At 47.0% G+C, this 63507-nt stretch overlaps 1 protein-coding gene and 1 long non-coding RNA gene across 2 annotated transcripts; one reads left to right on the top strand and one right to left on the bottom strand.

Moving 5' to 3' along the window:
• Positions 1-11742: 11742 nt before the first annotated feature.
• LOC142929757 (uncharacterized) lies at positions 11743-17925 on the bottom strand. The gene is made up of 2 exons (XR_012945909.1): positions 14550-17925; positions 11743-13423 (listed from the first exon to the last, which is right to left on the bottom strand). It is a non-coding gene; the product is annotated as an uncharacterized LOC142929757 (long non-coding RNA).
• Positions 17926-18084: 159 nt separating this feature from the next.
• On the top strand, positions 18085-51239 carry SELENOS (selenoprotein S). The gene is made up of 6 exons (XM_032965302.2): positions 18085-18203; positions 18314-18448; positions 31987-32087; positions 39123-39200; positions 43013-43085; positions 48990-51239. The coding sequence occupies exons 1-6, from the start codon at positions 18152-18154 to the stop codon at positions 49070-49072; spliced, it is 522 nt and encodes a 173-aa protein (XP_032821193.1). The 5' UTR covers positions 18085-18151; the 3' UTR covers positions 49073-51239.
• The last annotated feature ends 12268 nt before the right edge of the window (positions 51240-63507 follow it).

The raw sequence follows: 63507 nt of genomic DNA, 5'->3' as shown, positions 1-63507 counted from the left end.
TTTAACCGGTTACCTATGGGATTACACTCCGCTCCGGCGACATTTCAGCGCCTTATGGAACTGGTTTTGGCTGGCTTACAGTGGAACGTCTGTTTGATCTATCTGGATGATGTCATCGTGTTCAGCAAGACATTTGACGAACACCTTTTGCGCTTGCGCGCCGTGTTCCTCAAAATGCGTGCTGCGAATTTGAAATTTAAGCCGCAAAAGTGCCACCTGCTACGGGAATCCGTACGCTATTTGGGGCACATCGTCAGCCGCTCGGGCATATCCACCGATCCCGCAAAGACGCAGTGTGTCAACTCCTGGCCAACCCCCACCTCGGTGGCTGAGGTCAGGAGTTTCATTGGATTTGCGTCTTATTACCGGCGGTTCGTCGCGGATTTCGCGACCATTGCTAAGCCCTTACACGCTCTGACGGCGAAGGGAGTGAAATTTCACTGGGGCCAGGAGGAGGAGGTCGCTTTTTGTTCCCTTCGCGACGCTCTCGTGCGGGCCCCTCCATTGAGCTACCCCGATTTTTCGGAACCCTTCCTGCTCGATACAGACGCCAGCAATACGGGCATTGGGGGTGTGCTCTCACAGGTGATCTGTGGTGTGGAACGCGTCGTGGCTTATGGCAGTAGGGTTTTGTCTCCGGCGGAACAGAGATACTGCGTCATGCGTCGGGAACTCTTGGCTATTGTATTTTTTATGCAACAGTATCGCCCATACCTGTACGGTCGGCATTTCACTGTCCGTACGGACCATGCGGCATTACAATATGCCTTGCGGGTGACACAGCCTTCGGGGCAATTGTCCCGATGGCTCGAAATCCTTCAGGATTATGATTTCACGACCACATATCGGAAGGGTGCTCGGCACACTAATGCGGATGCGCTGTCTCGCCTGCCGCCCGCCTCAGATTGCGCTTGTCTCAGGGGATCGGGGCGTTGTAAGCCGCCAGAGGATAGCCCCCCCTTAGATATCCCGGTTCTCGCTGCTGCCACTGAGGACCCCTTGCCTGAGGGTCCTGTCGGGGAGGGAGGTGCGGACTCCTTGCTGGGGTTGTCCGTTGCGGAATGGGGGCGCCTCCAGATGGAGGACGCATCCCTCCTCGCGTTGCGTCGTCGCGCAGGGGGTTCCGTGCGGGGGGTCGCGGGGATTGATTCGTACGGGCTGCTCCAGGGGCTCCTAATGCATTGGGATGGGAGGGCCTGCCGTCACAGGCTTGTGGTGCCATCCTCTTTGCGGGGTAAGGCCGTTTGGGCCGCACACGAGCGACTTTTGCACCTGGGGACCCACAAGACCCTTGCCGTGCTCCAGCTGGATTTCTTCTGGCCGGGTATGGCAAGGGATGTGGATGACCTCCTGGGTGCATGCACTCAGTGCGCCCAACGAAAACCACCAGCGAAAGGCGCCTGCCCACCGCTACAATCTATCACGGTCTCTCGGGTTAACGAACTCGTCGCACTCGATATATTGGGGCCCTTCCCTGCGACCCCTAGGGGTAACAAGTACCTGCTGGTTGGCGTGGAATATTTCACCCGATGGCCTATGGCATGGCCTCTTGCTAACCAGTCAGCAGCAGCCGTTGCCGAGGCCTTTGTCCAGGGCTATGTCCTCGACAAGGGTGCTCCCGAACGGCTGCTGACTGACCAAGGGAAGAACTTCTCTGGCGTCCTTCTGCACGAGGTGTGTGCGCTTCTTGGTACGAAAAAGATTCGCACTTCCCCCTATCACCCACAAACCGATGGCATGGTGGAGCGGCTGCATAGGACGCTCACATCTATGTTGTGTCACCAGGTGTGTGACTCCCAGACCGATTGGGACCTTCACATTCCGGGGGTTTTGGCCGCCTATAGAATGGCTCCTCACGCGGCAACCGGCTTCTCGCCGTTCTTTTTGATGTACGGTCGCGACGTTGACCCACCAATTGCGAATCAGCTCCGCGTCTCGGAAACCAGCAGAAAATCGAAATTGGCCGACCACGTTAAATTTAATATCCTGAGGTTGACCGAGGCGCGGGAGGCAGCGGCCCAAAACTCTTCCTCTCGGCAGAAGGCCAACGAGAGGTTGCGATCGCGCCAATCACGCACACATGCGTGGAAGCCAGGCGATCAAGCCTGGCTGCACTGCCCTCAGGTGCCGTTGGCGACCTCGGCGAAATTGTTGCGGCCTTGGAGGGGCCCTGTGGTTATTGTGAAGGTTATGCGGCCGCAGTGCGTTCGTATCCAGTGGGGGAAACGCCGCTGGTACGTACACCCCTCGCGTCTGAAGCCGTTTGTGGCGCCGCGCGTCCCTCCACCACATTACACAGGCCGAGCATGTGATGTCTCCGCTGACTCCCGGACGGCGTCTTCGTCACCTGCCCTTGATGCTTCACTAACTGTTCCACCTTCAGGCGCCTCAAGAATGACGGCTTCCAGCGCGCCTGCGCCACCCGGTGGGGACGGAGTTTGCCCTTCCGGGGTGACGGAAGACGGTGCACCTGCACAGCCGGTGCCCACTGCCGGGCCGACCGGACCCTCCCCCTACGATGGACCCGCAAATCGGACTCGCGCCAAAATGCGCCGCTTGTTGTAAAAATGGTTCTTGTTACTCTTGTTGTTCACTGTTAAGTTTTCTTGCTGCGTTGATGGGGGGGGGCGGGTACAATGTATATGTGTATATAGTGTAATTTTGTATAGGTGGGTTGGGTTATTTATTGGGGTGTTCGTTCTTATGAGGCACGCACGGGTGAGGGTTTGTTGTGTTTATTGTTCGAGTATTGTTGCAGCCGGGACGGCTGCGGGTTACACGGGAGGGGGTGATGTAGGGGTGCTATGGGGAATAAACACATGACACGGGAAGGTGTGGTTCACCCACACCTTGGTGGCTACAACAACGTCCGCTAAGGCTCCAGTGGGTATAAAGTGCGGGGAGCCAGGGAGCTCGGGGCGGAGTGTGGGGCCCGAGGCTGAAGCAACCAGTGAAGAAAGAAGGCCAGCTAGGTGAGACCCTGGAACTCCTGTGACCGCTGCCCTTTTCAGGGCCGGCACAGCAAGCCAGTGGTGCGGCCCCAGAGCCCCAGAGTCAGAGTCCTTCTAAGGGCCGGTCTGGTCGGCGGGGTGCCGAGATCTGTGCCTAACCAGGGCCGGATCTGATAGCCTCCCTTAGAGCCCTACCAGGAGGAACTGGGAGCCTAGAGCTTAGGCTAGAGAGCCTGGGGTGTGTTCCTGAGTTATACGGGTGGAGGGGCCGCTACCCCTTCTAGTGTAACCCTTGTTAAGGTTTAAATAAATAGTGCTGCTTCTATTCTGCCGTCTCCGTGTCCTGGAACCCACTACATATACAAGCACAGAGACAATTTCAACCGAGAAGATGGATTCTATCTTAGCAATCATTGGAAAGATTTGATAAACCATTTCAGGTCTTAATTGATTGTTCACGCTTACAGTGGCTTTCAGACAGCATACATTATAAAAAATTTCGTCTCCCCCCTCCTCTTTTCAGAATATAGATGGACTAGTCCTAAATAAACTGCCAAATCGTTGCGCGTGGCGCTAACGTTTTTATAAATAAATAAATGCGCCGTTTAAAAATAAATGTATGCAAACCAACACACCTGAAGACGACCGTTTGAGTTATGGTCGAAACGTCGTGAGAATTTTTTATTGTTTTATATATTTTATTATTTTGTTGTTTCCCTTCAACGTGACTTTACCGAAAAAACTAAGAATACAGACCCAGTTTGTATACCGTTTTTAGCTGTACACTAAGCAGTTGAAGATTTCGAGTTGCAGCTCTTGAGAACCAGAGTTGTGCCCCGAGGTTTTCTACCTGTCCAGGTTCTCCTTGCACCTAAGTCTTCTAGGGACATTAAAATTCCCGATTTTTGTCAGTTGCATAATAGAGTACAGGCAGACTTCACTTAGCACGACCCCATAGAACACTGATTCATTATAGCTCTCTTTGTCCTAAAGAACATTTTTACCCAAAAATTAAGAAAATCGAAAAATCTAAACAGTGCTTAGGAGTGAGAACACGCAAGAGTGCTGGCTGAGGAAATGTACCGGCCCCAATCATTAATTACGATTAGTAGTCACGATTACGTATATATATTTGATATTACAGGTGTAGTGGTGTACATGGAGACACACTCTGGAGTTTGAGGCAACACGTTTATTAATAACTTTCCCTCACGAGGTAACTCTAAACGTTTATTGGTTCTATAGTTAGGTGTAGCTACACTGTTAACTATGTGAATAGCGAGTTAACTACACAAACGGGTCAGTGAGGAGCCTAATACGCTGCTTGACCCACGATGCCGAGCGAAGACCGAAGACTCGGAGACGACAAGACGCAGGATGATTCCACAGACGAGCCCCGATCGCTGTCGTGGCTTCCTTTTATCCCCGCGAGCGTGGTCTCGCTCCGCCCCCGGCCACGCCCCCTCCTGGCATCTTGCCAGCAGGCTTCCGGCTCCCCCTCACGAGCTCTCGAGGTCCCTTCCGGGCTCCCTTGCTACCCTGCCTTCAGGACTACGCCCCCTAGGGCCTGCTCGCCTGCCGCACTCACTCCGGCCCCCCGAGAGAGGTTGCAGGCGCACAGCCACACTCCTGGGGTAGTGGCTGGTGCTAACTCTAGTGACATCATTAACGTCACTACACAGGCATTCCTCGACTTACAAACGCGCGATTTATGAACGCCCGCACTTACGAAGCAGCTTACATGAAATATATTTTTTCACACTGACTTGAAACGCAGACTCGCACCTGCAAATTGAACCGAGGAACTATTTTGTACAGTGGAGCGATCCCCCACGAGATGTAATGAGTCAGCCTCGCACTGGGAGTGATTGTTCATGTGTGCGCATGCACACGTGTGTGTGTGTGAGAAAGTGTGTGGGAGCGGTAGTCAGCGATTAGTGCTCTGTGCTTTGAAAGCGGCGACCCGAGTTCGATTTCCGCTCACGGCGAACACCAGTGAAGATTATCTGAACCTGTCCTGGGCCTCCTCCTTGGTCGACTCATCATCAAATGAGTATCTGGTGTGGTGTATAAACATTGCCACTGGGGAGACAAAGGAGGTCGGGCGAGGTGCTGATCACCCACCCCCTCATGTACCGTTCCGGCCTTCATAGGTGCTCGCCAATAGCACTTGCCCCAAAGATCTGTTAAGGCTATATGGGGGATCTTTGTGTTTTGTCTTTACGCGTGTGCAATTGTGGTTACTCATTGCACCCTTTTTGACAAGCAAGCCAACATCAGGATTCAAAGTAAGTGAAAATGAAAGGTTTTTTTCTATTTGTTACTTTATGTTTTATTTTCTATACAGTATTTTTTACAATGTTACATGCAAAGCTGCAATATTTATTTTTATGAGATTGATAATGCTTCCCTTTTTGTTGAACCGTAACATGTTTCATAACACTGACCATATGGACATTTAAATACAACACATTACTGTATTGTATTCTGACTTACGAACCATCCGACATACGAACGGGCCTCAGGACCTAATTGTGGTCGTAAGTCGAGGACTGTTCTATACATTACCTTTAGCCAGGTGAGAATTCACGAGGGCAGAGTAGAGAGTCTCGGACTCCACCCAAAAGAATCTTCACAGAAATTAGGACTGAGGGCATCACTAAGATCACGGAGGTCCTGGAGTTCTTCTCTGAGAAAGACTCCCGATTGTGAGCCCAGCAGCAGCTCCTCCAACCTCATCTCCCACCGCTGTCTTTTAGGAGGAGTACGTTAGAATCTGCTCATGAGTACAGTACATAATGTTGATGTTATAATTTATAAATTTTACCTATGAAATAATGTTACCATTTGTATTATTAGTGCTATTACTGGTAGCGGGTAGTTTGTGATCAACTACCTCAGGGCATGACGACCCTGTCTTACGCGAGTCCCAGGCACAGCTGGCCCGGTTGTCAGTACCCGGTAAGGGCCCCTCCCAGGGTCACGCGGTTTTCTCACTGCCTTGTGAGTGTCTCGGGAGAGTCAATGGCGAAGGGAGTTAACCCCGACAGAAAATCATGAGTGGGGCCCTTAGGCGGTTTTGTGACACACTGCGGCACATTCCCGGCAGCCCCTGCAGCCAAACTGGTACCAAACGTCGTGCTACGCACTCCTTTGGACATCACCAGCAAGGCCGAGGGGGGGATCCTGACGCATGGGCAACCCAGGATTTCCAGAATAAACCTGCCCGGGCTTTGCGCCAACAAGAGGTCCAAAAATGGGGAGAGGACACTCCTCAGCCACCTAATCGTGGACAAGAAACATGGATGGCAGCAGTCACGGGTTATACGCTCATTTTAGATTGGCGTAAAAAATGGGCGCCACGGGTTGCCATCGTCGGTGGGAGGGGTAATTGCACCCCAATAAGGTGCTTTCCCGCCACAGCTCACCTGCTCCAATGGGTGCTTGGAGCTTATGGTTCATCACCAGACAAGTGGGCTGCAAAACCTGTACCAGACAAAAGCAAAACAAAACGAAAGAAGGTTCCAGCCCTTAATTTTGCAAGCTGGAATGTACGTACAATGTGTTCTGGACTATTCGAAGATCTATTGCAGATTGAGGACATCCGCAAGACTGCAGTTATCGATAGGGAGTTGGCGAGACTCAATGTCGATATTGCAGCACTGCAGGAGACCCGGCTTGCTGGCAGTGGCTCACTACGAGAGAGTGACTACACTTCCTACTGGCAAGGAAAACAGCAGAACGAACCAAGGCAACACGGTGTTGGGTTCGCCGTCAAAAACACGCTCCTTGGCATGATAGAACCACCGACTGCAGGCTCCGAGCGGATTCTACTCATGAGATTGCTCACTTCTTCTGGCCATGTAAACATCTTGAGTGTCTATGCCGCAACAACACTCTACTCACCTCCGGAGATTCATGATCAGTTCTATGACGAGCTTCAGAATATTATTCGCAAAATCCCCAGCTCTGAGCACATGTTTCTGTTGCTAGACTTCAATGCAAGGGTTGGGGCTGACCACGACGCGTGGCCCGCATGCCTTGGCTATCATGGTATTGGAAAGATGAATGCCAGTGGCCAAAGACTACTGGAGCTTTGTTCATACCACAATCTCTGTATCACAAACTCATTCTTTCTCACAAAACCATGCCATAAAGTATCATAGAGACATCCAAGGTCTCTTAATTGGCACCAACTGGACCTCGTCATCACCCGACGAAGCCCTCCTCAACTCGGTACTCATCACACGCAGCTACCACAGTGCAGTCTGTGACACCGATCACTTGCTGGTATCCAGCAAGGTCAGACTACACCCCAAAAAGATACACGGACTCAAACAAAAGCGCTACCTACGCATCAACTCTGCCAAGACATCCCTCCCAGAGCTCAATCAATTATTCCAACACAGCCTTGAGTAGTCCCTACACGACACACCGGATGGAAGCGTGGAGACAAAGTGGGTATACATCAGAGAACGCAATTTTCAATGCAGCCATCAATACCTTCGGCAAGCAGACAAGGCGGAACACAGACTGGTTTGAGGAACACCTGGCTATATTGGAACCCATCCTCCAAGCCAAACGCATGGCGCTTCTGAAGTACAAGCAAGTCCCAAGTACAGAATCATTAAGGGCTCTGAAAGCTGCTCGCAGTGCAGCTCAAACGACCCCCAGACGCTGCGCCAACAACTACTGGGTGAATCTCAGTAGTAGGATCCAACTCGCCTCTGACACTGGCAATATCCGTGCCATGTATGAAGGCATCAAGACAGCCTTTGGTCCAGCACAGGGGCCATGATCACTGATAAACAAGAGCAAATGACCAGGTGGGTAGAACACTACTCAGAGCTCTACTCACGAGACAACGTGTGCCAGAAGCTGCCCTTGCTGCTGTAAAGCCCCTACCAACGATACACGAACTGGACAATGTTCCAACCTTGAAGGAACTTGACAACGCCATCAACTCACTAGCCAGCGGCAAGTCACCGGGACAGGACGGCATAACACCTGAGGTACTGAAATGTGCAAAACCCGCCGTCCTCACAAAACTCAATGAACTTCTCTGCCAGTGCGGGGAAGAAGGAGCAGTGCCTCAAGACATGAGAGACTCCAACATCATCACCCTATATAAAAACAAGGGTGACCGTGGGGACTGCAATAACTACCGCGGCATCTCCCTGCTGAGCATCGTGGGGAAAACCTTTGCCCGTGTGGCCCTCAGCAGGTTACAGATACTAGCTGAGAGGACGTATCCTGAGGCTCAGTGTGGCTTCAGAGCAGGAAGGTCTACAATTGACATGCTTTTCTCCTTGCATCAGCTACAGGAGAAATGTCGAGAACAGAGAATGCCCCTGTATTTGGCATTCATTGATCTTACAAAAGCCTTTGACCTCATCAGTAGGGGATGCCTCTTCAAACTCCTCAAAGTGATCGGCTGTCCACCGAAGCTGCTGGCAGTCATCTCCTCTTTCCATGACAACAAGAAAGGAACAACACAGCACAGCGGCACCACCTCAGAGGAATTTCCTATACTCAGCGGTGTAAAGCAGGGGTGTGTGCTTGCCCCAACACTATTTGGCATCTTTTTCTCACTTATGCTCACACGCCTTTGGGACAGCAGAAGAGGGAGTCTTTCTTCATACAAGATCTGATGGAAAACTCTTCAACCTTGGCCGTCTCAGATCCAAAACCAAAGTCCGCAAGTCCTCATTAGAGAACTCCTTTTTGCTGATGATGCTGCGCTGACAGCTCACACCCTCGTCACACGGCGTCACAAAAAGACAGACCCCCCCCCAAACCATATTTCCATTTTGAAAATAAAACATGCTTAAAATCGCTTTAAACTATTGTAATTGTAGTGCGTATTTAATGTGACGCTGCACTCTGATGTTACAGGAGAAAACATTTATTAAAAAGTCTATTTAAGTCGAACGTGTTGTCTACATTTATTTAAAGTTGCACATTTTGACGTGACGTCAAATTTAGCCCTCGTCATACATCGTCACAAATGTCTGACCCCCCCCCAGGTGCGTGACGTCATTTATGGACGGCCCCTAAATAAACACGAAATAACATTTCCTGAAACAAAAGTCTGCAAGGACAAGTCACTTCTTCATCGTGAAAATGTCTTGGTGACATTAAGTTACAGAAACGTCAACATGGATTAATGTTGATTATTGTATGTAAATAGACAAGGTGTAATGGTGTGGACGGATCCTGTCGCCTCGGGGTGGGGAGGGGAGCTATTGTGGAGGGGAAAATCTTCCTAAGCCCACCGTCTCCGGAAGCCAAGGCGCCACAAAGTCTGACCTTGACTGGGGGCGGGACACGAATTGGCCAGTCAGGGCAGCCCAATTGATGTGGGGTGAGGGGCAGTCGACGGGGCTGTGCGTGATTGGTTGAAGGGCTTGTGGGGTTCCGCATTGCACGTACCAAGTTGATTGACAGAGGCTGTGAGGACGGGACTAAATTTGTGTATTCAGGTGAGCGCTACCCACGTATGAGGTGCGGTATGTTTGGCGTTTGTTTGGGAAGTTGGTGTTGTCCGGGCCGGCATTATTTAGTTGCTGCAGCACGCTAATGTCGTATGGGGGGCTCGGTGGCTGGGACTGTTGTCGGTGCTGCTGCAGTTGTGTGGACTGGCCGGTGCACGGTGCTGCTGGTGCGCGGAGTCACTTTGTGCTTTGCTGCGGGGTGGACGAGTCGGTGGCTGGGACAGCTGTTGCACCGAGTTGCTGTGAGCGCTGTTGTGGGTGCGAGCCGGGACCCGGGCCTGCCGAAGTGTTGAGTCGCTCAGAGCGCTGTTGATAGTACTAACCAAGATCCGGGAATGCCGCTGTGTGGAGTTGCTCAAAGCGCCAACCAAGTCCTGAGACTGCCGTTACGTACCCTGGGCTTCTGCCACGTTGTCTCTTCACCTAAGAATGTGTGGGGGCTTATGCCCCCCCCACTCCCCACTATATGGGGGCCGACCTCCCCCTCACCCACCACGGGCGGGGGGGGGGGCGCCACTTCTAATTGGTGGGTGCTGATGCCCTCCCCCCCACCCGCCATTGGGGGGGTCAAACACCTCCTCCACCTCCTCGCGGGGGGGGGGGGTGGCATTTGCCTCCTCCCCCCCCCCGTCCCCTCCGCGTTTGCGCCACTCGTGCTCGCCCACCCCATTGTTCGGGTGACAGGCCCCCCCCCCGTCCCAGGGTCTTCTCGTACCGACATAGCTAGCGGCTGGCCGACACCGCCTAGGGGTTGATTACTCGCGTGCCCTCCCCCACTCTCGTGTCCTAACTGCGTGGATTACGTAATTGTTTGACTAGCCGCTGTGTGGGGTTTAATTAATAATTTCCACTAAGCCGTGGGGTCAACAAGGCGAATGCTCCCTCGCGGTCCGGACATTAATAAATTAATCGACACTCGCGTGACCCCCCCCACCAACGCGTTTTCTCCGCGCGACACTCGCGCGTGTCTCACCGCGCGTGTCTCACCGTTAATACTGTGGTGCGCGCATAGACGCGCCGGCGCAGGCAACCGTTGGTATTTTAATATGCGCGTGCGTCACACCCACACTGATTTATAGTCACCCACACCCCGTCGTACGCCGATCGCTGTCCCACCGCTCTTCACACGCACACATGCACCACGCGTCACAACGTCAGTCTGTGCTAAGATTTATTTCTCGGAGTGAATAGGGACCCCCACTTATAGCCCTCCCCACCCCCAGCCAGCACCCTATGGACAGCGCCTAACCTCCTATCACCTAGCCGTCGCAGAGTGCGTCTATCCCCCCAAGCTCGAGCTGACTGAATTGCCCTTCCGTACCTACTCACCTCTTCAGTTGCCCGATGGGGCTGGGGAAGATGCTCGCCTTGGGGACTTTTTCTGGCCGATCGTTTCCAGCTCCACCCTGCATGCGGCGCACGGACGCTGAGGACGGCTGGTCTCTTCCGCTGCTCCAGAAGAACTCTGATCCAATCCACTCCTCCGGCCCCCTTATGTCCAAAAAACCCCTGCGCATCCAATCGAATCCTCTTTGCGGCCGTTTTGAGCGCTCTGGCTGTTGGGGGGGGGGGGGGGGGGTCGTGTCATCTACCCCCCCCCCCCTTCCCATTGTCTCTGTACCTGCGTTCCTCGCCGTTGACTCATCGATAATCCCCTCGCTCCCTCCAACTTAAATCAACTCTTATCTGCCTAGGGGCTTTTCCCTCCCACCCCACTGTTTACCCTGCCGCTGGGTGCTGGCTGAAGGTCCCATCCCCCCGTGTTGTGTAATGCTCTGTGCCCCCTTTTTTGGGGGCCGCCATGTAATCCGGTCTGGGGGGCTCAGCCAATTTCCTGGTTTGGGGAAACCGTGGAACTATTGTATATGTAGGTTATGAATTTTTTTGAAAATAATAAAAATGAAATGGAATTTGAAATTTGCGTAATTATCCGAAATAATGTTAATAATGTAATTATGCGCATAAATTATGGTAACTCGAGAGATAATCTTGTTAATTTATGCGAGTGTGTTATTATTCTAATTCGAGCCGTTATGATAAATAGGCCCCGCCTCGCTGACGAGGGTGGGTTATCAATCGGGATAATGGAATTAATCGTATGCAGTTATGCAGGTACTGTAAGCATGTCATATTAAACTCGGCTTCGTGGTTTAACTTCGTATTATCGATCGGTATATTACAATTATTCTCGCTTTAACATTTACTGAGTATGTTAGTGTTTATGCCAGGTCTCCAGATTCAGATCTCATCGCAGAATACAGTTCTTATGCATAAATTTCAGGAAAGAACACAACCACTTCTGCATTCATCAATTTATTTTATAATTAAACCTTAATATAGTATGTGAACTCTCAATCTTGGAATTTGCAACACAGTATCAACACAGTATCATCGCGACTGCGTTGTTTCACTTTGATTCATTCCCCCCGCGTAACACGAGCTCAGTTATTGAGAGAGAGTGATTAAAAACATGCATACGCTATTCTAAACAAAAACCTTAATACTCACGCAGTACTGCACTCATTATTGATCATATGCAATTCTTATCACGTTAACAGGGCAGCAGGATGATTGATTATTATGCAACGATATTCATGTGACAAGGCAATCAAACAATTATTATTTCCCAAAAGCACAAGTATCCGTCAATAGATTCGTCATGTTCATTCATGGATACATCTGCAAGGTTATGCAATAAAAAACGAACGACTCAAATACTTCTAAGTGACCGTATCCACGTAACTCAATGGGCCGCAATGTTTTCCGTTATCAGCTAATAGTGGACGCACCTATCATGAGTCTGTGTTAATGTGTGAGTGTTGTTGATCTTCTTACGTTACTTCTTTGCGTAAAGCAGACGCCCAAGGTTGGGCATCCCTTGTATCAAAAAAGTGTTTGTTCCCTGCAGAGCGGTGGGGTGTGAGGGTGTGTGTATCATATGGACAGCAGGGTTTCCTCTATCACGCGGTCGGTTGGAGTTCGGCTGGAGTTCGGCTGATGCAGATTGGCGAGTTGACACGGTGCTGTAGTCGCGGTATTTCGTCAGTAGATGGCGCTCACTGGTTGCGCTCTCTCTCTCTGGTTGCTGCTGCTTTGTTCACGGGCGGCTGGTCAGGCTCTTTCCGCTGCTGGATGACTGCGCTCTCTCTCTGTTGAGATGTCCGAACGCTCTCTCTCTGGCTCGCTGACAGCAGGTTCTCTCCACTGCTGTAGTAGCTGCCGCACGCGCTCTCTCTGTGGAGGCGGTCGAACGCGCTCTCTCTGGTTCACTGACAGCAGGCTCTTTCCACTGCTGGATGAGCTGCGCGGCCGCTCCTTCTCCTTGAAGATGCGCGATCGCGCTCGTGCTGGTTCGCTGACAGCAGGCTCTCTCCACTGCTGTAGTAGCTGCGCCGTTCGCTCTCTCTCTCTGGGGAGGCGTTTCAAACGCACTCTCTCTGGTTCACTGACAGCAGGCTCTCTCCACTGCTGGATGAGTCAAGTCGGCACACGCTTGGCCGCTGGTTGCGGACGCTCTTGCTTGGTGCGTCGGTCGCGTGGCAGCTGGGAGCCGGCACTCGATGTAGAGTAAACTTTCAGTGATACTCTGTCTTTAAGTTCTGGACTCACACTCGGTGGCACCTCGCTACCCTGCGAGCCTCGCCATTCTCAGTTGATTGCGGGGCTCGTTGGAGCCAGCCGCTCGTGCCCTCTTCTGTAGCTCGCCGGGCCGATTGACCTGTTGAACTCGCTGTTCCTTGTTGAACTGAACTTTTCAGATGATGGTTGAGCCGTTATAGTCGAAAATTTTTTTATCCGCTCTGCGCAGTGGAGGGGCGTGGCTGGTGTGTGTGTGTGCGTTTGTGTGTGTGTCATTCCATCGAGCCATCCTGCGTCTCCCCATTCATCACTGTCCCCTCCCCAAGGTATCCCTTCACCCGTGGGGCACAGATGGCCTGCGATAATTCTTGTCTCTGGTGTTATTCCTGCTCTCCCGCGCTGCGGGAAGACAAAGGCGGCCGGGGTCTCTTTCTCTCTCTCTCTCTCTCTAACCCTTGAGTTAACACTGCATTATTATTTGCTTATGTCCTGAGGTTGGAGAATTCGTTTTGACTTAGGAAAAATTCTGATTGCCACACGCTTCGGGTCAAGTTGTGTAGAAATGATTAAAGATGGAAATAACATTTCGTATTGAATTAATAGATGGGTAATGGTTCATTGATGTAGCTTGTGGCCTGGTTTTTAATTGGAGTGCGTGTAAGGATCAATGATTTCAGCTTATTCCTGTTGTTGGATTTTGAACTTTAACGTTACTTTAATAGCAATGAAGAAAAAAAGTGGTTTAGCGGTTGGCTTTGGCTATGTCTGCGGGCTGACGGAAGGGGCGAACTCTCGGCAACCCCGGGCGCTGCGTTACGTCAATCCTGCTGTTTGCTTGCCCAGTGTTTGGTCTGTGCCTTCTGACCCTGGGCATGTTTGTGAACTGTCAAAATTATGTCAGCAGGTCATGGTAAATCGTCCCTTGGTAAATTGGCGATTCTCTGATTGCGTGTTTTCATTCATTATTTCTTGTAAAAAATATATCGGCAAATATTGATATTAATTGTGGAAAAAGGCCTATATATTCAACTATATATTCAACGTCTCTGCTAGTGGGGTCCTCGGGTGAAAACCCATCGTCCCAGGTGATCCCTCCTCGAGACTCTACGGGGGTGCATGCGAGTGTTTAGTGGGGCGTGCGTGCGTTCGTGCTTCTTCGTTTTCAAAATCGTTTTAAAAAAACAGCTTAACTCAGCCCTCCCACCCACCCACTTTCCTTTCTGGCTCCTCCCCCCCCCTTAACCTATATATAAACTGCTTCTTCGTTTTCAAAAATGGCTTAACTCAGCCCTCCCACCCACCCACCCACTTTCCTTTCTGGCTCCTCCCCCCACCTAACCTAGATATAAACCCGATCGTCTCAGAGCTGTGCACTTGACACAGATATTCTTCTGTGACTATTCCACCTGAAGATGGAAGCTTGTGTTGCCTCCGAAACGTCGTGATTTAATTGTTTTCTTTTATTTTGTTTTATTTTATCTACGTGACTTTACCGAATAAAACCAAAGAGTATGTGCAGCCACACCTTAGAGCCCGCTGAGTAGAGGGGGGGTTCCATGCGGGGCCGGGTGCCCTGATGTGCGGCCTCCCCCTGTTTACAGGCCCGGCCGCGGGCCCCTCACAGGATTACCATCAGGTGCTCTACGGGCTGGCTCCCTTCCTCCGGTTGCGGCGGGAGAACGCCGAACAACAGATCTGCTGGGAGGCGAGACTCATGACCAAACATCGTTAGGAACGGGGTCTGTCCCGTAGATGTGTGTACCATAGTGGCGTAGGCGAACAGGGCATAGGGGAGGTGTTCGTCCTAATCCTGTTGATTGGCGGCCGCCATACATTTAAGCTTCCCAGCTAGGGTCTGGTTCATACGCTCCACCATCCCATTTGCCTGGGGGTGATACGCCGTAGTTCGGTCCTTCTGGATTCCGAACTCCCGGCACAGTGCCTGAAATAGCTCCGCCTCTAACTCACTACCCTGGTCAGTAATGACTCTTTCGGGGATCCCATGTTTAAGCATGTAGTGTTCCACAAATGCCTGGGCGACCACAAGGGCCGTTTAATCTGGGATGGCCACCGCCACGGGGTAGCGCGTGAAATACTCCACCGCCACGAGGATGTACCGGTTGCCTCGGTGGGATCGTGGGAATGGTCCTTGTAAGTCGATCCCAACCAACTGGTTCGTCTGACGGACGCGGAACGGTCTCAGGGGTACCTGGTACCGTGCCGTTTTCTGCCCACACTGCTGACAGGCCCGGCAGCCCTGTACCCAGGCGGCCACATCTTGCGCCAATTTGGGCCAGAGATACTGGCGACGCAGAGTCTCCCGAGTGCGCCGTTCCCCATCATGGCCCCCGAGCGGGTGGTCGTGCACCAGCCATAGCAGCTGGAGCCGCACCTGGGCGGGAACACAGATGCACCCCAGCTGCCCAGCTTCGGTTAGTTCCCGCATCACTCCGTTCTCTACACACAACCGGGCATACAAACCACTCCAGGATCCCGATAGGGCGACCTTTTTCTCCTGCAGGGCCGCCTCCACCACCGCCAGGTCCGGCGTATGCGATGACCCGCTCTGTCCCATCCTGCACCTGTGACAACACCGCGCCCAGCCCACTGCTGCAGGCATCGGTGTCCAAAATAAAATCAGTGGTGAAATCGGGGTGTGGGTGAGGTGGTCTTTGAGGGTGGTGAAGACCATCTGGCAGGCCCCCGTCCACTGATAGGGGTTCTTAGGGGATGTGAGTTGGGTGAGGGGGCGTGCAATCTCACTGAATCCCTTCACAAATCGACGATAATAAGTGGCTAGCCCCAAAAATGACCTGATCTCCGTCAGGTTCCTTGGCCGTGGCCATTCCACTACAGCGCGTACCTTTTCCGGATCGGTGCACACCCCTGCCTCGCTGACACGGTGGCCGAGGTACCCCACCTCGCGCTGCGCAAGGTAACACTTACATGGCTTGAACTTGAGATGGGCTGCTCGCAGTCGCTGGAACACCTCTCGCAGCCTGGACCAGTGCTCAGACAGAGATCTACTGAACGCTATCACGTCATCCAGGTAAATTAGGCACTGTTTCCACTGCAAGCCCCGCATCACCAACTCCATCAACTGCTGGAATGTCGCAGGCGCGTTAGTGAGTCTGAATGGGAGTACTCGGAACTCGAACAGTCCCATCGGGGTGGTAAACGCGGTCTTTTGCCGATCCTCCTCCGCCATCTCCACCTGCCAGTACCCAGACGCTAGATCGAGGGTGGAAAAATACCGCGACCCTGCGAGGCTGTCAAAGGTGTCATCGATGCAGGGGATGGGGAAGGGGTCGCCGAGGGTAACTGCATTTAACTTTCGATAATCGATGCAAAACCGGGTCGATCCATCATTCTTCGTCACTAGTACAACCGGGGCAGACCAGGGGCTCGCCGAGGGCTGGATTATGTTATCGCGGAGCATATCCAAGACTGCCTCTTTGATCTGGGCCCGTTCAGGCACGCCCACTCGGTATGCGGGGAGTTTGATGGGTCGGGCTGCACTGATGTTAATTTGGTGCTTAACAAGGTCTGTCCGGCCCACATCTGAATCGTGCTCACTGAACACGTCGGCGTACTCCCGCAATAACCCGCGCAGCTGATCGGCCTCCCCCTTAGGTAAATCTGCCCAAGGTTCATGTAATGCATCACGCAAGGGGACGACCTCGGCTTGGGCAGTCGGGCCGACTCGCCAGGCCAGGTCCTGGCTGTTCTCGGGGTGACCGGGGTCCTTAGCCTAGAGTGCAAACACCGAGTCGTTAGAGTGGCGCGCGTGCAGGGGGTGTATGGTGGCTACCGTGGTGCGTCGTCGTAGCAACGCCGGGGTACTGTGTGGGTTAAACACCCGCGTGAACAGTCGGCCCCCGTCTGCGTTGACCAGCGTGGCCGATCCCACAACCCCGTACCGTGCCGCCAACTCCGGGTGAGGAGTCAGCGTTACCTCGCCCGGTGGTCGGTGTGTGGGGTCGGTGGAGGGGGTTGCCACTGGCACCAGCATCTCGGCGAGCGGCCCGATGGTGACGGCCGACACCAGCGTAGCGGCCACGGGTGTGAAGCGACGGCGATTCGGCTCCTGTCCCAGGAACGGGATCCGCTCCCCGCTGCCCTCCACGGTGGCGCATCGCTGGCGGGGCCGCACGTTGAGCCCCAGTTTCTCCAGGAGGTCCGTACCTGCAACACACTCATGGCACAACACACTCGAGACATAGCATTCCTGGGTGCACGTCTGGTGTCCGAGGCGGACCTCGAGGGAGATTCTGCCCCAGTAGCCATTTGGCCTGAGGGGGGCGGGGGGGGGTCTGCCAATTCCCTGACCCTGAGAAACCGTGGAGCACCACCACGAGGGGGCCTCTCGGGTAAAAACTCAGGGCAGGTGCCCCCCTCCCCACGAGGCCCGACGTGAGTGTGTGTGTTTATGTGGGGGGGAGAGAGCTGTGACGGGAGCCGGGTGGCTTCTCGGTCGCAGCAGCACAGCGACGGGCCCGGTGTCGACGGAGCGGCTTCGCTGTTGTGGCTCCACTCTATTTGTGTGCTTCATAGTTAATTGAATTTCTCCAATCTCAATAAAGCTTCGGATTCTATCGTCACACCGTATAACGCACTTGCTGCCATTTGTACCAAATCATAATCGGCTTGTTCTTCAATCAACATGTTACAAAGTACAGTACTTTATTTAACGGGCAATAAGTTACATGTAGTGTATTCACAACTTCAATCGCTGGAGTCGGTTTGTTTACAGTTCATAGAAAACACACGCTTCTGTCTGCTCGAGAGCGCAGAGATCGCAGACAGAAGTAATTCCCTCATCCTGTGGAGGTTGCGAGCCGGCGCTATCCTCATTATTCGCCGCGGCACGATTCGAGATTACGCGGCAATTAAGAATTTTCTATAGGTAAATTGTCAAACGTTTCTAGAGTTTAAATCTCTCAACGCCTCTCTGTCCGCGCCGCTCTGGTTGGTGTACGTTTTATGAATGCGTGTGTATGATTATTATACGTCTGTATGTGTGTTTACTGAAGGGGCGTATGCGTTTATGAACGTTGACGTTTTAGACGAAAGAGCGGCGTGCGGAGTAAACGCTCACAGCCGCGTGGTTGACGTGGAGGAGGAAAGATGGACCCGCGGAATGAGGAACCCGCGGTGATACGCGGTGCCAGCGATGCGGGTGGGAGCCGCGAGTATCGCGAGTATCGCGAATGTGTCCTGCGTGTACCCCCTGTGTGAGTGAGTGTCTCACTGCCTCCCCCCCCCCTCCTCTGTATCTGTGGGCGTTAGTGTCGGAGCTGCTCGCTCGCTTTGGCTGGCCGCTGCTGCTGTTCTGCGCTCTTCTCTACTTCACTGTGCGCCGAGCCGCCCCGTGGCTGCGATGGGGCCGGAGCAGCAGCAGCAGCACCAGCATCAGCAACCCAGGTCTTACCGATCGATGAGTCAACACCACTTTATTCTTAGTCACGGCCCTGCCCTGGCTTTGCCTCTTAACGCGGCTCAGCTCTGGCTTGAGCCGCGCAGTTGCTTTCAAAGGCACATGCGCAGCTCAGCCATTGCATGTCTGAGCCTCAGCTCATGGGAATCCTGAGCGTGGTTGGGACCATTGTAATATCAGGGCAGATGGAGCCCATCAATTCCTGCAGACTATTGCTGGACAGTGACGAGAGACGCTCCATTTAATGAATACAAGAGACAAGCCAAGAAGCGCTGAGTAGACACTGAATAAGGACTAAACTATGTACTTATATATATACATAACTAGCGATAAGTACCCAGCGTTGCCCCGGGCGAAAGAGACAGACACGCACATCGACTTGCACACAGACATCGACCTACACAGAAACACATCGACTTACACGCACACACATATGGACTCACACAGACATCAACTTACACACATATGGACTTACATACACATAGACATCCACTTTAGATACAACAACAACCGCCATTCGCCACTAAGTGGCAGTGACGTCACCACGACGCTTGTGCCAGGCCATGTGCACCTTGAGGCCACGTGAAGTGTCGAACGCCCGCTGGCAGGAGGTCACGGGGCAGACCCAGCAGGTGCCACGGGTCGACTGACTGAGATGACTGGCTGATGCACCACCTGTGCCCCCTACTGTGCCAACCTGCTGTGCTTTAGCCACCCGGCGCTCCGCTCGTTGTGAGCGTCGCTCCTCCGCCCTCCGTTGTTGTTGGAGGGCGACTGCTTCCAACTGCCCAGTAGCGTCCTTCACGAGCCTCCTCCACAGAGGCCGATCTTGACACCGCTGGTACCAGTCATCGGCAAGTCCACTCAGCTCCACGTCCTCCTGTACCACATCCATCTCTTCTCCAGCTCGTGCCGCGCCCGTTTAGCCCCCTCGATCCGGCCAAACATAAGCTATAGTAATAGGTTTTTACCCTTTTATCTGGCACAGATAAAATGGTAAAAACCTATATGTTGCTACTGGCAAAGGTGGTCTCCTAATGCAAACAAAAGCTGTTTAGGCATGCGGTGAATGGGCATGCGGGCTACATGACCCAGCCAACGCAGCCTTCCCCGCCGGAGGAGCTCACCGATGGGACCTTGCCCAGATCTTTCAAGGATTTTTGAGCTCGCACAATCCAGTCTGGTTAAACCCAGGATGGATCGTAGGCAGGCCAGCCTAAATGTTTCTAACCGGCGAAGATGTTCCATTAGGGGGGTCCACGTTTCGCAAGCGTAGAGAAGGGAGGGAATGACCGTGGCCGAGAATACCTGAAGCTTAGTGCGGAGCGACAGACCAGGTAGCTTCCACACAGCGTTACGTAACCGATGAAAAGATATTGCCGCTCGACTGATTCGGAGTGAGACCTCTGCTGTTAAACTGGAGCCAGTCATAAGCACACTGCCCAGGTATGGGAAACTCTCTACTCTCCACAACTGCCCCATCACCGATTGGGAGTTGTGGGGGTGGAGTGTCCGATGGTATAAAATACCCAGGCAGGTGCTTAGTTTTGGTGGGGCTGATGGTAAGGACCCACCTCTTAGTGGCACGCTCCAGTCTCAGCAGCAGCGTCTCCAACTCCTCCTCTGAATGAGCAGCTATTACCAAATCATCAGCATACATAACGTGGTTGAGCAATAGGGAGCCATCCCTTGACCGCACCCGGGCGTCGATCAGCCTCCCATTATATCTGTACCATATGGAGATTCCCCCGGTACAGCTATTGAAGGCTTCACGAACTACGTGGTCAAAATAGATGTTAAATAATGTGGGAGCCAGAGGACATCCCTGTCGCACCCCAAGGTTAACAGGGAATGGCTCTGACTCCCGGCCACGTAGTTTTACCCGGGCCCGCTCACCATCATGAAGGTCCTTCATGATCGTGAGCAGAGGGTCAGGTACTCCAAAAGCACGAAGAACAATCCAGAGTCCAGGCCTATTGATGGTATCATAGGCCTTGACCAGGTCAATAAAACAGAGATGTAGGTCTTGTTGGAATTCCCTACACCTCTGCTGTAGCAGACGGACAGAAAATATGGCATCTGTGCAGGACCGCCCTTTCCTGAAACCGCATTGGGGCTCCGCAAGCCTCTCCTCAGCGTGCCTGGCAAGGCGATGCTGAATAATCCTTGCCGGGACCTTTCCCGGCACACTGAGGAGTGAGATGCCCCTGTAGTTGTTACAGTCTGTGCGGTCCCCCTTCTTAAAAAGGGGGACCACCAGTGCATCCTTCCAATCCTGCGGAACCCGTCCAGTGGTCCAGACCGTTGTTATGATGTCATATAGGGCAGTCTGCACAAACGCCACCCTCCCTCAGCATTTTGCTTGGGAGATCATCTCTGCCCGCTGCCTTTCCTGGTCTCAGACTCCTGATCGCCTTCAGTACTTCCTCAACAGATGGCACCTCAGCCAGCCACTCACAGGGGGTGACTTCTTCCAATATTTGAGGCACCGCAGCCTCAGCAGGGTCGTCCTCACTTTGTGCCACGATATTTTCCTGGCTGAGGGATTTTCCCTCCCCCAGGACCTCACAGAAATGCTCAGCAAATCTGCAAACCTGTTCCTGGGGGTCGGAGATTGGATCACCGTTTTTTCCCCTAATGATGGTAATAGGTGTGGCGCTGCAGGTTACTTTTTTGATGGAGTTAAATAGAGATTTGTGATCACGGGCCACTGAGGCAGACTCCATCTCCTCAGCAACCCGCGACCACCACCCATCCTTGCAGCGCCTCACGGCTCTCCGAACCTCCGAGCGAAGGCTGCGGTAAGCCTCCTCATTCTCTGACGTGGGATTCTGTAGCCAATGACAGTGGGCCTGTCGCTTTTTCTCAACCATCCTGAACACCTCCTTTGTCAGCCAGGGTCTCTGGGGAGGTCTGGACCGCGTACCCAAAGCAGCCATTGCAGCTGCATGAGTCACAGTCCTAAACCTCGCCCATTTACCCTCGACATCAGGAGGAGTCGGGGACGATGCCAATGCCAGCCGCAAGCGATGATGAAATTCTCGCTTGCAACTTTCATCAGATAACTGAGACCAGGCCACTTTAGGTTGGAATGGGGTCCTGGGTGTACACCCACCACCGGAGTGGAAGAATGGCAGGCGCATCTTACAGATGACTAGTCGATGGTTAGAGGGCAGATCAGCTCCACGGTAGGTCCTGGTGTCAAGGACATGGGCTCGCATCCGCTGGTCTGTCACTATGTAGTCCAGCAGATGTTCTTGCTTGGACCCAGCATGCATCCATGATGTTGTGTGGATGCGCCGATGCCGGAACAGCGTGTTGGTAATTACAAGCCCATGGGCTGCACAAAAATCTAGCAGCCTCCTACCATTGTTATTGAGCTGATCTGGCCCATGCCCTCCAATCACTCCAGACCAGGTGCCAGTATCATGACCAACTCGGGCATTGAAGTCACCCAACATGATGACTCTATCCCGAGGGGCCACTTTAGCCAGCACCTGTGACAGGAGGTCATAGAAGGCATCTGACTCATCGGCTTTGCCTGCATCCCTCCACGGATGTTCATCTTCGGTGGGGGCATAAGTAACCACGACCACCATTCCTCGCCTCCGGTTGATGGGAAGGCGAGCCCAAAGTAGCCTGGGGCTTACAGCTTCCCACACCTCACCGCCACGCTCCCACGCCCCCTTCATTCTTTTGTTCAAAAGAAGAGTTCAAAAGAAGAGTTACACACACATCAACTCACACACACGCATTGACTTACACACACACATCGAGTGACACGCACACATGTATTGACTTACACGCACATGTGGACTAACATACAGACACATGGACTGACACACATACACATGGACGTACACACACACATATCGACTGACACACATAGACACACAAAGGCACATTGACTTACACACTGACGTGGAGCCATGCACACACATCGACTAACACATACACACATAGACTAACACACACAGTGACTAACACACACAGCGACTGATACACATACATGGACTGACACGCACACTTGGACTGACACAAACACATCGATGTACACACCCATCGGGCGTTGTCCGTTTGAAAAAGACAGACGCACATGGACTTACGCACTCGCATGGACCTACACGCACACACATATGGACTCAAACACACACATCGAATCACACACATACATCGACGTGCACAGCAATCCCCGATGATGGCACAGCTATGAGCATGGCAGTACTACATATCAGTAAATAGCGTGACGTGAGCAATCGAAACAGTAGAAATGTATAGAAGAAATCAGCTTAAATAAGTGTACATGAAAGAGCATCAGTACGCACAGGTAAGTTGAGAAACAGGCTACAGTCTAGATTATAGAGTGCCAGTACGCCGACTGAATTGCTACAGTCGACATTAAAAGCTGGCAATACGGGCAGCAGCTGAAAAAGCAGGATACAGTCGACATGAAAGGCTGGCAGTACACCGAGTGAGGTAAAGAAGCAGGCACGAGATAATAGACTGCTATACACTCATATTGGGCAAAAGCAAAATTAGCAGTGTAGATAATAGAGTGCCAGTGCACTGACGTTAATTACCGTATTTTCCCGCATATAGCCCGCATATGCATATAACCCGCAGACGCATATACCCCGCAAAAATAGCGTTTTGTGTTAAACAAATTTCAGATAGCCCGCACCTCCATATACCCCGAATGCATTCATATATTTAACGTTGTTACCGCAGCTTGATTCCATCATATTAATAAGAAGTTTACATTTGTAATACATTCCACATCAATTGTTAACATTAAAATCATAACGTGCACAAAGAAAACAAACTAACCGGAAACGAGTGAACTTAAAACTAAATAAGTAACAAAAGTAAATGTCCAATAAATAAGTAACACATAACTGGTAGATAAGTACAGTTTTAGCACTGGTAGATTGCAGCACTGCCCAGATAATAGCGCATTAAGGTAAGCCATTGCCCCACCCCCCAACTCTCTCTCCCCCAGCTGCCCCACCCCCCAACCCCCACCTCTCTCCCAGCTCTCCCGTCGCTGGTAAACTGCGCGCACTTCAAACATTGTCGTTTAATTGTACAAACAATTCATTTAAAACGTGATAACATTTGTAATTTTAGTGAGTGGTTCATTCAGCAGTGCTTTAGTCAAAGGTAAGTGTTGCATAGTGGATAGTCCTACCATGAAAAAAATTAACGAGTTATGACATGTCACGTGTAAAATATTTTTGGGATAGCCCGCACCTCCATATACCCGAACGCGCATCACTTGGCAGGCCCCCCCCCCCACGCAATTGGCATGAGTTGGTATGGTCGATGTCGTGCAATAAATAAATATAGGTAAATCCCACTAAATCGCTAATTTAACTAATTTAAAGGTGACGGGCGTGAAAAAGGAATAGCCTATTCCCACCGCGGGGCTTAGGGTGTGCTGGCTGGCAATTTTTTCGACGTAAACCCCAGTGTTCGAGAGCCAATCCCTTACAAACGCACGTGGAGACTTTTATATATATAAGAAGAATAGCGGGAAGCACCCGGCGTTACCCGGGTGCGAAAAATATATTTCAAAACTTATATTAAAAACCTTACATATACATACACAGATACTAAGGTATTGTGAAAGCCCGGTGTGTCGTTTGTCCATTTCTCCACCAACATAATTATAAGAAGCTTGCAAAAGTCCAAAAAGTTATAGAAAGTGGGGGGTAAATAGTTGATTTAAAAGGTTTCCGAAAATTGTCGACCCACCCCGTCAAAAAATATCTTTACCCCCTCGTAGGTATACCTACACACCCTACATACAATAGAGTAAGTAGTATCTATTGACTCTGCAGTTCTATCTACTGACTGTACAGTAGCATCTACTGAGGCAGTAGTAGCTAATGACTGTATAGTAGTATTTACTGACTGTAGTAACGACTGACCGTAGTAGTATCTACTGACCCTACAGTAGTATCTACCGACTCAATAGTAGTAACAACTAACTCTATAGTAGTATCTGCTGACTCTATAGTAGTATCCACTGACTATAGTAGTAACTTCTAACATAGCAGTATCTACTGACTGTACAGTTGTATCTACTGACTATAGCAGTAGCTACTGACCGTAGTAATATCTACTGACTGTTTAGTAGTATTTGCTGACTGTAGCAATATTTACTCACCTGTTCCCATTAATAACCTGTTTCAGTTAATAAATGTCCCAACAAGGCCCAACCTAAGAAATCTGGGACATTCATCACTGCTTGACGTCCTATTGACAATTGCCCTCACAATTTCACAGTGACTGGCGTTCTGGGTAATAACCTTAGCGATCACTCCTTCATATTTGGGGTGAGATCATTGGCCAAACCCAATTTCCCCCCTCAATTGGTTGAGAAGCACTCCCTGAGACACTTCAGCATACAGGCATTTACAAATTATGTATTTCATTCGATATTGACAATGTCTGTGATATCTGAACTATCACATTAGCAGTTTCCTGTCCGACAACAATATATTACATAGAAAGCAATCACGGTTCCGAAAAAAATACAGCACCGCAACTGCTGCATTGGACTCTCTAAATCACATTTACAGTAGCCTTGATAAAAAGCAATACTGCGCCAGTCTATTTCTTGACTTGTCCAAAGCTTTTGAAACAGTGGACCACAACACCCTGCTAAGTAAACTAATATGCCTTCGTTTCTCCAAACACGCGGTAGAATGGTTAAAAAATTACCTCTCTTCTCGCACCCAAACTGTATTCATAGATGGTTGGAGGTCAAACAGTGTTAAGATAACAAAAGGAGTTCCACAGGGTTCAGTCCTCGGCTCATCTTTTTCTCTCTTTATGTTAATGAATTAGGCACTGATCTGAATCATTCAAGGGTAAATCTATTTGCAGATGATACTATACTGATTACTGCTGGACGCTCTCCGGATGACGTGATTGCTAGGCTCCAGGGTGATTTCGACAAACTACGACAGCTAGATGTTCTTAAACTAGTCCTGAATACCTCCAAAACCAAGGTGCTATGCTTCTCACCAGGACTAAAGCATATTCAAAAACTAATGATGAACTAGAGCAAGTCAATATCTATAAGTTTCTTGGGGTCATCCTTGATTCAAAATTGAATTTTAAAGAACACATTGATTATATTAGTAAAAAGACAAAAACTAAAATTTGTTTTCTCTATCGACAAAAACACTGTTTTCCACCTATGTTCCGTTTGGAATTGATAAAAGCTACCATAATGCCTCTACTTGATTACTGTGACATCGTATATAAATCAGCACCCTGTACTGCTCTGAAGAGCCTTGACTCAATATTTCACTGGGTCTTAAGATTTGCATTGAACTGCCCATATAGGACCCACCACTGCGATCTCTACATTGGGTCAAACTTAACATCTCTTAATGATCGACGGCTTATGCATCAGATATTATTTATTTATTTACGATGTACTTACAGAAAATTCTCAGATTACCTGCTGGATTTCATTGTTTCGGAAAACAAATATGAGCTAAGATCTTCGCTCATTTAACAGTTTCGTATTCCTTATTGCCCTACAAATACTGGAGGAAGGGCCTTTGCTGTAGATGCCCCCAGGATCTGGAATGCTATCACAAATAAACTCCAGCTTAGATCACTACCTACAAGACCATCACTCAAAACTGCTCTACAGGAGTCGTACAACCCTAGCTGCCACTGCTATCCAGTGACCTGAAATCAAATATATATCTATAGATGACCAAAGCGAGAAATTATCATGTATTTTGATTATAGTGTGCTGCTACTACTATTGTTATTCCTGCTATTATGGATTGACTCGTGCAGCTAGCGAAGGATGCTAGGTTTAGTAATATATGTCATGTATGTCGCTATTGTTAACTTTCATTCACATTTCTTATGATCACTGTTATGTTGTTTTTATAGCATTATTTTTGTAATTTCTAAAAAGGTTTAGTTTAGCCCGATCCTTTAATTGTATTATGATTGTTATTGTGATCTTAGTACGCAGCATGAACAAATGTGCTTTTTCTGGAAGATTTTATTGTTTTTGTAGGGGATGTCTCAATTTGCTTACAGTAAATTTTAAATGTATCGTGTAATTTTATTCTTTGTTACGGTTGTACCCGAATCAAGAGCTGAATGGCTCACAGGGTTATTCCAAGTAAATGAAACTGAAAGGTACCACCACAGCAGTATTCACTGCTATAAACATAGCAGGTACCACCATAGTGAGTATGCACTGCTGTAGTAATAGCAGGTACCACCACAGTTGTTATGCATTGCTGTAGTGATAGCAGGCACCAGCAACGTCGGTATGCACTGCTGTAGTCATAGCATTGACCACCATAGTCGGTATGCACTGCTGTAGTTAAAGCATTGACCACCACAGTCGGTATGCACTACTGCAGTGAAAGCAGGTGCACAACAGTCAGTATGCACTGCTGTAGTGAGAGCAGGTACCACCACAGTATGCACTGCTGTAATCATAGCAGGTACCACCAAAGTCGGTATGCACTGCTGTAGTGAAAGCAGGTACCACCACAGCCGGTATGCACTGCTGCAGTGAAAGCAGGTACCACTACAGAGGGTACACACTGCTGTTGTTAAAGCAGGTACCACCACAGCAATATGCACTGCTGTAATTAAAGCAGGAACCACCAGTCAGTATGCACTGGTGCAGTGATATCAGGTAACCACCACAGTCGCTTTGCACTGTTGTAGTGATATCAGGCACCACCACACTGCTGTAGTGATAGCAGTGACCACCACAGTCGGTATGCACTGCTGTAGTTAAAGCATTTACCACCACAGTCGGTATGCACTACTGCAGTGAAAGCAGGTGCACAACAGTCAGTATGCACTGCCGTAGTGAAAGCAGGTACTACGGCAGTATGCACTGCTGTAATCATCAGGTACCACCACAGTCATTATGCACTACTCTAATCATAGCAGGTACCACCACAGTCATTGTGCACTGCTGTAGTAATAGCAGGTACCACCACAGTCGGTATGCACTGCTGTAGTGAAAGCAGGTGCCACTACAGAGGGTATACACTGCTGTCGTTAAAGCAGGTACCACCACAGCAATATGCACTGCGGTAGTTAAAGCAGGAACTACCACAGTCGGTATGCACCGCTGCAGTGATAGCAGGTTCCACCACAGTATGCACTGCTGCAGTGATATCAGGTAACCACCATAGTCGCTTTGCACTCTTGTAGTGACATCAGGCACCACCACAGTCGGTATGCACTTCTATAGTGAAATCAGTACCACCACAGTTGGTATGCGCAGCTGTAGTGATAGCAGACACAAACAAAGTCGGTATGCACTGCTGTAGTCATAGCAGTGACCACCACAGTTGGTATGCACTGCTGTAGTGAAAGCAGGTACCACCACAGTGTGCACTGCCCTAATCATAGCAGGTACCACCACAGTCAGTATGCACTGCTGTAATCATTGCAGAATACCACCACAGTCAGTATGCACTGCTGTAGTGAAAGCAGGTACCACCACAGTCGGTATACACTGCTGTAGTGAAAGCAGGTACCACCACAGTCGGTATGCACTGCTGTAGTGATCGGAGGTACCACCACAGTCGGTATGCACTGCTGTAGTGATAGCAGGTTTCACCACAATCGGTATGCACTGCTGTAGTGAAACCAGGTAACACCATAGTCGGTATGCACTGCTGTAGTGAAAAGAGGTGTCACCACAGTCGGTATGCACTGCTGTAGTGAAAGCAGTTACCACCACAGTCTATATGCACTGCTGTAGTGATAGCAGTTACCACCATAGTCGGTATGCACTGCTGGGGTGATAGCAGTTACCACCTCAATCGGTATGCACTGCTGTAGTGATAACAGGAACCACTACAGTCGGTATGCACTGCTTTAGTGATTGCAGGTACCACTACAGAGGGTATACACTGCTGTCGTTAAAGCAGGTACCACCACACCATTATGGCTGCTGTAGTTAAAGCAGGAACCACCACAGTTGGTATGCACTGCTGCAGTGATAGCAGGTTCTACCACAGTCAGTATGTACTGCTGCAGTGATATCAGGTAACCACCACAGGCGCTTTGCACTGTTGTAGTGATAGGCACCACCACAGTCGGTATGCACTTCTGTAGTGAAATCAGGTACCACCAAAGTCGGTATGCACTGCTTCAGTGATAGCAGGTTCCACCACAGTCAGTATGCACTGCTGCAGTGATATCAGGTAACCACCACAGTCGCTTTGCACTGTTGTAGTGATAGGCACCACCACAGTCGGTATGCACTGCTGTAATTACAGCATTTACCACCACAATCGGTATGCACTGCTGTAGTGAAAGCAGGTACCGCTACAGAGGGTATACACTGCTGTCGTTAAAGCAGGTACCACCACACTATTATGCACTGCTGTAGTTAAAGCAGGAACCACCACAGTCGGTATGCACTGCTGCAGTGATATCAGGTAACCACCACAGTCGCTTTGCACTGTTGTAGTGATAGGCACCACCACAGTCGGTATGCACTTCTGTATTGAAATCAGGTACCACCAAAGTCGGTATGCACTGCTTCAGTGATAGCAGGTTCCACCACAGTCAGTATGCACTGCTGCAGTGATATCAGGTAACCACCACAGTCGCTTTGCGCTGTTGTAGTGATAGGCACCACCACAGTCGGTATGCACTGCTGTAATTAAAGCATTTACCACCACAGTCGGTATGCACTGCTTCAGTGATATCAGGTAACCACCACAGTCGCTTTGCACTGTTGTAGTGATAGGCACCACCACAGTCGGTATGCACTGCTGTAATTAAAGCATTTACCACCACAATCGGTATGCACTGCTGTAGTGAAAGCAGGTACCGCTACAGAGGGTATACACTGCTGTCGTTAAAGCAGGTACCACCACACTATTATGCACTGCTGTAGTTAAAGCAGGAACCACCACAGTCGGTATGCACTGCTGCAGTGATAGGTTCTACCACAGTCAGTATGCACTGCTGCAGTGATATCAGGTAACCACCACAGTCGCTTTGCACTGTTGTAGTGATAGGCACCACCACAGTCGGTATGCACTTCTGTAGTGAAATCAGGTACCACCAAAGTCGGTATGCACTGCTGCAGTGATATCAGGTAACCACCACAGTCGCTTTGCGCTGTTGTAGTGATAGGCACCACCACAGTCGGTATGCACTGCTGTAATTAAAGCATTTACCACCACAGTCGGTATGCACTGCTGTAGTGAAAGCAGGTACCGCTACAGAGGGTATACACTGGTGTCGTTAAAGCAGGTACCACCACACCATTATGCACTGCTGTAGTTAAAGCAGGAACCACCACAGTCGGTGAAGATACAGCAACAGATGTGAGTGTGAAAGCGATGGGTATTACCTTGTTATCGCGGCATATCTTTAAGATGGCAAGCTGCCATTTTTGGATGTTCTGTTTGAGAGGAGGCCTGATGGCTCTTTTGGACATTCTGTTTACAGGAAGGCCACCTACACAGATTCCTACTTGAAGCCTGATTCCCACCACCACCTGGCTCAAAATAATTATCTCATCAAAACACTATACCATAGGGCTCATTGCATTTCTGACCAACACCACCTGGCCAGTGAATTAAAACATGTACATCTGGCCCTCAAGATGAACGGATACTCTGATCGTACTATCCGCCAAGCTGTTTCTCCCACCATACAGAAACAACCACCTGATACTCCGATCAAAATCATCACGTTGCCATACATAGCAGGCGTTACCAAAAAGATTTCCAAAATTCTAAACAAACACAAGATCCAGGTCCGGTTCAATACAGTACACAAAATCCGTGATCTGATCCCATCCGCAAAGGATGTCATTCCTGACTTACAGTACCCCGGTGTTTACAAATTAAGTTGTACCTGCGGTGACTGCTATATCGGGGAGGTGAAACGACATATTTCTGACGGAATTCACGAGCACAAATCAGATTTGAAACACGGCAGAACGAATTCTTCGGCCGTAGCTGATAACCGTTTCAACACAGCGGGTTCTCATGATGTTGTTTTCTCCGATACCAAAGTACTCTGCAAACCTCCCGGATACTACCAAAGATTTGTCCATGAAGCCATGCAGATACACAAACATAGACTCAACTTCAACCAAGAGGATGGTTTCAAATTGAGCAAACATTGGAAAGATGTTATCAACCAAGTCAAACTTTAGCTACCTTATAATTGTACAGCCATTTCCATTTCTTCCAGTTGACTGCGCTTGCTTTTGATCACCGCTCGCCATCGCCTCTCCATCCCCCTCACCCACCTGCAGCATAACAAAAGGCGGCTTAACTTAGCCCGCCCCCACGGCCTTCCTGGCTCCCCCCCCCCCCCCCTTAACCTGTATATAATCTCGGGTATCTTAGAGCTCTCTTCACTTAATACAGTAAATTTGCTGTGATGGTTTCCACCTGAAAACAGAAGTTTTTGTTCAATCGGATAGAGGGGGTCTAAAAGGGGCGCGGCATGGGCTATAGAAGAGATGGAGTGATGTGGTACAAGAGGATGTGGAGCTGAGTGGACTTGCCGATGACTGGTATCAGCGCTGTTAAGTTCGGGCTCTGTGGAGGAGGCTCTTGAAGAACGCTACTGGGCATATGAATGCAGTCGCCCTCCAGCAACAACGGAGGGGAGAGAAGCAACTCTCACAACAGCAAGCGGAGTGCCGGGTGCCTAAAGCACAGCAAATTGGCCCAGTAGGGGCACAGGTGGTGTGTCGGCCAGTCATCTCAGTCAGTCAACCCATGACACCTGGGTCTGTCCCGTGACCTTGCCAGCGAGCGTTCAACACTTCATGTGGCCTTACCTTGCACATAGTCTGGCACAAGTGCCGTGGTCACATCACCGCCACTTAGTTGTATAATCTGCTCAATGCTTCAGGCAAAGAAGCCATTTTATGCACACGTGGGTGATTTATTCACCAAATGTTAGTCAATTCAGCCAATTCAGAGTCAAAAATGGTTTCATGATCACGTTATGGTCACTACATCACTTCTAAATAGTTCTCTGGGGGTGAAGCAGGGTGTTTGTATATCCTGCCAGCAACTTCATTTTTGTACAATTTGAAATATTTTAGAACACCCTGGAGGAACGCTCCTGGAGAGAAATGTTACATGCTGGAATGCTGCAGGGTGTTCCAGAACTTTCCAGAATGTTCCAGATTACTCCAGCTAATGTCATGGATTTTCCACCTAACCCATACATTTCTACTTTATTATCGAAAGTTAAGGTTTATTCAAAAAGTATCCAGAACATTCCAGAATGTTTTAGCTTGTTCTAAAATTCTCCCAAAAATGGTAGAAATTTCCAATTTGAAAACCATAGCGTGAAACATCACAACTCGGAACGGACCCCTGAACATCCTTCGACTAGGCTGAAATGTTGTGAATGTGCGTAAGTCAGCAACAAGGAACAATCCACAGAGTGCCCTCAATTATGAAACTTACTTTGAAATATAAGGACCATTCTAATACATGTCTATGTATGTATGTGTGTTCAGATCTTCTTATGAACATGCACTCCGCTATGGAACGCTCCCGAATCCGCATGCAGCAAGAACTTGACGCTCGTGCCGCCGAACACCAGGCCCGGGTGAAGCAGGTGCGCTCACAACATAACTGGCCCGGCCTCTGTGTGTATTTCTGTGTGCACCCGTGTATTGGAGTAGCTTCAAACGTGGTTTAATTTCATGAAAAATATCTACTGCCAAGTGCAAACAGGAGCAGACGGTGCCTGCCGGAGCAGACGGTGCCTGCCTCAGATATGAAAGGTGTTTTTTCAGCAATATTTAGCATGATAAATATATAATGGGATTTGGGCTTCCGTCTAAAAATGTCTTTGTTTTATGAGAGCCCAGGCCACATTTATACATCATAGAACTTGACCAAACTGCGACAAACTGGATTGTTTGTCATTCTATGTTTTCAGGGCACATGGGATTTCATGGCGCTAATGAATCAAATATATTTCTACATCTCTTTTAAAAAAAAAAATTGGTAAATGTCTTTATTTAAGCAAGTCAGCGTGTATGTATAGTGTGTTTGTCAATACATGTCCCTCATTCTGTTTGTGTGTGTGTGTGTTTGTTCATGCCTGTATTTTTTTCTGTGTGGGTGTTTATGCACTTGTGCATGTTACCTCCTGAAGGTAAAGAGTAGTTATCCAATCTCCACGAACAGATATACTGGTTTTCTGAGAATTTCTTTAATGACCTGGGGGGGGGGGGGAACCCTGCAGCCCAGATACCATCATGGGGCAAGGTAGGGTTGAGTTTAACACGTAGGCTTTTGCAACCAATATCCATAAAAGAGGTGTTTTGGGTTAGATCGTGTAAATGTACGCGATTTAGCCCAAAAAACATGTTATCGAAGGTTAGGGTTGACCCTGCTGGGGCTGCGGTGCCTCATATTTGAGAAAGTAGCCACTCCCTGTGAGAGGCTAGCTGATGTGCCATCAGTTGAAGTACAAAGAGCTATCCAGAGCCTGATACCCGGAAAATCACTGGGTTGAGATAACCTCCCAAGCGAACTGCTAAGGGAAGGTGATGATTGTGAACATGCCGGCTTATATAACATAATTACAACCCTCTGGACCACAGGATGGGTTCTGCAGGATTGGAAAGATGCCGTGGTGGTCTCCTTTTCCAGAAGGAGACTGCACTGATTGTAAGAACTATCAGGGCCTCTCCCTCCTCGGTGTGCCTGGAAAGTCGACGTTTAGTATTCCTTGCCAAGATCACTGAGAAGTTTTGTGGAGCGTAAATGTGGTTTCATACTGGGGGGCTGATCCTGCAGACTCCATCTGCGACAGCAGAAGTGTAGAGAATTTCAACAGGACCTACATCTCTGCTTTATTTACCTGGTCTTGGCCTATTATGTCATCAATAAGCCAGGGCTCTGGGTTATTCTTCGTGTTTTCGGGGTCTTTTTTTACCATGTAGTTGAAGAAGCTTTACATTGCTATACCAGAGGAATTTTCATCCCATACAAATACAATTGGAGGCTGATTGATGTTACATAGTAGAATAAAGCCTAAACGTGTCATATTACATTTACTTAAAGGTGAGTGTGGAGCATGGCATATAGTGGGGGTTCATTCCCATACAATGTGTATGGGGTGGACCGCGTGTTTGAATGAGGGGGATGGTGAACTGACAGAGGAAGAGCAGGTTCTGTGTTTGCAAAGTGAAGATGGAATCGATGAGCCTCATTCGTACTCTTTGGTTCTATTCGGTAAAGTCACGTAGGTAAAAAATAAAACAACAAAAATCACGACGTTTCGGTCACAACACAAGTGGCCTTCATCAGGTGAAGGGACCAGACTGTCTCGAGGACAGCGCTGGAGTGAAACACAGCCAAGCTCAGACCGCGACCTTTACGCTGTGTGAGAGTAATTAAGGTGCCTTGACAAAGGTATTAGCATAGAAATTTGCATTTTAATAGGCGGACTTAGCATGATGAAAGGTAGGGAGGGGGTCGACCTGTGCAGGCTGTGTGAGCATAAGGCAACTTTTCATTCAGTTTACCAATTTCATCAGCGGTGCAGCAATGCACTTTGAGTTAAATAATTAGAGGAACCACGTGCCCTAATATTAATTCCGACCAAGGGCAGGGCTTATTTTATTAGGAAATTAACCAGTGAAGTTTGCCAAACCCAACCCAATGTTGGTTGTCTTGTCGAGGAGCAGAGACGAGCGAGGTAAAGAAAGGACATTTTATCAGTGGGGCGAGTGCAAGGAGGCTGCCTCTAGCACCATCCTGCGGGGGACATGAGCAGTGCAAGTGTTGCAGCCGAGCCCATAGAAGTCAATAATCTGCTGTTACTGTCTGAATCGTGCTGTTAACAGTCAAATTTTATACTGCTGAGCATGGTAAAGAAGCGGTGGTTCGGAATTAAGGTTTGCATGAGAGGCCACATAAATTTAGTGATGGTGAGGGGTGTTATTGAATAGAGTGTAAAGGTGACGAGTAAGCACCCAGTGGGAATACTGTGGTGTAAGGGGGTGTCTGATCAAGGGGGTGTTGGAAGCCCTAAGGGGTCTCAAATACTCCCAGAACCCTGAAGACGCAACGAGACCAGGGTAATGAAGCAAAATTGCAAAACCCAGCGTGACTTACACGACTGGTGAACAGTGGGGACATCTCCATATCTGGGCTGATATGCAAACAGCCTTAAAGGCCAATGGTGGCTAAGCTAGCCATATTCAAGAGTGTATGAGGTCAGGAAACCGCTAGGACATAGGTGTGAGTGGGTGTATGCTTGGATGTTAATCCATATAAGATACTCTGGGTGAATTGTTGTTGGAAGTTGTGCTACTGTGTGGAAGTGTGGAGGTTGACTGGCCTACAATTAAAGGGCAACCCCAGTAATGTCAGGTGAAAAGTTGCCTTATGCTCACACAACTTAACCCACCATACGAGTGTAGTGACTGTGCTTGTCACTGTATGGTGCCGGGGCTTGCAAAGCCACGGCCGGTAATGTGTTGTCATTACAGGCAGCCCGGATTACGGGATGTAGTACCAGCCCTAGCGGGGCTTGGGTGAGCGCTGGTTAGCGCGGAGGCACTGCGAGCAGTGTGCTGTGCGGGCTCCCGGTGAGGGAGCGAGAGGGAGCGTCAGCCAGCCAGGGTTACCTTGGGGCATGATATGCTGGTTGACCTGCTGTCACGTGACTGGATGATATTGGAGGGGGGCCACCGGTGGACGGGGGCCGTCGGGCGGTCACGTGGTCCCAGAGAGCTCTCGGAAACCTTCGAGAAGGTGCTCGAGAGACCTGGGCGAAGGGCGGAGCCAGCCCCAGCCCGGGGGCATATAACGAGGGCCCCGTGAGGAGCTCGCGGTTCTTCGTGTGCTGGTGTTACGAAGATCCACGTCGGGGAGAAGAAGCCTCTAGCCACGCGGTCCCGGGACCCTGTTTGTGGTCCAGACCGGGATGGCGAACCGTGTCTAGTTCTGCCGTAGCGTGGTTAGATGGGCATTCGAGACTTGAGTGTAGATCGTGTTGTGTTACGTGTTAATGTGTAATAAATAGTGTTGCTCCCAAGATAACGTCTGCGACTCAGTTGGACTCACTACACGAGAACTAGTGACCTGGCTAACGAAAAGTATCAGTGACTCCAGCAAATGTTTATATAGTTACCGTACACAACTGATGTCCAGCTGCAGGTCAGGAATAGCTCTGGTCAACCAGGTTACGTATGCTTATGGTCCGGTGACACTACTGCTGAAGCTGGAGTGTTCCATTATCATCAGTCACAGCAAAAAAAGCACTTGTCTGGGTATTTTATGCCACCAGATACTCCACAGCAGTTTTAGAGCGAGTGGAGAAGTTTCTGTATCTGGGTAGTATACTTATGACCAGTTCTGGTTTGACAGCGGAGGTCTCAATCCGAATTAGTTTAGCAGCATCTTGCTAACAGTTGCGTAATGCGATATGGTAGCTACTTGACCTATTGTGCTATATGAAGCTTTGGGTTTTCACAACCACTTATGCCCTCCCTTCTCTTTGCTTGTGAAAGTGGACCCTTTTAAAGGGACATCTGTGCCTTATGGTCCATTTTGGGTTTAGTTACTAGGCTGGATTGTGGGAGGAGCTCACAGATACTTTAAAGATCTGGAAACAATCCCTTCGGTGAACTCCTTTGGTAGGCGACTGCATTGATTGGGTCATGTAGCTCGCATGCCCAGCCATCGCATACCTAAACAGCTTCTCTTTTGTCCGATAGAGGGGGCGAAATGAGCACGGCATGGACTAGAGAAGAGCTGATGCGGTAGAGGAGGACTTGGAGCTGAGCAGACTTGTCAAAGAATGAATGGTACCAGTGGTGTCAAGATCAGCCTCTGTGAAGGAGGTTCGTACAGGATGTGACTGGGCAGTTAGTCACCCTCCAACAACAATGGAGAGTGGAGGAGCGACAACGAGTGGAGCACCAGGCGGCGAACACAGGAAGTTGGCACAGTAGGGAGCACAGGTGGAGCATCTGTCGGTCATCTACGTTAATTAACAAGGAGACATGAGTCTGCCTCATGACTTCTTTTCAGTGAGCCTTTGACACTTACATGGCCTCAAAGTGCACCTAGCCTGGCACAAGCGCCATGGTGACGTCACCGCCAGTTATAGTTGTCCTTCCTCTTCACCTCTGATTTGCGCGGTTGGCTACATACGGTGTGAAAGAAGTTATACGTACAGTGGCGAATGCAAGTTGCTATTGTGTGTATTTGTCTCTACCTGTCATTCTATATGTTTGTCTATACCTGTCATTTACTTTACATTCATGTACAGGTATTTGTTTTGTTTGTTTATGCCTGTCATCCTCTGTGTGTATATGTATAAATATATGTACACTTAGACTTTGCTTAGTGCTCAAATTGCGTTCCTGCAAAATCCAGCGAAAATTGATTTGTCGCTTAAAGGGTTCATTATACCATTTTGTATGTATATTGGGATGCAATCCCGGTAGTGTTATTTCTTACGTATGAGCAATATATCAGAGGTGTCAGTAATAGTGCTAATAATAATAATACAGATGGTAAACATTTTATAAGTAACAAAACTTTTCAGTATTATGTACTGTACTCACCAGTGCATCCACCTGACACGACCCACATGGACCTGAAGCTCACCTGCCTCAGACTCACCTTATCACTGGCATTTTAACATCCAAAGTGATACTTGACACTGGTCACATTTTCAGCACTAACACTTGCAGGTCTTTTTCCAGACATCTTACAGTGAGGGAAAAAAGTATTTGATCCCCTGCTGATTTTGTACGTTTGCCCACTGACAAATAAATGATCAGTCTATAATTTAATGGTAGGTTTATTTGAACGGTGAGAGACAGAATAACAACAACAAAATCCAGAAAAACGCATGTCAAAAATGTCATAAATTGATTTGTATTTTAATGAGGGAAATAAGTATTTGACCCCTCTGCAAAACATGACTTAGTACTTGGTGGCAAAACCCTTGTTGGCAATCACAGAGGTCAGACGTTTCTTGTAGTTGGCCACCAGGTTTGCACACATCTCAGGAGGGATTTTGTCCCACTCCTCTTTGCAGATCTTCTCCAAGTCAGTAAGGTTTCGAGGCTGGCGTTTGGCAAGTCGAACCTTCAGCTCCCTCCACAGATTTTCTCTGGGATTAAGGTCTGGAGACTGGCTAGGCCACTCCAGGACCTTAATGTGCTTCTTCTTGAGCCACTCCTTTGTTGCCTTGGCCGTGTGTTTTGGGTCATTGTCACGCTGGAATACTGATCCACGACCCATTTTCAATGCCCTGGCTGAGGGAAGGAGGTTCTCACCCAAGATTTGACGGTACATGGCCCCGTCCATCATCCCTTTGATGCGGTGAAGTTGTCTTGTCCCCTTAGCAGAAAAACACCCCCAAAGCATAATGTTTCCACCTCCATGTTTGACGGTGGGGATGGTGTTTTTGGGGTTATAGGCAGCATTCCTCCTCCCCCAAACACGGCGAGTTGAGTTGATGCCAAAGAGCTCCATTTTGGTCTCATCTGACCACAACACTTTCACCCAGTTGTCCTCTGAATCATTCAGATGTTCATTGGCAAACTTCAGACGGGCATGTATATGTGCTTTCTTGAGCAGGGGGACCTTGCGGGCGCTGCAGGATTTCAGTCCTTTATGGCGTAGTGTGTTACCAATTGTTTTCTTGGTGACTATGGTCCCTGCTGCCTTGAGATCATTGTCAAGATCCTCCCGTGTAGTTCTGGGCTGATTCCTCACCGTTCTCATGATCATTGCAACTCCACGAGGTGAGATCTTGCATGTAGCCCCAGGCCGAGGGAGATTGACAGTTCTTTTGTGTTTCTTCCATTTGCGAATAATCGCACCAACTGTTGCCACCTTCTCACCAAGCTGCTTGGCAATGGTCTTGTAGCCCATTCCAGCCTTGTGTAGGTCTACAATCTTGTCCCTGAGATCCTTGGAGAGCTCTTTGGTCTTGGCCATGGTGGAGAGTTTGGAATCTGATTGATTGATTGCTTCTGTGGACAGGTGTCTTTTATACAGGTAACACGCTGAGATTAGGAGCACTCCCTTTAAGAGTGTGCTCCTAATCTCAGCTCGTTACCTGTATATAAGACACCTGGGAGCCAGAAATATTTCTGATTGAGAGGGGGTCAAATATTTATTTTCTTCATTAAAATGCAGATTAATTTAATACATTTTTGACATGCGCTTTTCTGGATTTTGTTGTTGTTATTCTGTCTCTCACTGTTCCAATAACCCTACCATTAAAATTATAGACTGATCATTTATTTGTCAGTGGGCAAACGTACAAAATCAGCAGGGGATCAAATACTTTTTTCCCTCACTGTAGGTCTAAAATGTTTGGCTCAGAGGGTACATCACTCTGATTGGCTTAGCAAATGTAAACAGAGATGATGGTGGGTGCGTTTGCTCGGCCAGCGCTGCGTGTTTCCACTTGTAAGCGCTTTTTAAATTATTGGATTTTCTTCATTTTTTTATCATAAACATTTTCTCCAGGACGAGTGCTACAATAAATCAGCTTTCTACGGGCTCACGCTAAGCGAAGTTAGCTTGTCCACGTTTGATTATGCCTGTCATTTTGTGTATGCGTATGTGTATTTATGTCTTTGTCTATGGATTTCCTGTCTAGCTGGAGGAGGAGCGACAAAAGCAGAAGATGGAGTCGTGGGAAAGAGGACGCAGCCTGCGACCACGCCGTGACCCCCAGGTGAACGTTAACCCCATCTGGAGCTTGCCTGCACTACTCCATTGTCGTACTATTATTATGACACTTGTTTAACCAGAAAAGTGTCACTGAGTCTCAAGATTCACTTTCATTCAGGTGCTTCCAAGTTTTTTGTATTTGTGGGTGATGTTACTTTGTGTAATACAAATTATGTAAGTTGCAGGTCATTTTTCAGAATTGGGATGTTTGGCCAATGGGCAATTTCCTGTCTGGTAACTCAAAATATTAAAACAAAAATATGTTTTTATCCATCTCCCATCTTTATAAAATGTGTATACTTGAAGGTACCATTGAAGCATTTTACATTTTAATTTGAAGTCAGGGGATCAGATGGCTTCCATATTATGAGGCTTTGAATATTTGATCTTTTTCGGTTGCCTGAGGAGGCAATTTACACATTTAAAGCTGTAACTTCCTTATTTTTGGAAATCTCTCTTCAGCTCTTTCGATCCATTTCAATATATGTGGCATACGTCATAAAATATGATTACTATGAATAGTAATTGTCCCCAGGAAAATGGACACACCTCCCCCTGGTATTGAAGATATCAGTCCTCCAATTGTATTTACCATGTTTTCAATTTTTTGTATTTAATTTCTTTGATCGAAGGTCAGTACTTTGTTTTGATTAATAAAGCTGTAGTGAGTTACACTCTTCCGATAATCTAAATCAAATATTTGTTTAAAGTAGCCAACTGCTAATAAATCATACAATTATTAATAATAAAAAAACGTGCATAATTTTGCATTATTTATTAATAATTGGTCGTTTAAACGATTCAACATTCATTGTGGCTAATATCTCCATGAAGTGCCCAATTAACATTTTTTTTATTGCCATGTTGCTGAGGGTCTGGGGATGTTTTTTTCCACATTTTTTAAAATTCCTAGTTTGGACAATTGGTCGGTGTCATTAGACACAAATGAGTGCAAAATAATCATGAATCTTTTATAGTAATGTCATTTGTTTATGTCATCCATGGAAAAAACTGAAAGATACCTTTCCATTGGTCTCTTGGTTTTCTCTGTAGCTCTCAAAATAAAGGTGTGGCTTGTCATTTGGAACCTTACTTCTATGGCACCCAATTTTTTTTATTCTGTGACCCATAACTTGGCAGACTTTTATTCCACTGACCTATAATTTGGAATATTACCATGTCTGTGGTACCTCCAACTCTGCAAATTTCATTAAGATTTAAGATTGTCATCTTTCTTGGCAGTGATTTGACATTAAACTACTTTAATTGTAGACAGCTTAGCAATCACCTTCACGACAATCGGCAGAGTTTTTGGCATCTGTTGGGTAGCATCTCTTGATCACATTGTCAAAGCAGTTTGGCTTCTTTATTCTGTCTTGCATGGTTATTTCGGTTCAGCAACAGCAGACAAGAAGAGGCAGCAAAAAACAAACAGCAAATACAGAATTCTTCTGAAATTATTGACTGCAACGGCATTAATTAGAGATGCCCTAATGTAATTGGCTGAACTGTCAATTAATCTCCACCATGACTCTAGCAACCATGCCTTAAGCCCATTTGTTGCATAATCAATGTTTTTTGAAGCACCGGGCAGTAGAGGAGAAGCAGAATGTATGGGATTAGCTCCTGCAGCAGCAAATACATTTAAACTCCAGGGTGTTGCTCTTCATGAAGGAAGAAAAGCAGATGTTGAAATCAAAAGCAAGCTGTTTCTTTTTTGTTAGCTTGGCAAACTCACATAGGAACAAACTAATGACGACATCTTCTCATATTCTTGGTTCTTTCGGTAAAGTCACGTAGAAGGGAAACAATAAAATAATAAAAACATAAAACAATAAAATTCTCACGACGTTTCGACTGCAACACAAGCAATCATCATCAGGTGTGAAAACCACAACAAGAAAATTTGAAAAAAGTGGCGGTTTTTTAACGTTAGCACCACGGATAGCGATTTGACAGTTTGTTCAGATGGACGAGTCCATCTATGCTCGGAAAAGAGGAGGGGGGAGACGAAAAACAATGGATGCGGTCTGAAAACCACCTTAAGCATGATCAATCAATTAAGACCCGAAATGGTTTATCAAATCCTTCCAATGATTGCTAAGCCATAATCCATCTTCTCGGTTTAAAATTGTCTCTGTGTTTGTATATGTGGATAGCCTCATGAACGAATCTCTCATGGTAGCCAGATGGCTTGCAAAGAACCTATGTCTTGGAGAAGTCAATGTCATGTGAACCTACTGAATTATAACAGTGATGATTGCTTGTGTTGCAGTCGAAACGTCGTGAGAATTTTATTGTTTTATATTTTTATTATTTTATTGTTTCCCTTATACGTGACTTTACCGAAAGAACCAAGAATATGAATCCCTGCAGTCACGAAAGCTTTAAATAAAAATTTGACATCTCATGTTTCAATACTGTCACCTGGATATGTTTCTGAATACGAGGAGTTGCTTGCAACCTCCACTGAGGTGATCTCAAAGCCTACGTGTTAAACTGAGGTGATCTCACTGTACAAGAGATGTCATCTGACTGAAGGAATCTAGGAGTACAAAGAGAACAGAGTAAAATATATCCAAGCAGACATGGTAGGGTTTATCATAACACTGGAGGCTGTAGCACTTTCAACAGGTGTGATGAATCACACTATTGCACTCAATTAGGACCTATCTCAGTGTCCCAAGAGTGAGCAATATCTTCCTGAGCTGTAATGGTCCATCATTATCTCAAATCCAACGTCTTGAGTTATGTCAGAGTTATGGTTCTTGAGTTATAGTTTTATCAAAAGGACGTGAAAAGGAAATACAGTAAAACCTTGGATTGCGAGCATATTTCGTTCCGAAACGTGTTTGTAATCCAAAGCACTCGTATATCAAAGCGAATTTCCCCATAAGAAATAATGGAAACTCAGATGATTCGTTCCACAACCCAAAAATATTCATATAAAATAGATTAATACAAAATACCTTTTTATATTTTATTATTTAAATGTAATATAAAGTAATCAAATTAATTAATTTTTATCGTGGCTGGTGCGAGGGAGACGAGAGAGAGGAGAGGAGGAGGAGGGTGATTGTGTAGGACGACTTTCACTGTCACTAACGGAATCACTGCTATCTGTTGGCTCACTGGAATCTTTTTTTTGTGCGACTTTAACAAGGAACCTATCCAATGACACTTGCTTTTGCCTCCTTTTGAGGATTTCATGGGGGCCATTGTTGCAGTACAGTTACTAAAGAACAGTCACTACACTTGGACACAATAAAAAAATGCTTTACGCGCACACACGTGGTCACAACACTATAGTAAACAGTATACGCTCGCACGGGCACAGATGTTGACTATACGAGTGAGGCACGCCGACTGAGACCGAGTATGGGAGACGATTACCCACAATCCCGCAGCGAGAGAGAGAGAGAAGAACCATCGGCTCAGTTGTGATCACGTGACGCTCGGCAGACAAAGCGTATATGCACTACTCGCATTGCAAGACCTCGCTCGTTTATCAAGTTAAAATTTATAATAAAAAATTGCTCGTCTTGCAAAACACTCGCAGACCAAGTTACTCGCAATCCAAGGTTTTACTGTACCTCTGAATATGAATTCTTTCTATGTAAGTCCTATACAATAAAACCTTTTTGAGGGCCCTTTCAAACCTTGGTACTGTATTAAAAAAGTGTTTTCCACACTATGCTTCACATTGATGAGTTCCCCAAATTATTTATTTCCAATTTCAGCATTTGCACTTTAAATATTTTCGATGTTTCTTCTCTGTTTTTTTTGTGTTTTAATGAAAATGTTTGTGTCATGAAGTCTCAGCAGGAAGATAACTCAACACCATCAACATCACTGCCAAGAACAGAAAGACAACGACTGAGAGACAACAGTGAGCACTTCTTTTTTATCATCATCATTATTAAGTCGTACCATTGTCAGTGAATTAAGCTATCACTGTATATCTCTGTGTTCCTGTGTCCCTATGTGTGTGGCGCCATGTCATGCTGTATCACAGGGTGTGTTTATGACACCATGTCCCATTATGTTACTTTGTATCACTGTCATGGTGTGTACCACTCGCTCAGTGTAACCATGTACCAAGTGTCACTGCGTCACTGTGTCAAGTCACTGTGTATTTGGGGTGTAACTATTTACCTCCATGATTCACGATCGCAAGCACCGTGGAGATGAGGGTTAGTGGATTACACAAATGTAGTGAAACTGCTTGTGGGTGTCAAGATTTCCATACCCTGGCTTGCCAGGAGATAGCAGTACAGCAAGTGGATTTGTCTTCATCTGTTTTCATCTGTATGGGATGGTGTGTTGACCCCCTCGCATGTGTGGGTTTTCTCTGTTTTCTCTGAGTAATTAACTAAAAACATACATATATACAGGACCGCAGAGCTTGGGCATATGCCAGTGTCTCCTCACAGCCTGGCTGCCTTCCCACTTGTCTAATTTCCCATTCCTCTGAAGCATAATGAAAAGCTACATATTACAAATTTGTGTATTCATTTGTGTTTACCCCCTTTTCCACATGTGTTCCCAAGTCGTCTGCTTTCCTCCCATAGCTAAAGAAATAGTGTTATAAGCCAAATATCCCAAATTCTGAAAAAATGCATGCAAATTACTAAATTGGAATTACACGTAGCAACATCGTCCCCTACTGCAAAAACCTGCAGGTGCCCTGCTGAAAAAGAGTTCAGACTCAGTGATGCTTTCTTGTGTAAACAAGAATATGAATACTAAATGATACTCTGATGTGGTGTGTGAAATTTAAAGTAGTCTCTGAAAGATTGCTTACAAATTCCACACAGAAAGGCACCCAAGTCAGAAATTGAATCCCAGGCCCTTAATTCTGTGAGCCACATGTGTTATCACTGCACCACGCTGTTACCCATGAGTTGAATTGAATGTCCACAACAGGCTTAGACAAGAACATCTGGGCGTTGTGGCTGTATGATAGTGAATATGGGCCTATGTCTTCCACACCAAAACCCTACCATTAAAGTGGTCTGTCCAGTGACGTCCGGCTTGTCATCTGTAAGATAGTGAAAACCAGACTTCCAAGATGAGGTTGGGCATCTACCCAGGACTCCATTCAAACCCGAAATAGCTTGGCTTCAGCTAACCATTTCAAAGGAGAATTTGATAGTTTCCTGCAGCTGTAGTTGGCATGTACCTGTCTTGATGATGTTGAGAGGAAATAGTCTCTGTTGTGCTGACATTACAGTCACTTATTCCTTAATGGTGGATGTTGTGTATTGTATTATAGTGCATCATCACGTGTCATTGTGTACATATTGTGTATCAGTGTACATTTAACAATGTCCCTGAGTGTGATGGACCAATTATCTGACACTGTGCGTTACCTGTGTATGTTTCATTGCATGCATATGTTGCCTTGTTAGGGTCACTGATTCACATTTTGTCTCTTTTACAGTTTGTGTGTGTCATCGTTTGTATTCATCATAGTGTGTTTGTCACCATGTATGGTGTGTGGAGGATGTTGATGTGTTTGTCTGTGTGGCGTAGCAGTTAGCGCGCTGTGAATCCCACTCACGGCCAACAACAATGATGATTATCTGAACCAGTCCTGGGCTGCCCCTAGGTCAACTGAGCCTCAAATTAATACATGGTAGGGTGTGCAAACATCACCACTGTGAGACAAAGGCAGCTGGGCGTGGTGCTGGCGACCCCACCCTCTCGTGTGCCATACCGGCCTTCATAGATGCTCGCTAAGAGCACTTTCCCCAACAGTCTGTGAAGTATATATGTATGTTGAACTTCATTCGCACCATACGTACCCAACCGTGCTAATCAGAGGTGTGGGGGAAGGACAACGAACTAAACGCAAAAAGCATTTCTCAAGAAGGAAGTTTTCAATCAAGATTTAAAAGTGCACAGCTCCAGTGGCTTCCTCATATCAGAAGGAAGAGCGTTCCAGACGGCCGCAGAAGCGCATCTAAACGCGAATAACGCATTGACCATCTTTGTTCGATGGCCATCCAAAATCCACTACGAGGATGACCAGAGTTCGCGTGATGGTTTATTCTCCTTGACGAGAGCAGCAAGGTACTGTGGTTCCTTTGTGGCAAACACTGTGTGCAATGAGCGTGACCTAATCTATTTGTTCGGCAACCGGAAGCAAGCACTGGACGGACATGGTGCTTTATGACCTTTGACATCGTGCTCAGGTTTGAGATTGGGCAGTAGTTTGTGGGGTCACTATGGCTCAAGCCAACTTTTTATAAGGAGGGGTGTTACCTGCGCCATTTTTAACCGGTCTGGAAAACAGCCCTCGCTGAACGAAATATTTTCCAGGTGGAGAATGAAGTGGCGCAAGCACATCCAAGCATGATTGAAGAATCGACGTGTGGATGTAGTTAAGCGGCGATGTCTTATTTTGCAGTCGTGCGATGAACATCGACACTTGCCACTGACGTTGGTGCCAGGGTCTCGAGTTTTGCATTGGTTCCAAGTTGGTCAAACTCAGATGGCAGACCAGGAGAATGTGTGACCTACAAGTTAGTAACTGCTTTCTTGATCGTCACTACTTTATAGGCAAATAACGTATCAAGTACTGAGCAGGTTGACTAGTTGATGAGTGCAGCAGACCCTTCACGATCCGCTATAGAGCATGGGGGTTTTGAGCTGACTCATTGACTCGCAGAGCATAGAATGATCTGTTGAGACTAATGAGTCGGTTGGCAGATGTGCAGGCGGTTCTGTAAGTTAAACAGTTTCGAAACATGTTTTCTTCCAAAGACGCTCCAGCCTCCTCTTGTCTGTTTCGCAGTGATTACTTGGGTGACTGTTGGTTACTGCGCACTTTCCCCATTCTCTTTGTGCTTGTTAGGATGGGCAAGGGTTTATCAAGAACAGCAGTGATTTCATTTTCTTTCGATGCAAGATTTAGACATACCGATGATGATCGGATCTCCTGACGGAAAGCATCATGGTGCAGTCTTTTCCAGTGTCTGTATGATATAATTGTGATGGATGAGCGAATAATCGGAAATGCCACTTTGCATGTCACGAGACTGTGATCTGAAATATCCACGTCTTCGATAACATCAGTCACAGTTACGGCATCGGCGGATGTGAAGATATGATCCAGTATATTTCTGACGTGCTGGATTAAACTTTGACTGTCGATAATCTCGGCGAGATCTCTGTTGATTTTACCACAAGAACCAGTCGGTCCGGGACAGTTCAGGTCACCACAGAGGATGTAGTGAGAGCAAAGTGACCCACAGTCTAGCAGACCAGAAAGCTCGGAAAATAATTTTGACACCGGTGAAAAACGGTGGTTGATAGATGATAGCGATCGCAAGCCTCTGCATGCTGTTCGTAATTTTCACAAGCAGCAGCTCGAAAGACGGGATTGTTAATCATTTACTCAGGACTTGGTGCGATCGCACCACCATGTGGGCTGCTGGTGCCAGGCTTCCCACGACGGTGCTGATGTACAATAGCACATCGATTTGGTGCAGCCTCATGCCTAATTATGACTGGTGAGTCGTCCTTTGCCCAAGTTTTGGTAATGGCCAATATGTCGAGTCCACAAACGTTGATCAGATCATGGATCAGCACGGTCTTGTTGATTATGGAGCGTGCGACATCAGCAGCAGTATAGCGATGAAGGCGCTCTTCTGTGATCATGTGGATGTCGGGCAGAAGAACTGACCAGATCTGCAGCACAACCATGTGCGAGGGATAGCAACAAGTGCAGAACATGGTTGGTTAGGAGTCAGCATTTCCACAGCAGATCGTAGCAGAGTGGGTGTGGAACTAGAATAGTTTGAACCAGAAAGTCGGCCGATCAGCACTCCCTTCTCCATGTTGGATGCTGGGCTGAGTCTGCTAGTGAGTCCCGCTGCAGTATCGGCGACGTTTAGGTGAGATAGAATTGGTTTGTCGATCTAGGCCAAGAGAGGTTCCGAGTATGGCCCCAATTCTCCAGGGAAGAGGGTAGACAGTGCTTGTCCAGACCGCTCGACTCGCTCAGCTGCAGTCCTGTGAGAGCAGGGCTCGGCTGCAACTAGCCGGGCAGCAGCAGCAGCAGCGAAGTCAAAAGTTGCAGCGTCGCCATTGCAAGGTGTTGTTTGCTGCTGTTGCTATTACTGCTGTTGTTGATGCTGTTGCAGTTGTTGCTGCTTGTTGCTGTTGTAAATGTTGTCATTACTTTTGTTTTTGCTGCTCATGCATGTTGTTTCTGACATTGTTGCTGTCATTGCTACTGTATCTGTGCCACAAAGCAAGTCCAGGCTGAGTTGCAGTTTTAGCTTATCTATGTGCTTTGAAGCAAGAGCAGCTCACACCAGTCGACATCAAAGAGATTCCACAGAGCCAACCAGTCTCCTAACTCAAAACAACAGAAATGTTAACCTAATTAAAGGACAATCTTCACGAAGGCAGAGATAAAAGGAACAAGGCAACAAAAAAGATGGTTCTTCTCTGTGGAAAGGGTGTATACGGGGATCTTTGTCTTTGTAGACATGTATTTATGCATATGTATTGAGTATCTGCAGGCCTTTTAGTCTTGTGTGTGGTCTGGTTCCCTGTGTTTGTGTGTGAACTATTCTTTGTGCATGTGTTTGTAAGTCAGTGACTGCGTTATTATTTATTTTATAGTTGGAATTTAAAGTTTTTGGCATAGTTTTTATCCTTTTTCATGTATTTTTTGCGTGGTATTTGTCACCGTGTTTTATTAGCATGCTTGTTAGCTAAGTACCGTATGAGACTAGGCTCTAAGGAAAACTGTCTCTAGTGTGGACCAATCAGTTTCAAGGACAATGCAAAAATTATCAGTGTTTTTTAATTTGCATTCTGACTGCAAGTATTGTGGTTAATGTAAACATGATTCCTTGCAAAAGGTTTCCGTTTTGTAGCCAGAAAAAAGGGGAAAACCCCTATTATATTTTGGTACTGGCAAAGGAGGCCTCATGATGTAGCTAACACGTGTTTGTGTATTTGTGTGCGTGTTTCCGTGCCATACCCAATTTGGCAAACCTTGACCTTATCCGCCTGATGAGTTTCTCGTGTCGATGGTGTTGAAGGTGGCTGAGCGATCCAGGCCAACCAAAGCTGCATTGCACTTATTATCCATGATCCTGTAGAGGTGGTTAGTGATCTACAGTAGAGCTCTCTCAATGCTATGGTGCTTCTGGTATGCCGACTGCAATGGGTTGAATCTGCCCATCGTGGCGACCTGGGGAAATAACCGCTGGAGACAGAGGCTCTCTGCGAGCAGATTTGAGATGGGACGATAGTTTGCAGGGTCACGATAGCTCAAGGCTGCTTTTTTCACGAGCATGGTGACCTGCGCCATTTTGAAGCAGTCCGGGAAACAGCCCTCACTGAATGAAATATTCACCAGGTAGGCAATCAACGGTGCAAGCACGTCCAAGCATGAATTAAAAATGTATTTGTGAATGTAGTAGGTTGTTGTGGTTGTAAGAATTATTGTGGTAAGCAGCGGTGCAGTGGTTAGTGCAACCTGGCGACCCGAGTTTGATATCTGCTTACAGCCAATATCGGCGATGAATATCTGAACCGGTCATGAGCCTCTCTAAGTTGATTTTAGCCTTTAACGAGTACCTTTTGTGGGCGTTTAAACATTCGCATTGGGATGACAATAGAGGTTGAGCGTGGTGCTGCTGGCCACCCACTACCTTGTGTACTGTGCTGACCTTACGTGCTCGTAAATAGCGCTTGCCCCAAGTGTGTTAAAGGCTATATGTGGGATCTAGTATTTCTCACTGTGTGTGTCACTGTTTTTATACCTCAGATTACTCTCCGCTGTCAGGAGGAGGTGGGCCCACGTGTTTGTGGCGACCCGGGCGACGTGGCCCGGCTTCTGGAGGAGGATGAGGTTAAACTCTCTCCGCTCGTCCTCCACTTATCTACTGGATGATGCAGTCGAGGTGGAGGATTTAGTGGAGAAGGAGTGAGACGGAGGAGTGTCTGCTGTACAACCCTAAGGCCTGTATGCTTTGTCACGGCTCGGCTCTGGCTGGTCTGTTAACATTGTTCAGCGCAGGCTGGAGCTGCTTTGATGCTTTCACAATTGCGGGAGCAGCTCCATTATGGGGTGTCTCGGCGCAATGAAATCCAGAGCATGGCTGGGACCATACTCAAGTCTGAGCTTAGCCGTGACTAAGAATACAACTGTGAGAGATGAAGTCAGAAAGTTTTGAAAACGAAATGTTACGATGTCACTAACCAAACTCCATATTCAACCAAGCATAGGACCTCGCCATAACATTATGGAATTTCTACTGCTGGCTTTGAGTGGCTAATGGAGATGAGTACTTGAGCAAGGAGTCCAATGACTGACTTACACCTTAAAACATATATTGCAATATTAGACAATCATCATTTCACATCTTAACCTTCCTGTGACAAGTTTATTCTCGTTTTCAAATGATTATGTTGGCCCCATTGTGTGCACACATGGTATGTGTGTTTTATGTATTGACTGGATGTTTCAGGAGTGGGACATAATGTCCGATGTATGTGTGCATGTGTTTGAAAGACAATCATGAAGGGCAGGTTGTTGTAGCAGGTAAAGCAAGTCCTTAAATTGCGGGTCATCTGATTTACACGTTTCCTGCCTAAAAGTTTCATGCTGCAGACCATATAATCCTGTTAGATGCCAATTAATAAAAGGCTGCACATTCTGAATACATAGACGTGTAGTATTTTCGAAGTGCTGGGGACTGGATGATACATTGCAAGAGCTGTTTTAGTTGTGGAACCTGGTTTGCCTGAAGTAGACATTCTGCTGCTGTCACCACATGCATCTACCACATGCATCTATATACACCGTTAGTAGTGATAGGGCTTTGTCCACTGTGATGAAGCTTTACCTTCTGACACTTACAAAGTTTCCTTGGGAGTTTGAGTCATTAATAATAAAACATGGTATTTTGATTTAGCATCGTTAAAAAAAACCTCCAGCTCTAGCCTTTTCTTAAGGAACGAAAAATATTGTTCTCGTGCATTTCGATGTTTCTAGTTGTAAACATAGACTTGAATATATGTATTAACTTACAACTTTCGAGCATGCTGGACTTCTTTAGAATTACCTTTACTCATGACCAACTATAAAATAATGTTTTTGTGTGTCGACGTGCATGTATATGGAGCAGTAATGTAGTGGTTGGCACGCTGTGCTACAAACCCAGCAACCTGAGTTCGAGTCCCGCTAACAAACAAACATCGGAGACATCTGAACAAGTCCTGGGCCTCTCCTACATGGACTCGGCCTTAAATGAGCACTCGGTGGTGCAGTATGTAAACATTAGCACCGGAGAAAAAAAGACGGCCGAGTATGGTGTTATCCACGGCACCCCCTCATGTGCCCTTTTGTCCTTCTTAGGTACTTGCTATAACAGTACTTGCCCCAACAGTCTGTTAAGGCTATACAGCAGATATTTGTCTTTATACATGTGTGTACATGAAGATGTGTAAATGTAAGTGTACAGATTGGGGCCTTGGTAGTTGAGTACACAGACTCCCTCTCTCCGTGCAGCACGGTGGAGGTAGTGAACTCGTTTTTTGTGTGAACATGGCAGTGGCTGTAGGAGTCGAATCATGTTCACCTTGGTGACGAGACCCATGACACTTGGCCTGGAAAAGCCCCGCTGTGGCCACAGGCTGAGCCGAATAATTCACTATTGTTCCGTGGAGAGAGGCACTCTCGAGGAGTGTCGTAGTGATCTTCATGTCACTGACATGCTCGGTTTAATTTCGTGATTTTAGATCTTTTTGAATCTTATGATCTTGGGTGGTTGAATTCATAGGTTACTCATGTTTCTGCTAAAACATAATAATGACCTTTGCCCTTACCCTAATCCTGAACCCTAGACGTAATATTTAACCCCTAACCCTATCCTTATCCTAGGCTTATCCCTAACCTCAGCTGTAATCTCACTTGATGGCAGTCACATTGTGTTCACAATTCTGCTTTCCATTTACCTTTGTAACTGCAATAGAGAGCAAGCACTTTGTTCATTAAAATATATCTGTTCAACAATGCTTGTGAAATTGTCTTTATTCGATTAACCATGCGTGATTTATTTCTCACAAGTAATGAGGTCCATAGAGGTTTTTGGGTTAGATGGCGTAAATATGTAAATGTGTCGTTAAAACCCGCCACCACCCGACACAGCCAACTACTAAGGGTTGCCACTTAAACAGAACGTGGCCAATTCGTCACTAGTACAGCACACCGGTGTATTGGAGAGCCAAGCCACAACATTTACAAACTGAGTACGACGTTTCGCTAGTAATTACAACTAGCTTCATCAGGCGACAGCCAGATTTGTGGAGAAGTCTTACTGTTTTGTTCCTTATATAGAGGCGTAGATGTGTTGACCACCCTTCTGCGCTTTTGCACAATGTGGGGGGGGGGGGATTACTGAAGCAACACACATTGTGTATGTGCATTTTGCGAGCCCTTTGAACTTGTCCTTCCTGTCTATTGTGTTTATTAAAATAGCCCTACCAACAGTAATCCCTATTGAAGTACGCTGCCCTTTGTAGGCATGCATTGAAATCATGTATTATTTGATGATTCGCTTCCACGCAGCACTAATACGGTAGCTAAGACGGTATAGGGATTACCGTTGGTAGGGCTATTTTAATAAACAATAGGAAGGACAAGTTCAAAGGGCTCGCAGAATGCACATCCATAATTTACGTTGCCTCAGTAATCCCCCACCCACCTCACATTGTGCAAGAGCGCAGCTGCGTGGTCAACAGACCTACGCCTCTATATAAGGAATGAAACAGTAAGACTTTACAAATCTGGCTGTTGCCTGATGAAGCAAGTTGTAATTACTGGCGAAACAGTTTGTAAATTTTGTGGCTTGGCTGTCCAACACACCGGTGTGTTGTACTAGTGACGAATTGGCATGTTCTGTTTACGTGACAACCCTTACTAGTTGGCTGTGTCGGGTGGTGGCGGGTTATAACGACATTTACGCGATCTAACCCAAAAACCTCTTATGGATGATATTGGTCACGAAAGCCTACGTGTTAAAGTAATGATGTGTTATAGGTTTAGCATATTTAAGAAGTCTAATGTAATTATTACTTGGCCACATCTGAATTTGTATTTCCATCAGTGGGTCAGGGTTTGTGGTGTGAGGTGAGTAGAATTCCATGCTTATTTGAGTAGGAAAACACTGTTTAACATGTAGGTATATACACAAAATAAGAAATTACTCGCATTCAATAAAAGGATCAGCGAATCTGTCACCTGCAACATTTTTAGCCGGACTTACGATTGAGAAACTGACAGATACATAACTACCCAGAGTTTATTTTACATTGGTCAGCTCACTGGTCATTTCTAAATTAATGGCTTATAAATTCACCAGTGGTATCGTGTGTAATATGGGTGCACAGGTTTTGTTTAACGGGTCTTGATCGTATGGAAACAATCCGATAAAAAAATTCAAAAGTTTTTGTTTAACTCAAACCATTAGCTTGAATTTTTGAGCAAACCGAAACATGCACCAATGAGTATACGGCCCGCCAGTCGTTGATTTGACTTCCCAGACCAATGGGTTGAGCACTTCCACAAATGTGTGATCGACCAATGTTTGAGGGTGGTGAAGTGACAACACTTTATTCTCTTGATGTCCTCCCATAACTGGTCTCAGCCAAACTTCCTGACGATTTCTCAATTAGTATTAAACATAGCAACATCGCCCCCTGCTGCAATAACTTGGCAAGACCTTCCTGAAAAGACGACTCAGGTGAGGCTTTCCTGGGTAAAAGCGCATATTAATAAAGTAAAATAGTTTGCCTCTGAAGCGCCATATTACAGGTATACACTTCTCACAAATCAAGAAATCATGCTTTGTATCATGAACCCTGATACAGTTTATACATGCTACAGAATGGTACAACATACCGTGATTACAGAGAACGAATTCATGTATATAATTTGCATTATAGATTATATTTGGTCCATGTTGCAAATTAAATATGACCCCTGAAAATTGATTTTAATGCTCCATAAAGTTGTAATACTATGCGTGTAAGTGTTAAATGTTACATTCAGTGGATATTTGACAAAGGTTACACTTACATTTAACAAGTTTACCACGTAGGCTTTCGTGACCAATATTCATAATAGAGGTTTTTGGGTTAGATTGCGTTATTTATAAATGTGTTGTAACCCTCCACCACCCGATACGGCCAAACAGTAAAAATGTCACGTTTACAAAGGACAAATAGTTCACTACTTTAGCCCACCGGTGTATTAAAGAGTGAATCAACATCATCTTCTTTGGTTCTTTCGGTAAAGTCACGTAGAGTGAGAATAAAATAATAAATTAATGAAACACAATAAAATTCTCACGACGTTTCGGCCACAACACAAGTGGCCTTCATCAGGTGAAGGGACGAGACTGTCTGGAGGACAGCGCTGGAGCAAACACAGCCAAGCTCAGACCACGACCTTTAAGCTAGGTGCCTCTGTGGATGTGTAGGCTTTGACTTTAACATAGCCATTTCTGTGACCAGTCACAAGCTAATCACTCAGCTATTTCAATGCTAAATTCTCCTGTTTGATTTGTACTAGGTGCCTCTGTGGATGTGTAGGCTTTGATTTTAACATAGCTATTTCTATGACCAGTCACAAGCTAATCACTCAGTTATTTCAATGCTAAATTTTCCTGTTTGATTTGTACTAGGTGCCTCTGTGGATGTGTAGGCTTTGACTTTAACATAGCCATTTCTGTGACCAGTCACAAGCTAATCACGCAGCTATTTCAATGCTAAATTATCCGAACCAAACATTAAACTAATTTTCAATGGTACAGTATATTTTTTCAAGTAGTGGTATCCCAAACTTTTGCAGCAGCTTTAATTCCCTTTTCACACCATCAACATGTAAACTCCCCCGCCCCCCCTCGCCGGTCTGCACATGTTCACCCCCTCTACACCGTTCATCATGCTAAGTCCGCCAATTAAATGCTAATTTTTATGCTAATTCATTTGTCAAGGCGCTCTGTTTCTTCTCACACAGCTTAAAGGTCGCGGTCTGAGCTTGGCTGTGTTCGCTCCAGCGCTGTCCTCCAGACAGTCTGGTCCCTTCACCTGATGAAGGCCGCTTGTGTTGTGGCCAAAACGTCGTGAGAATTTTGTGTTATTTTATTAATTTATTACTTTATTCTCATTCTACGTGACTTTACCGAAAGAACCAAAGAAGATGAATCCTTGCAGTCACGAAAGCTTTAAATCGAAATTGAATCAACATCATTTAAAATTTAAGTACGACGTTTCGCTGGTAATTACATCCAGCTTCATCGGGCAATTTGCCAGAATAGTGAGGCTCTCCTCTTGCTCCCAGGCTGAAATAGACCAGCAGCTGGGTGACGTCATAATTTAATTCGTTCAGGTGCAGTGATTTGAGGCAGAGAGGGGGAGGGTATTGTAATTATATAATAGATCGGTAATCATTCAATTGTTATTCATTGGTATTTGTTTCCCTTATAAGGAATTGTAATTGTATTATATATTTTATTTAATAATACGCTTCCAGGCCGCACTAAGCCTGTAGCTGTCAGAGCGATTAAAGTTATTTGTATTTCTCTCAATTTCAATTGATTCTCTAATTAGTCTTTGCGTTTCAAGAGTTGAAACGTTAAAAATGACACCCACTGTATATGAATATTCTTTAACATCAAGGTATGAAACTTTAACGTGTGTTCGAGGATGTACCACTACAAGACAATGCAGCCCAGGGTCAAACAGTTTGAAATTACTTTAGCATGTTCTTATTAAAAATCACTGCTCTCCATACATAATTTCTATACATCTGGAATAAGCATGTGAAACTTGATGAATAATGGGATTATAGAAGTTTGTGTTGAATTATTGAACCTAAGGATAATTCAGGACAATAGATATTTTGTGGGGGCTTATGCCCCCCTCCTCCTCTCCCGCTTGGACCTCCTCACCTTCACGCCGGGCTGCCGCCGATCGAGTCATCGGCCTCCCCGCACCAGCGTCCTCTCTGTGGGACATGGCTCGGAGCTGTCTCTCCACCGCCTCACGTTATTCTGCCTCCCACCCCCCGTGTAAACCACCACTCACGCTGCGGGGGCTGCGGGCGTGCGCACACCCGGACCTGCTGCCCACCACGTGCACGCACAGCCACACGTACTCGTTGCCCACCACGTGCACGCGCTACAATATTGCTGTATGAATAAACATGCACCGTGTACCACGCAGCACAGCTTCACTCGCCCCCAAGCTCAAATTACACACCACGCCGACGCTTTCTCCACACAGAAATCACACGACGTCGGTGTTCTAGGCAAAAGTTTATTACTGGCGCGACTGTAAGCAAACCTTGCGTGGCCCAGAGCCAAAACCATCCAGCGAGCAGCATCCCAGCTGTACCCCACCCTCCTCACCTATCTCTAACTAAGCTCTCTGGGAGCCCTCACACTATCCCTCACCCCTCTTACGTGCTCACGATTTCTCACGGACGTGCTGGGAGTTGGAGGGACGAGGGTCCAGGCGGTCCCTCCCTGGGTCGTGTCCGAGCTGCGCTCGTCAGCGTCACTCGGACGCTCGAGCGGCTGGAAGGCTGGCTGCGTCGCTCGCCGACTTCAGGAGAAGAGAGCCACGGTTGTCCTCTTCCCACTTTTTATGCCTTCCCACATTAAAGATATCCCTGGCGAAGTTGGGCGGCCCTCTCGGCCATTCGGGGCGCTTCCCTGTGTCTCAGCTTTTGGTTTTCCTTCAGCCCGCTCGCTGCCCCGCCCCCACTACTGGGCTCAGCCCCCCAACTTTGCCTTAGTCCATTGACTACGCGCCCGTTCTCCTTGTGCTGCCCCCCCTGCTGCTCGCTGGGAGCTCGGCTCCAACCTGAGGCCCCCTTCCCCTGTGCTGGGTGTGTCCTCATCGCGGTTCTCAGTGAGCTCGCCATGGCCATACGATTTTTAGTTAATCCACGGCGCCGCAGTCCCATTCGGCCTGGGGGGGTCTGCCAATTCCCTGGCCCTGAGAAACCGTGGAACACCCCCACGAGGGGGGCTCTCGGGTGAAAACCCAGGGGCCAGGTGACCCCCCCCCCCCCACGAGGCCCTACGTGAGTGCATGTGTGTGTTCAGAGGGGGGTGCGTGCGTTCGTGTAGGGGGTTTGCGAGGGGGTGGCAGCGCTGGCAGAGTGGCTCCGTGGCTGTGGCACCACAATTTTACATATTAATTATGTAAATTATCCAAGACCTAATATGGTTTATTCAATGGTGTATAACCAGAGCCACGCCCGACCGCATTTATCTCCCCAGTGGTGATCTTTACATGTCGCACTAGCTATTCATTTTAACGCTGAGTCGAACCTGGACCAGTTTCGATAACCGCCACTGTGTTGATCATGAGCGGGAATCCAACTATTCAAACCAGGCTCAATAGGAGAGGGAACAAACAAAGACATGAACACTCAGAGAGGAAGGATGGCTGTTTTCACACCTAAACACAGGTGCCACAGACACACACACCACAAAGGATAATCTAGGGGACAACTTTTACGAGTCGATAGACATCACAAGGGAAGGAAATATGGCAACGTTTATGACAGGCACGATGATGTTTGGAGAGCCAGGACCATGGATGCTCGAGGGCTTGATAGCGGGAGGAGGTTCGGGCTCTAAGCTATAAATGTATAAATAACAGTTGACGAAGATCATATTAATCAGTCTTGCTATGGCAGACTCCGGGTGGTACTCACAACCAATCACACGTTGAGCTTTGCAACGACAAAGGCTCCGAGTTGGTAAGAGTTTGAGTTATTGCTAAAGGAGACTCCAAGCGTCCCTGAAAGCAGCAAAGATTTATATTTTAATTTACATATTTAATCTATTTCAGAGTCAAGGACTTTACAAAGTTGTATTTTTATATAAGTTAAGTGTTCCAGGAATATTGTTGATAAGTACCCCTGGTGGCCTCATACAGCTAAGAGGTCCCAGGGAATTGTTGGCAAAAAGTTCGTCGTGGGATAAAGCAAATTCCCTGAGTGGAGATTTGAGTTACACATCAATATTGAGTGTGCACAGAAATACTGTCCCAGCTATAGGCTGGAAGACTTCTTTTTTTGTATAGTCAACCTGACTGACATTGCATGAGGTGTGAAAAGGCTGGGATTCTGGTCAGAATTGCCACGCGCATTCTCCGCTAGAACCTGTGGCTGCCTGCATGCCACTAAGCAACTAAACAATATTCTTTGGGTCTTTCGGTAAAGCCACGTAGATAGAAAAAATAACAATAATATCACGACGTTTCGATTGCAACACAAGCAATCGTCTTCAGGTGAAAAAAAGAGGGGGAAATCTGCCGAGGCAGGCTGTTTATGAAGGTTTAGAGATTGGCAGGGCAGCTAATGTTAATGTAGGAGAGGTCTCGTGCAGTAGGTCAACACCAATCAAAGAGCTGTTTACAAATGGTTTAGAGATGGGTGGGGCAGCTAATGCCAACGTGGGAGAGGTACTACGGAGCTGTGGGGGGTGGCCTTGTATTGTGAGAGATTAGCATGTCAATGTAAGACATTTGAAACTCGGCGAGAGCTCAGACAGCGCAGTGGCCACATGGAGGTGGAAAAGAATGGCAAGCCGACATTTACTAACACAGTTATCGGTGGCTGTATTAGTGTATGTAACTCAGAGAGTCGAAAATAACTGCTAGGATAGGATAGAAACATCACAGCCAGTTATGACCTAAACTGGTTAATAACATCCTTCCAATGATTGCTCAGTTTGTACCCATCTTCTCGGTTGAAATTGTGTCTGTTTATTTATCTGGATGGCTTCATGAATGAATCTTTGTTGATAGCCAGTGGGTTTGCAGAGTACCTTTGGAAAAATCTATTTCGTGTGTGCCCACAGCGTTAAAATAATGATCAGCCACGGCTGAGGTATTGGTCCGAGACATGTTGCTTAGTTTCCCCAATGTAACTGCTGCCGCAGACACAGCTTAGTTTTGTAGACACCGGGGTATTGCATGTCGGGGATCGCATTCTTCACAGAAGGGATAAAATCACGACTTTTATGTACTGTGTTAAATCGTACCTGGATCTTGTGTTTGCTCATGATTTTCGAAATATTTTTAGTGACCTCTGCTATGCATGGCAAGGTGATGGATTTCATGGGTCCTCAGATGGTTCTCTCCCCACGGTTGGGTTGATAGCTTTACGGATTGTGTAGTCCGAATATCTATTCCTCTTGAGGGCTTGGTGTACGTACTCCAACTCACTGGCTAGGTGGTGCAGGTCGGAGATGCAACGGGCCCTATGGTGTAGTGTTTTGATGAGGGAATTCTTCTGGGCCGGATGTTGGTGGGAGTATGGATTCCTGCAGTCACGAAAGCTTCAAATCAAGATTGAACCGCCTCTACGGGGAGGGTTTCCACACATCTGTTAGAGCTTTAAACAGACTGCGAGACACGAAGGCTCACCTGATCGAGTCGCTAAGCTTTCTCAAGAGATACTGCGATAACAAGGTAATACCGGTCGCATTTACACTCACATCTGCTGCTGTCACTTCTCCTAACGCGAAATGGATCTTGTTCAAAGCTAGCCTATTACTAATATCAGAGAGAATATGATTGCTCCGATTTGAACTTGGTAATTTAGACAAGACTCTCTTACAATCACACTTAAAATTAACAGATAAGATGTCAACTTCTGATTAGGACCATGTAGATAACATGACAGTTTATTCTGCTACTTCAATAACAACCAAATGTAAAGTTAAGTTGATTGCTAATTTCAACCTCCTGTCAAAAAAGAAGCCAGAGCCACACGTTAAAAAGTTAGATGTTAACAAGATTGTCATCAAAGTAACATCCCAATTTCCGACAGCCTAAAATCGGTACTAGCCAAAGGGTTGAATTTCGCAGTCACCCCTAAACACATCTCAGTGGATGATATAATTGCCCAAGTCGACGTAGCCCTCAAAGGCTTGGGACACATCCCGGCAGACGTAGCTAAATCTGAAATCGCTGCTATCCTCAAAATCGCTAAGAAACCCATGAGCAACATCAGCAAGGACGAGCGTTTTGAACTCTCTAAATAAAAAAAAAACAGAAATGACGTTGTCATCCTCTCAGCCGACAAGGTCAATGCCACGGTCATCATGGATGAAACCACTTACTTATGATGGCAGCTATACCAAAATCAACAGAGATCCCACCAACCAACTAGCTACAAAAACCTACAAAATCATCACTAAATCGACTTCTATAATCGATAAGTCCAAGCAGAGCTCCCTAAAACCTTCGGCTGCTAGACCACCCAGAATATATGGCCTTCCAAAAATCCACAAAGTAGGTACCCTGCTCCGTCCTATCGTCTCCACCATTAACTCACTCACCTACAAACTGGCCTGATTTTTTTCTGAGACCCTGCTTCCTTTCACGGGCAAGTCCACCTCAGCTGTACTTAACTCAGCTCACTTCGTTTCTCTAATCAAGGACATTTGACTGTCTCCAGATGATTTGCTTGTCAGTTTCGATGTAGTCTCTCTGTTCACCAATGTACCTGTATCTGACACTATTGCAATCATTGACGACTTGGTCCAACAAGGACTGAATCCAGATGTACCAACTTTGGTAAAACACTGCTTTACCAACACATACTTCACCTGGAATGGTACATTCTACAAACAAAATGAGGGTACCCCTATGGGTTCTCCCTTATCGCCAGTGGTAGCGAATGTTTTCATGGAGAAATTTGAGACAGATGACATCCAGACATCCACCCTACGTCCTTCCTTGTGGAAGAGATAAGTGGATGGCACGTTCGTCATCTGGCCACATGGCCTGCCAGCACAGAACCAATTTCTAAACCATATAAATTCCATACACCCGTCTATCAAATTCACTATGGAAGTGGAAAAGGATGGCAAGCTACCATTCCTGGATGTTTTGATTGATTCGTTCTACAGGAAAGCCACCGACACGGATGCCTATCTAAAGCCTGACTCCCACCAACATCCAGCCCAGAATAATTCCATCAACAAAACACTACACCATAGGGCCCGTTGAATCTCCGATCAGCACCACATAGCCAGCGAGTTGGAGCACGTACACCAAGCCGTCAGGATGAACGGATACTCGGACCGTACAATCCGCAAAGCTGTCTCCCCAGCCATGTAGAGACAACCTTCTGAGGATCAAACCAAAACCATCACTTTACAGTACATAGCAGGGGTTACCAAAAATATTTCCAAAATCTTAAACAAACACAAGATATACAGGTTCGTTTCAACACAGTACACAAAATCCGCGATCTAATCCCATCTGTAAAGGATGTGATTACTGACATGCAATACCCTGGTGTCTACATACTGAGTTGTGGATGCGGCAGCAGTTACATTGGGGAAACGAAATGACATGTCTCGGACCGCGTTTATGAACACAAGGCAGATCTGAAACACGGTAGGATCAATAACTCTGCTGTTGCCAATCATTGTTTTAATGCTGTGGGCTCACACGAAATTGATTTTTCCAAGACGGAGGTACTCTGCAAACCTACCGGCTACCTTGAGAGATTTGTTCATGAAGCCATCCAGATATATAAACACAAACACAACTTCAACCGAGAGGATGGGTACAAACTGAGCAATCATTGGAAGGACGTTAGTAACCAGGTAAAGTTTTAACTGAGTGTGATGTTTCTATCGTACCTGCCTATGTCAGCTCTTATTTCCAACTCTCTGTGTCTCTCAATGCCTCTCTCTTAGATCTCTCATGCCCACATGTCCTTTGCATTGCACTCTCATGCCTTTGGATTGCACTCTCATGCTCACATGTCCTTTTGATTGCACTCTCATACTCACATGCCCTTTTGATTGCACCCGTTGGGTTGCACTCCCTTGTCAAGGAGGCCGCTCGCCTATCTTACAGTTACATGCTAATTTCTGACATTAACATGATGGTAATCTCTCACATCAACGTATGCTAATCTCTTACATTAACATAGCCACTTTCGTGCCCTCATCGAGGAGGCCGCTCTCCTATCTTACAGTTACATGCTAATTTCTCATATTAACAGCACTAGCACCGCCCACTTCTTTATGACCCTTGTGCTACACCCATTTCAAACCTTTTAAAAGTCTGCCTCAGCAGCAGACCATGCTTTCCCACCTGATGATGGACGCTTGTGTTGTGCCCGAAACGTTGTGATTCATTTTATTTTATACCTACGTGACTTTCCCTAAAGAACCAAAGAGTATACATTAACATTAGCTGCCCCACCCATCTCTAAACCTTTATAAACAGCCTGCCTCGGCAGATTTTCCCCTCTTTTTTCACCTGAAGACGATTGCTTGTGTTGCAATAGAAACGTCGTGTATTGTTATTATTTTTCCTATCTACCTAGCTTTTCTGAAAGACCCAAAGAATATTAATTCCTGTAGTCACGAAAGCTTTAAGTCAAGATTTAACTAAATGATACTGCAATACTACTAAACTATTTTTTTATTTTAGCAGGTAAATCCCCCTGAGCTATATAGCTCTAATTCAGAAATGGCCTTGCCACAAAAGATTGCTCTACGAAGTGGCTCATCATGTGGAAATGTATAGCAGGGAAAAAACTGGAGGACATGAAAAAAAATCCACACAACCACGAGAACATGCAAACTCCAAATATACAGGTGTCAAGGTCGGGATTGAACCCACGCACTCCCGCATACAGGCGATGTATTTAACATTTTGCCGATGATCTCCGAGCGTGAGCAGCAATCTGTGCTCGCAAACCAAGCCATTCCCAAAGCTGCTGATGAGCAACAAGCACTTAGTCAGTGTGGCCACAGCGTGCTCAAGCTGCAGATCGAGCATGATGTACAGTTAACCCTGTGAATGAACAGCGAGCAGCCTGGTGGTGAAGCAAACTCCAGCAGTGGACCAGGCCTTACCATTCAACATATCCTTTACACTCACTCACCATTTTAGTTGTACTTTGTACAGGTTTGCGGGCCAAGCTTTGCATGGGAGAACTGAAGAATCGCAGCTTACATGCATCAGACATCATAACAAATTAATTGTGTATTGTCACGTAACCCCTGGGATGTTAGCCTTTTTATCACATAATTTTGGGATTTTATCATTAACGCTTTTCTAACCATTTGATACGCATTTTGACCAACAAACATCGATCAAATCAGTCAGTTACTGCTGATAAATTGATAAAAAAACATATATATGCAATTTACGTGTAATTCGCATGCAAAAACATTTACACAAGTGGCACACTTTGATTTAAAGCTTTCGTGACTGCAGTAATTCATATTCTTAGTTTTTTCGGTAAAGTCACGTTGAAGAGAAACAACAAAATAACAATATATATAAAACAATAAAAAATTCTCACGACGTTTCGACCATAACTCAAACGGTCATCATCAGGTGTCGGTTTGCATAAATTTATTTTAAAAACGGCACATTTATTTATTTATAAAAAATAAAAACGTTGGCGTCACGCGCAGCGATTGGCAGTTTGCCCAGGACTAGTCCATCTATTTTTTTTTTGAAAAGAGGAGGGGGGAGACGAAATTTTTTATAATGTATGCTGTCTGAAAGCCACTGTAAGCGTGAACAATCAATCAAGAACTAAAATGATTTATCAAATCTTTCCAATGATTGCTAAGATAGAATCCATCTTCTCGGTTGAAATTGTCTCTGTGCTTGTATATGTGGATAGCCTCATGAACGAATCTCTCATGGAAGCCAGATGGCTTACAAAGAACCTCCGTCTTGGAAAAGTCAATGGCATGTGAGCCTACTGAATTAGAACAATGATCTGCTACGGCCGAGGTGTTGGTCCTACCGTGTTTAAGGTCTGCTTTATGTTCACGAATGCGGTCCGAGACATGGCGTTTGGTTTCTCCAATGTAACTACTACCACAGAGGCAACTTAGTTTGTAGACACCAGGGTATTGTATGTCCGGAATCACATCTTTTACAGACGGAACCAGATCACGGATTTTATGTAATGTGTTGAAACGGACCTGGATCTTGTGTTTATTCAAGATTTTGGAGATCTTTTTTGTGATCCCAGCAATGTAGGGTAAAGTGATGGTTTTGTTTTATATATATTTTGTTATTTTGTTGTTTCTCTTCAACGTGACTTTACCGAAAAAACTAAGAATAAGTGGCACACTCATAATCATCTATGATTATACACTGTCGCCATTTCGCATGGTCATCAATCGATCTATCTTCTGCATGCAGCCTGATTTTATCACTATTTCTCTATGGAGAATGTTCCCTCGGGTGTGTAACCTTATTTG

The sequence above is a fragment of the Petromyzon marinus genome, chromosome 34 (genome assembly GCF_048934315.1).
Source record: "Petromyzon marinus isolate PM22_M1 ecotype Great Lakes invasive population chromosome 34, UKy_Petmar_22M1.pri1.0, whole genome shotgun sequence".
In the NCBI taxonomy this organism is placed as follows: domain Eukaryota; kingdom Metazoa; phylum Chordata; class Hyperoartia; order Petromyzontiformes; family Petromyzontidae; genus Petromyzon; species Petromyzon marinus.
The sequence above is the reverse complement of the archived record's forward strand: the minus strand, read 5'-3'. Positions and strand labels throughout refer to the sequence as shown.

What these genes read in the sequence shown, in the direction of transcription:
- SELENOS (XM_032965302.2), top strand. Translation starts at nt 18,152, where the DNA reads ATGGACCCGCGGAATGAGGAACCCGCGGTGATACGCGGTGCCAGCGAT. An exon ending in CACCAGCATCAGCAACCCAG is followed by an intron (nt 18,449 to 31,986) that starts GTCTTACCGATC and finishes ATGTGTGTTCAG; the next exon opens with ATCTTCTTATGAACATGCAC. An exon ending in GACCACGCCGTGACCCCCAG is followed by an intron (nt 39,201 to 43,012) that starts GTGAACGTTAAC and finishes TGTGTCATGAAG; the next exon opens with TCTCAGCAGGAAGATAACTC.